The sequence below is a fragment of the Lathyrus oleraceus genome, chromosome 4 (assembly GCF_024323335.1).
Source record: "Lathyrus oleraceus cultivar Zhongwan6 chromosome 4, CAAS_Psat_ZW6_1.0, whole genome shotgun sequence".
NCBI classification, from domain to species: Eukaryota; Viridiplantae; Streptophyta; class Magnoliopsida; order Fabales; family Fabaceae; genus Lathyrus; species Lathyrus oleraceus.
This window is the reverse complement of record NC_066582.1, coordinates 24,420,686-24,492,774: the sequence shown is the minus strand read 5'-3', so window position 1 is coordinate 24,492,774 and position 72,089 is coordinate 24,420,686. Positions and strand designations below refer to the sequence as shown.

The 72,089-nt window shown below is 36.5% G+C and overlaps 2 protein-coding genes across 2 annotated transcripts; both read left to right on the top strand.

Annotated features, from left to right (window-relative positions):
• The first annotated feature begins 39,413 nt into the window (after nucleotides 1–39,413).
• Nucleotides 39,414–40,441, top strand: LOC127135816 (flavonoid 3-O-glucosyltransferase). The gene is made up of 2 exons (XM_051062451.1): nucleotides 39,414–39,438; nucleotides 39,783–40,441. The coding sequence occupies exons 1-2, from the start codon at nucleotides 39,414–39,416 to the stop codon at nucleotides 40,439–40,441; spliced, it is 684 nt and encodes a 227-aa protein (XP_050918408.1).
• A 2,313-nt stretch (nucleotides 40,442–42,754) lies between these two features.
• Nucleotides 42,755–44,351, top strand: LOC127138530 (flavonoid 3-O-glucosyltransferase). Its single transcript, XM_051064999.1, has 2 exons — nucleotides 42,755–43,292; nucleotides 43,369–44,351. The coding sequence occupies exons 1-2, from the start codon at nucleotides 42,803–42,805 to the stop codon at nucleotides 44,220–44,222; spliced, it is 1,344 nt and encodes a 447-aa protein (XP_050920956.1). The 5' UTR covers nucleotides 42,755–42,802; the 3' UTR covers nucleotides 44,223–44,351.
• The last annotated feature ends 27,738 nt before the right edge of the window (nucleotides 44,352–72,089 follow it).

The following is a 72,089-nucleotide window of genomic DNA, read 5'->3' as shown; positions in this document are numbered from 1 at the left end:
ACAAAAAACCAATCAAATTGAAAATCCAAATCGAAATAAAATAGATTATTTCTGGTTCGGTTCTAAAGCCAAACCAAACTAATGAAAACCAATGTGGTTTGGTTTGGTTCTCAGTTTTAGTTTTTAGGAACCGTCAAACCGATGAACTGAACCAATTGATATAATAACGCTTTAAATATTTTATTTCATCCATCATTAAGTCCAATTTGCATCTGTCTAACCATTCCTGATCTTTGTTTACACTTCCTTCCTCTCAGCAAAACACATATCTAGACCAAACTCCAAAACATAAAAAGTAGAAATCATAAGTCAAACTTTCTTTCATTGAACTGCTGCCCTCATTACCCACCACAAGTGTTTCTCTCTCTACCTTCGTTCTAATATATTATGGTCGTCTTCTTCGTGTTTAAGTTCTCTTAGTTAATTTTTATTTTTTTTACCTTTTTTGTTTCTTCTTCTTCAAAAAAATTCCTTCTAGTCTTGCTACAAAATGGTTTTGATGCGTGTTTGAGGTGTGAAACATGTTAATTGACGAGTGTTTTGTTGTATTCTATTGTTAAGCTTTCAAATTCATTCTCAACCTTCTAATTCCAAGTATCGACATTTATGATAGTGAACTTATTTCATGATGTAATGGAAATCATATCACTATTTCATATGGATTAAGAGAAACATGTAATATGTGAAAAAAATAGAGCATGAAATAAATTACATGAAATATATTATTTTAAAAAACAATAACATAAAATACGCCAAAAAAACACGATAGTGGAGAATAAATTGACGAATATAATATTTTAAAAAAATTGTAAATCGATCAACCGAACCAAAACAAACTGAATCAAATCGGTTAGTTTGGTTCGGATCTATTTTGAACAATGTTAAAAACGGAACCAAACCAAATCAGTGAAGATATCATCGGTTCAAACCTTTTTTCAGCCAAGAACCGGTCCAAACCGAACCAATTGCACTCCTAAATATGAGAATTAGTAACTAAAAGTGAATTAGTCTAGACGATCTTAAAACTTGGCCCAAGCCTGATCGGGCAGGGGTTCGCTACCCTTTGAATGTATTTTTTTCTATTTAAATTTATAACTAGTTAAATATTTTAATCTAAAGTCTACCATACACATCGTTTTTTTTTTCAGGCGTTATCTAATGTGTAATTTAAGGCATCATTTTTATTTGAGCGTTGCCTAAAAAAAGCTTTGCCTAATATATAATTTTTGAATATATATATATTTTTTTATTTAAGATACAACAATGCTTATATTATAAAGAGCTTCCTAATGTTGATACTTTAGCCAACACTTATTTTCAAAAGCGTTGTCTAATGTCTTTTTGCATTTTTTAGCAACACTTTTGTAAATAAGCGCTGGTAAAAGTGGTGTTTCTTAAACTCTCTTTTGACATAATGATTATGGGTTTGAGATTTGGACCCTTCAAATTACTTAACTCATACCCCTTTGTTTGCTTACTCTACCCCAGTTTCCTTTATGTTTTTTTTTAAATGTATTTATTCATTTATTTGATTTAGTTTTTATTCGCATTAATTTTATATTTTTTACAATAGACTTTGGAAAGTTTATGTTGGGCCCATTTATGGCCATTCGGGCCCATTTATTGGTGTGTATAATTTATTCTCGCTTGTTAAAATTAGATGTGTCATTAGAAAATTCATAAAATAATACAATTAAAATAACAATTGATTTTTAAAAAGATTAGAATAATTAGTTAAGTTTTTATTTCCTGAACAATTACAGTACAATGCGTGTTGATTTCTTAATTATAATTTTCTTTAAAAATATCTGATGAAAAAGGATTAATTTGACATATGCCTCTTTTTTCCCGAGGATTCAAATACAATCCGTTTAGCTTTGCCTTTCGAAAACTTGTCTTCTGTTCCAAATTTAATAAACGGATCAAACTTAGGTCATTCTTTCGTGGTAGAAAAATGATTAATTAGACGTGTTATTACTAAAAAAACTAAAAGATTGACTTCCCCGATGCAAGTCAGGGAGAGCCTCAAATGATTGGCCAAGTGTTTGAAATGTTTGTCTCAGGTCGTTCCCCCTCCTTCCTCGTTTCTCTATGTCCTTTATATAGACTTATTCTTTGCCTCCAACAATCATGAAGAGTCATTTCCTCTTCCTTTCGGAATCGAAAGCTTAGAAATCACGTCCGCTTTACCATTCAATTTCCCTTCTTATTGACTGGTAATGTCCATTTCATTATGGTGTCGTTATGGCCTTTCACTTTCCAAAACCGTTTTCAGATGGTGGCCCTTCGACCATTATTCTGGCTTATCCGGGTTCAATACCCAACGATGCGAGACTCTCCACCTCGGTCCATCAGGACTCTAAATCCGACAATATTAGAGATATTACCCATATGGGTCGGCTCGCGAGGCCCGAAAAGTCATAGGGCTTAGGCCTTAAAATTAGAGCCCATATTTTTCAGTGTTTTTCTAGCCCGACCCTAAAAAGTCCACTATCCATTAGGGCTAGCCCGTATGGACCGTTGGTAGCCCATTAGACTCACATAGCTATAAATTTTATAAAAAAAATCTATTAATAATTATATTGTCTTACTCCAAAATAACACATTAATTTTTCTCACCTCACTAAATTTTATCTCTATTATATTCAATCTTTCACTTTTAAATTTTATGCATTAATATAATCAACACTATTTTCTCGTATTTTATTAGTTTATCTTATGCCAAATATCCTAATATTATTTTATACAATTTAGACATGTGTTGTATTTGAAAACACATTATAGAATTTATAAAAGTTGATATAGTACTTAAAAATGTATTATGTTTCAAATAGTATAACTTTTAATTTCATTTATAATAAATATTACAGGGTTTTTATTTTAATTTTTTACTAAAAATAACCCGTTTAGGATCGGGTAGCCCGAAGCCCATCTAGGACCGGGCTCGGGTAGTAATTTTCAAGCCCATATTAAAACAGGTTGTTTTGGCCCAATCTTAAAAAGCCCGAGGCCCAACAGGACTGGCCCATTTAGGGTCGGATAACCCATTTTGAAAGATCTAGACAATATGACGACTTTGTAGGTTGGGATATATGTCGGATCCCTTAAGCGAATATGTGTTCTAGCTTTGACTACTACCCGACTAACACCCGAACAATTTCTAATTCATCACCTACTTCTTCCGATTTTACATATTTAGTGGTCAACATAAATTTCTGGGATGTACAAGATGTATATCCCTTTATTCCCCGAACATTCAAATACAAGTCATATAGCTTGCCTTTTGAATGCTTGTCTTCCTTTGAGGCGTTGTGACTCAGTTCGTCCAGTTTATTTTCTAATAAAAAATCGTATGAAAAAGGATTAATTGTGTGTATGCCTCTTTTTTCCCGAGTGTTCAGATGCAAGACGTATAACTTGTCTTTTGAACACTTTTCTTCCGTTCCAATTTTAATAAATGGATTGAATTTAGTTCATTCTTTCATGGGAGAAAAATGATTAATTGGATGTATATCCCTTTTTCCCTAACATTCGGATACAAGTCGTATAGCTTGCCTTTTGAATGGTTGTCTTCCTTTAAGGAATCGTGACTCAATTCGTCTCACATTTTTGTAATTCAATTTGGATGAAAAAGGATTAATTAGATGTATATCCATTTCCCCAAAATATTTGGATACAAGTCATATAACTTGCCTTTCGAACACTTGTCTTCCTCTTTAAAATAACTCCAACCAATCAAACTTCCTTTTTCCGCCCGAGCGCGAATCTTTATCGACGAATCTCTTTTATTGCCCAGATGCATGTATTTTTTAATCAATGAGTCTTATTACCGTCCAAGCGCGACTAAACATTATTTTCTAAAATCACCCAACAAAGAAATTTTTTCTATCGAGAACTACGTAGCTTTGAATTCCTCATCGCACCTGAGGATACATAGGTGCAAGACTCAACATCTTGTCAAGCACCCTAATAAAAAACTTATTTTTACCCTTTATTTATATTTGTAAATATGTCGTAGTAATTACAATAAATAAAAAATACCTTAGGCTAACACTCATATTTTCAAAACTAATTAAGTGATTCCCTTTGATTACAACTGATGTCACGAGGTGCTAATATTTCCCCGTGCATAATCGAATCTCGAACCTGAATTTGGTTGAGATGACAATTTTTCTTTTACGATTTTATCATCATGTTTCTTTTAAAAATAAACTTCGGTGACAACTTCATTTTCATTCGAGCATTTATTCGCTCGGGTATTTCTTTCGCCGCGACATATATCTCTATATAACCCCATTTGTATTGTGGAGATTGTTGTGTACCATACATGCATATTTCTACGCATTTCTGGATATGGGACATAATACAGTTATTTTGCTTCTTGTGCAAGAATGAACAGGTCATATTGACAATATTGTTTATTCATCTTAATGTCAACAATATTGTACTCATTACTAACTCTTGTGCCACTATTATTTGTTGGATCTAACAAATCACAATTAAATGGGGAAATCTTGTTGCTAAAGCCATGGTATTCCAATTGAAATGTACATTGGAGTATGTCGTAAAAATAGTTTCCTCATCCACCTCTAAGACCTTTAACATGTACCCCGTAATTAGTAGTCTTTTTACCATGACTCCATTCTTGAGTGTGAAACTTGTATCCATTAACAAAGTACATGTTCCATGACGTTGCCTTAGAATTAGGATTGGGAGCTAATGTCTTCATGTATGTACTAGTTGTTCCATTTCTCTTATTATTCACCTAAAAAATATACATCTAACCTTATAGAAAATTTATTAGAAAACTACATCAATCTCGAGAAATACACCTACATATTCCTTTAGCTGTGAAGGAAATTGCTTGTGTATAAGATCATGAGCATCTTCCTCATTGATGCAATGATAGTGCATGAACGATCTGACACCGGCCATAAATTGATGAGCATACACACACACACACACACACACACACACACAGACACACACACATATATACACACACACACACACACACAGACACACACACAAATACACACACACACACAATGGTTAAGAACAAAGCAATTGTTTTTTAAAATTTAATTACTCAAGATATAGTTTAACCTCATCGCAATTTATTAGAATGTGATCATGAGTAGATTTCAATTCCTTATCAATCACCCAATAATCTTGAGGTTTTCCAATAGGACAACCACATTTTCTAAAAACTAAAACTGTTAGTTAGATATTGTCATGAACTAATCGCGAATCGTTCCTTAAAATTGTAATTGGCAACAAGCTAAAAGTCTTGAAATAGTGATAGCAAAAATAAGTAGTTTCATGATGCAAGTAGCCAGTGCATATTAAACCTTCAACCTTGGATTTATTTTTCACTGAACACTTGGAGTCTCCCATCAATCTACACCTAAAAAATGTTTTTTAATTAAAATAATCTATAAAAATTGTATATCATTTACCTTTCAAATGGATACATCTAACGATATTGTACTGAACCACCAAGGATTGCTTCATTAGGTAGGTGAATCGGGAGATGTTCCATCGAGTCAAAGAATCTTGGTGGAAAATTTTTTCCTAGCTTGCATATGATGATGGGAATGTTCTATTCCAACCTAATAAGTTCTTTCAACTTTATTGTATTACAACACAAGTCTTTTTAAAAAAATGACTTAACTCTGTTAGCGGCTTGCATATCTCAAGAGGCAAGGAACTAAAAGAAATTGGATATATTTAAGGAATAACCATCAGGTATTTTTAGTTCCTTAATCCATTTACAGACTAACCGTGTCTATTCGAATGTAAAAAAACCATTTACCTTAGCCATCTTTCCATCATATAGAGGACGTGTGACACCCTAAATCCTCATAAAATATTTACTTTTCTTTTATAAATGTAAAACATGAATTGTAGAATAATTATTTCATGTAATCAAGCAGGGCATCTCATTAACATAAATGAGTACTTTGATTAAAACATAACATCAACATAATAATTCCAAAATATTAATATGGACCTGGTGTTACAATACCAGAGCCATATTACACGACATGTCAAATAACTGACTTAGTAGTTCAACAAAACATGAGCATTAAGAAAACTAATGAAATGGTCTTCTACATCATCTTCCATAAGGTACCGTAATCGACTACTCCTTAGTATCAACATGATAATACTCTACATATATGTTCACATTGGGAAATAGATAAACAGACGGTTGAGAATACATTTTATAAAATATATGATATAGTAACAGTAAAGGGCATCATACTCATAATATATCACATTTTACGCGATCCATACCATATCACATAGAATCATACAACATTACATAACATATACATGAATGTTTATGAAATGCATTAATCCTCTACTCTAATGCATGTATTACCATCACTGAACTCATAGCTTTTTTTTTAGTTCTAATAGTTTAGGAGGATAGATGAGCTATGTCCCACACTACAACACTCTCCTAGATGTTCGTAGATATGAAATGTATAGAAGTACATGCGATCTATGTACACACTACAACACCCTTCACTAAACTCTACTTCTAGGAGTACATCCGAGTTACGCCCATACTACGACACTCCCCTAGACTTCCATATACATGTAATGCCTACGAGTACATGTGAGCCACATCATACTACACACTCTTAATAGATGATACCTACTATGATATATCTTATTCATTACAAACAAACACAAATTCCAACCAAACCTCCAAACCATAACTAATACACTGGTTCTTACCGAACCTCCAACATAACTCAGCATTGGTTCTTATCGAACTCTCAATATAATTCAACACTGGTTCTTATCGATCCTTTAACATAATGAAATAGTGGTTCTCGTCGAACCTTCAACACAATGAAACATCGGTTCTTATCGAACCTTCAACATAATGAAACCTTTTATCTAACCTTCAACATAATGAAACACTGGTTCTTATCAAACCTTCAACTTAATCGTCGCATTAGGGCTTCACAATTTACCACACATTTACTTTGATTTTCCATATTAGGTTTCACAAGTATTTTATCACAATCATTCATCATTCACAACATAATTCATAACAAGTATTTTATCAAACATTCGACTCATGTGATAAGGTTCATTTCACAATTATTTATTAATCAAAAAGCAACCAGCATACATATAATCATACCAATTGAGGTTTCATTATCATAGAAGTATAACATACAATTCATTATGTTTCCATTATCAATGAAACATGGCACACGTAAGCATGATAATTCATGGTAATTTCACAAGTAGAAAACATGAAAATGAGTATTATGTTACTTCACTATAAAATAACTCTTTGAATTAGCTTTCCAACACATCCGACTATGTCTCATTCTGAGTTACGAGACTCAAGATACATTATTTTCAGGTCTACTTCAAAAATTTCATGTCAATTTGCGGTAATCGATTACCAATATGTGGTAATCGATTACCAACCTCGAAAGTGGTCTAAAAACCCAAATTTATGCAAATAATTTATTATCAATATATGGTAATCGATTACCAAGCACCCAAACCGACAAATACCCAGTTTTCTATGTATAACTCATTTCCAAAACTCTAATTTCAATACCATTGCAAAATAACAATCTAAAACACATCCCGACATCAATTTTTCATCAATTCAACATGATTAATACATCATAACGCGTCTTCATTAAATTAACACATGATATTGAAATTTAAACACAAGATTCATAGAAAAACACATCAAATTCTACACTTAAACCAAACCATTGATGATAAAATAGAGATTCATGACTAAGGGTTTATGAACCATCATCTCGTGGGAGATAATTCAGGGTTCAAGGAAAACCCTACTATCCTAAACGCTAAAATACCAAAGTTATAGAACAATCTCCCCCTTACCTTGTTATTGAATAATTTCTTCGCAAAGCTCTAATCAATGGTGGAAATCCTTTCTTGCACAATATCTAACACTCTTCTCTTGGTGAATTAGGACACTCTTCTCTTAGTTAATTGATACCTTCTCTTAGAGTTTTAGAGAAGAAGAGGTAACTTTTTGAAGGTTAGAGTTTATGTCTCTTTTCTTTTCTCCAAAGACAATACATGTTTCTCCTTTTTCTTTCTGACTCACTTTTCTCTCTCTCAATCTCCCTTTTTATTATCTAATTTCTTATTTATTTCCCTTAATAAAATTCAGATTTTTATTACTTTGACCCCTTTCCAACTTCCTTCTTCCACTAACTCTTCTAAATTCTAAATTTTCTAATTAATTCAAGTAAATTCAATTAAACATATAAATTTCAATTAACAATAATAATAATAACATTATTTTTTCCTTTTAAAATATAACAATAATAATAATACTAAGAATAATTATAATAATAATCATGAAAGTACACTAAAATAAAATTAGTGTTAATAGGTATTTGCCCCGTGCCATATAGGCGAGTTTTGAAAAAAAAAACGGTAGAAAAGAAAGTTTGAATTCGCCCCCAACCACATGAAGATTCACCTATTTTGCCCCCTCAAGAAATTAATCCATCAATAATCTATTAAATATCATGTAATTTTTAATGATTTCTACCTATTTTCCCCTGCCAAATTGTCGGTTTTTTAAAATCCCCCTGCCATGTTATTATTTTTTATAATTATATTTCTTGACGGAAAAAACCAAGAGAATCTTCATACAACAGGGGACGAAAACTCACCTATATGGTAGAGGGAAAAATACCTATTAACCCATAAAATTATTAATAGAAGTAAATTTGGAATAAAAATTCAGGGTGTTACAAGACACATCTCTAAATTCCCACGTAAACAAATTAAGGTAAATATATTCCTGCCATTTCATTGATTTTTGTTTTTGTAGAAACATTCATGAAAGTGTTAAACACATTATCAAATACATTATTTTTTATTTGAATCACATCAAGGTTGTGTCTTAACAATTTTTCCTTCCGGTGTGAAAGATCACAAAATATACTTCGTTTGGTCCAATTATGTTGTTTTCCATACCGTGGAAATTTAGTGGCACAAGCACTATCTGAGACTTTTGGAAAATCAAATCAACTTCCCAGACATCATGGTCGGTAAACGTGTGAGGTGGTCTTTTTTTCCGATCTTGTTTTGTGTAAAGCTCCATTCACTTCTTCTAAAAGGATGATCTATTGGTAAAAACTAACGATGACAATCAAACCAAATTTTTTTCCCTCCATATTGTAAGGTGAAAGCATATGTATTTCCCCTGAAATAAGGGCATGCTAATTTACCTTGTGTCCCACATCCAAACAACACATCATATGCTGGAAAATCGTTGATTGTTCACATTAAATGCACTCTTATTACAAAGTTTTTTTCATAGAGATATCATATGTTACAATCCCTTCTCTCCATAAGTGTTGTAAATCATCAATCAAAGGTTGCAAGTAGATATCTATTTTAACTTTTGGGTTGGACGGTCCATGTACAATACAAGTTAAGAACATGTGTGATTTGGTCATGCAAATTTCGGGAGGAAGATTGTTAGGGGTGACTATTATCGGCCAATATGAATATGGAGAACTAGAGGCTTGAATGTAAGGTGTAAACTGATCAGCACATAAACACAATCTTACTTTCTTATGTCACTAGCATAACCGGGATAAACTTTACCAAAGTGTTTCCATGCTTTTTCATCAGATGGGTGACACAAAACATTTGGGCTGCTTGTTCTCACGATACATCTCATTTGAGTTGTAGATTCATATTAAGCATAAAGTTGTTGTAACATAGGAATGATCAAAAAATAGAACATTCTTTTCACTGTCACATCTTTGTATTTTTCCATTCCACTCTTTCGAGGAACATACCTAGCAGCTCCACAAATTCTAAACTCAGTTAAAATGTTATCGTCTTTAAATATAATAAGCATCCATTCACACAATAATCGATTTTCTCAACCTACAATCCTAACTTAGAAACCAACTTCTTCACTTGATAATGGTTTTTAGGTAAGCATTATTTTGTTGGACAAACATCGATAAACATTTGAGAAATCCATGGCCTTTTGAGGAACATGTCAATTAAACATGGCATCAAATTTATCTTAATTGAAATAGATAGTTTAGATTCAGAAGCTCCATCATAAATGGGTTAGTTTAGAAAGATCAATCCATCATAAAATTATTGAGATTTTTTATTTGGTACATCACCCTCGCTATTTGTTTCGTTTTCCATATTAGCATTTATATTATGGACATTGATAAATGGCCTAATAACATCATAGACTATTTAATTCATTACATAAAATTATTCTTCATCACCAAGATTATCCCACAAGTATTCCCATCACTACTAGAATGATAATCAATGTCCATATTCTAATTCTCTTCTCCTTGATCTGTCCATGTATAATAGTTGCGCAAAAAAGCATGTATGTACGTACAAGTGATGTTTGACCTTGTCGTACCCCAATTTTGACCACCCTTCTTTGTCCTTTCTATTAACTTAGGATATAGGTCACTAACGTATTCAGAATCCCATATGAGTCATCTGGTCAACTCCAATGACCTTAAAAAGTCAAAGGAGGACCGTTTTGACTTTTAGTTCCTCATAGGGACTTAATTTTGATTTAGGGGTATAACATGAAATATCATCATGCTAGAGGTATATAGGTTAATATTAAGAAGGAACGCTTTATAACATTATTATTAGTTAAACATGGTTAATATTATTATTCATTAGGTTGTATTTTTGCTAATTAGAAATATATTAATATTGAGATAAATTAGGGTTAAATTAATTTTTTATCAAATTATTATATTGAGGAAAATAGTAATAGGATAACTGGGTTTATTAGAGTATTAATATTCTTACTAATTGTGAATTATTATTATTAAGGTTAAATTATTATTATTATTTATTAATATTATTATTATGTATTAATATAATAATTATTTATTATTAGGAATGTTATTATTGATATTATGTCTAAGAATATTATTATTATCATTATTAATATTATTATTAGAATTAAGTTAAAGTTAATTAGATTATTTTTGTTTTTGTCTAAGTTTGGAAGTTGATTGGGCCCAATTCGGGCCTCCTTTCACTTGGGTCAATTAGATAACCCAAGGATCAATTTGGTCAAATCCAGGACCCAACCCCCGAACCGGGTCGAGTATGACCCAAGTCCATCATCTTTTTCCCCAATCAAACCCTAATTTGTGCCAAATTTGAAAATCAGAGCAAATAAAAAAAAACTTGCAACTTTTAATCCAATCCAAACTTTCCATTCAAATCACAAATTACAATCAAATATGGACCAAATACATCAAAAATCAGTTACAATTTCAAAACCCTAATTTCTATTTCTAAACCTATATCAATCTAATTACAATCATACTACAAGTTTCCTAGTTGAATCAATCTAATTTAATTTCTAACACCTAATTTTTTTTATAAAAACCGAAATTTACAATCGAGAGAGGACAAAGAAGAGAAACCCTAAAAGAATCCTTAGAATTTTTGCCTCTGCAATCCACTGAACCTCACTAAGAGCTTCAAACTTTGAAGGGATTAGGGTTTTCACATTGAAACCTTAATCTGCTTGAGCTTAGCCATCATCACCCGAAGAACCTCGCACAAAAAAAAGAAGAAGAATTAGACGAAGAAGGAGATAAGCAACAAAAAGGGGAGAGAAAAATCTAAAGAATTTGCCTCTTATCGGAGAACGCCTAATCTCCGAAGGTTGGCTATACAAACCCCTTTGCATATTCGCTTGTGCTGATTGCTTGATTGTATATTATGCATGCCTATTGTTGTTTGCATTGAGCTTCGGTTGGATCTAAGGGGTTTCTGGGAAACTAGGGTTAAGGTTCTTCATTTTAGGGTTAGGGTTCCACCCAGATAGGGTTATGGTTCATACAATGAACCCTAGGGTTCATTTGGGAAATGAGTTAGGGTTCATGTTTGGTTAGGGTTATTCGATTTGAATTTGTTTCTAGGTTGAAGAAGTTGTTAGGGTTCATCTTATAAATGTAGGAGAATTCTTTACCTTGAATTAATTTTTAATGATAGCAAATTGTGTGATCATCATCCAAATGTTGGTTGTGCATTGCATTACATGATACATTTGTGTTTTTATTATGTTTTTCATCCCACTCTATTGTTGCATAACTGTACATATAAACCTACATTGATACTTCCCTTAAAATAACAATTAAAATGCATTTTACGTCAGTATGCATCAATACATAAGCCTCTGCATCGATACATACAGCATGTGATAAATCACAAAACCTTTTTGTTCAGTATGCATCGATGCATACGAGTCATGCATCAATACATGGAAGGCTAAAGACTCTATGCATCGATCCACACGATCCCTGCATCGATGCATGACCAATTGAAACAGCCTGTGTATCAATACATGCGCATTAGGCATCGATACATACTAGTGAAATAATCACATGCATCGATACATACGAATTATGCATCGATACATGATTAATAAATTTCACCAAAAATTCACATATCTTACAGTATGCATCGATACACAATCTACAAATTCGAAACAAGAAGAGAACAAGAAGAGTAGAGGAAGAGGATCCTGTTTTAATTGTGGTAAATCTGGACATTATAAAACGGATTGCCCTATAAAGTATAAGGATCAAAGAAAGGATTCACCAAAAGGGTACAGCAAATAAAGAAGAGCGTACATTGCATGGGAAAGTGATAGTGATTCATCAAGCACACAAAGCTCAAGTGATGATGATGAAGCAGCAAATCTGTGCCTTATGGCTCACACAAAAAATCTGTCCTACCACAAGAAGAAAAACAATGACAAAAAGGTAAAACAAGCCTACTACAATAATTTCTCCTCTATGTCTTTTTTGGAACTAAAAATAGCTTTTGAAAAACTGCATAACGAAGCTGTAGATGCTTTTAAAAGACTATCTTCCGACAAACATATTTTTTCATTTTTGGAAGGTAAAGTAAACAAAGCTGAAATTGAGTTAGAGGCGTTGAAAGCTAGTATTGCAGAAAATTCAAAAAATATTGACATTGACGGATGTAGTAGAGTTAGGTATTGTGACGCTTGTTATATTTGGCAAAAAGAGGTAAACACTCTTAAGGTCAAATTAGAGAAAGCGCTACAACCTAAAGTTACTTATGCCGTTGACCCCAAGTTGTTTAAGAAGTCATTGAATCCTCCATATGCAAAATACTCTTTTATTCTAAAGGATTCAATGAACAAGAAACAACAAACACATCATCATGGTTTATGTCATTATTGTTGCCATGCTGGCCATACCATTGAGAAATGCAAATTTAGGAGATTTCTTGTCCCTAAAGGCATTTATCAATGGAAGCCAAAAGGCAACCATGTTAGCACTTACCCACTTGGACCCAATGAAAATTGGGTACCAACTTCTCTCTTTTGATGTTGTAGGATGAGTGCCTTGCCTCCGCAGATAGAAGGTGGTTTCTTGACAGCTGTTGCTCAAGGCACATGACCGGTGACATATCGCTTTTTATAGACTTCAAGGCAAAGAAAAAGGGATATGTTACTTATGGAGACAACAACAAAGGAGCTATACTCGGCAAAGGTAGTGTAGGTAATCCCTCCACCACTACTATTTCAAATGTCCATTTAGTTGAGGGACTTAAACACAATTTGTTAAGCATAAGTCAACTATGCGACATGGGCTATAAAGTGTCGTTTACAAAAACTTGCTGCATAATTGAACATGTTGAACAAAACATTGTGTTTAAGGGTGTAAGAGTAAACAATATCTATATGCTTGACTTGTTTGATGTACCTTTAACAAATACTAAATGTCTAGTCACCTTGAATGATGATTCTTGGCTTTGGCATAGACGTTTAGCGCATGTTAACTTCGATTTGCTAAATAAGGTTGTATCTAAGGATCTAGTAGTCGGTCTACCAAAAATAAAATTTTCAAAAGACCACCTATGCGACGCGTGCCAAATGGGAAAGCAAACAAGGGTGTCTTTTAAATCTAAAAATGTAATTTCAACTTCACGACCCCTTGAGCTTCTCCATATGGACCTCTTTGGACCTTCTAGGACAAAGAGCCTAGGTGGAAATTACTATGGCTTTGTAATAGTTGATGACTACTCTAGATTCACTTGGACTATATTCCTTCATAGCAAAGATGAAACTTATTCTGCTTTTAAAAATTTTGCAAATCTGTTCCAAAACAAAATGAATTCCAAAATAGTTACAATTCGTAGCGATCATGGTGGTGAGTTTCAAAATTATCACTTTGAGAAGTTTTGTGACAAGTATGGTATTGAGCATAACTTTTCAGCCCCTCGCACTCCACAACAAAATGGCGTTGTGGAGCGTAAAAATCGTGTTTTAGAGGAGTTGGCAAGAATAATGCTTAATGAGGGTGGATTACCAAAATACTTTTGGGCTGATGCTGTCAGCACAGCCTGTTATGTTCTAAACAGAATCTTAATTCGCCCTATTTTAAACAAAACTCCTTATGAACTTTTGAAAGGAAGAAAACCAAACTTGTCACATCTTCACGTATTCGGTTGTAAATGTTTTGTTTTGAATAACGGTAAGGAAAACATTGGGAAGTTTGATGCAAAAGCGGATGAAGGTATCTTTCTTGGTTACTCACTGTCAAGTAAAGCATATAGAGTGTATAATAAGCGTTTACTTACTGTTGAAGAATCTATTCATGTTTCTTTTGATGAGTCTTATCCGAAAAATGTCGGAAAAGGTATTTCTTTTGATGACGCAGGTGTATCTACAGAAGACATACTCAAGGAAGCTGTTGAGGAAACTGATCAGTCCAAAACAGCTGCCCATGAGAAGGAGGAAGATACTAGTCATGAAGAAATTGAGGAAGAAAAGACAGCTGAAGTGAATGATCTTCCAACAGCTTGGAGATCCTCAAAAGACCATCCCATTGACAACATCTTGGGAGACATTTCAAAGGGAGTAATGACTCGTTCTAAGATAAGTAATTTTTGTTCTCACTTCGCGTTTGTTTCACAAGTAGAACCTAAGAATGCCAAAGAGGCCTTGATTGATGAATTTTGGCTAATGGCCATGCAAGAAGAGCTTAATCAATTTAAAAGAAATGACGTTTGGGAACTTGTCCCTCGTCCGCGAGATCATCATATCATAGGCACTAAGTGGGTTTTTAGAAACAAGCTTGATGAAAACGGAGTGATTACTAGGAACAAGGCACGTTTAGTAGCACAAGGGTATAACCAAGAGGAGGGCATAGACTATGAGGAAACTTATGCTCCAGTTGCTCGCCTTGAAGCTATACGTCTTTTGCTTGCCTATGCGTGTTCTAAGGATTTTAAGCTTTACCAAATGGACGTAAAGAGTGCCTTTCTTAATGGTGTCATAAATGAAGAAGTATATGTTTCACAACCTCCTGGTTTTGAAAATGCTGAAAATCCAGATCATGTTTACAAATTAAAACGAGCTTTGTATGGTCTTAAACAAGCCCCTCGGGTTTGGTATGAAAGGCTTAGCAAATTCCTAATTGATCATGGATATTCAAGAGGTAAAGTGGACAATACTCTCTTTATTAAACACAAAGGAAAGCACATTCTTTTAGTTCAAGTTTATGTCGACGATATTATATTTGGTTCAACTAACATACACTTGGTCGAAGAATTTTCTAAGGTTATGCAGGGTGAATTTGAGATGAGTCTAATGGGGGAGCTGAACTACTTCTTAGGACTGCAAATAAAGCAACTTGATGAGGGTACAACAGTATGTCAAACAAAATACTGCAGAGAACTACTCAAGCGCTTTGGAATGAATGACTCAAAATCAATCGACACCCCAATGCCTACCAACGGAAATCTAGATAAGGATGAGCACGGTAAGTGTGTAGATGTCAAAAGGTTCAGAGGTATGATTGGATCTCTCTTGTATCTTTCTGCTTCTAGACCTGACGTCATGTTTAGTGTTTGTATGTGTGCACGCTATCAATCAAATCCTAAGGAATCGCACCTAAAAGCGGTGAAGCGCATATTTAGATATCTTCACGGAACACCTAAATATGGGCTTTGGTATTCCAAAGGAAGTGATTGTAGCTTAGTAGGGTACTCCGATTCTGATTTTGCTGGCTGCAAATCAGATAGGAAAAGCACAAGTGGTACATGTCACCTGTTTTCAAACTCCTTGGTCAGTTGGCATAGCAAAAAGCAAGTTTCTGTGGCTTTGTCAACTGCAGAGGCAGAATACGTTGTAGCCGGTAGTTGTTGCGCTCAGATTTTATGGCTGAAGCAGCAACTACAAGACTTCAACATTCAACTCAAACGTATTCCTATCAAATGTGACAACACTAGTGCCATAAACCTTACTAAAAACCCTGTTTTACACTCACGCACTAAACACATAGAGATTAGACATCATTTCCTTCGTGATCATGTTGAAAAAGAAGACGTTGTCTTTGAGCACGTTGATTCCAAAAATCAGCTTGCTGATATTTTCACTAAACCGTTGGCAACAGAACATTTCTTCAACATTCGTCGCGAATTGGGAATCTTAGATCTTTCTCAATTGATGTCATAAGCATGTTACCTCTTAATTATATTATGCCTCACCATGGTTGATAAGAGCTGTTTTAGATGTCAATTATCCATCACAAGAGTTCTCCAACAGAGGTAATATCAATCCTTTCTATAATTTTCTTATTGCTAAGTGATTGTGTATGTTAGAACAAATGCTCTTACTCTAGTTGATATAAAGTTTGATTGCATATACTCCTTGTCTATATTGTGTGCACATTAACAATCTGACTTCTGAATCTTTCTTGAGCATAATCATCATGACATAGTGCATAATGCATATTCATACTGCATTAAAATTCATTAAAAGCTAGTTCAGCATCAGTATGCATCGACACAAACAAAGCATGCATCGATCCATACATTCTGGAATTCAAATTTTTTAAAAACTGCTTCAGGATGCATCGATGCATCCATCGCATGTATCGATACACATGCCAATTGTGAATATTTGGCATCGACGCATGACCATCTGCATCGATACATACTGATGCCATCTGAATTAAATGCATTTCTTTCTCTCTCATGCATCGACACATCAGCCAATCATATCACTTCCTATCTCAAGACTTCATACCATCTCCCCTCAAAAACCCCAAAACCAGTGGCTAACCCTAATCCTCCTCATCTTCACTCTCTCTCTAAAACCCTAAATCTCACATCACCATGCCTCCACGCACTATTCCAGCCAGAGCCAAAGGAAAAGGAAAGGGAAAGGAAACAGCCGGTACTTCTCAGCAACCACCAGACGTTCCTTCAAATGCCTTAGAGCTACTTCATCCTGCTGTTGCTTCTGAATTTGAGGAATCCTTCAAGACAAGGTTAGTCATGAAACCTCATGTCTTTGATAAAACAGATGCTATTCACCTGCACCTAAATGAAGTGGTTGAACTCTTACATGCACAAAGTCTTGGGTCATTTCTGTCCACAAAGGATGATTATCATGAGGATTTCATTCGGGTCTTTTATGCTGGCTTACAAACTGGTAGAGGCTATCTGTTCCGGTGCTCTATCGGAGTCAGAACATATACCTTTGAAGCCTCTGATTGGGAAACGGTATTTCAAATGCCGCCTCCGTCGATGGCTGTCAAGTCCTGGCATGACCTGCATTTTGATCCTGAATTTGACATGAAGGACTTTACTCCATCTATCCTAAAGATAGACAGACCGTTGAGTGATGATGAACATGTCACGTCTGGTATGATCAAGCAAACTCCGCGTATTCTTCACTGGATTATTACACACATTCTGCATCCAACAAACAGTGGACATTCCCGGTTGGACAGGCCCAGCATACATCTTCTCTACATTCTGCAAAATAAGGTTTTCTTAAATTGGGCTAACTACTTTGTAAAACGTCTATTTTACGTGCGAGACAGCTCCAAGAATGTGGCTCTAGGTTATGCTTCTCAAATAATGAAAATTTTCTTAAGTTTTGGAAAGTTGCAATACCTATTGTTCCTCTCCTATCTCCATCTGCTGCTCAAGAGTTTGACTCTGCCACTCTATCGCATATGGGATATCGGTGGGACAAGGACCGCAAATGCTTCTATTTCTACGAAAGAAAATCCAAAACCAGAATTTACAATTTTGACGTACCTTCGGAACGCATCCATGTTGCTGAAGATCAACCTGATGAAGAGATGCAGGATGCGGCTGAAACAGATGCACCATAAGCTGAGGCCAATGCTGGTTGGGGTGATTGGGTGCCACGAAGGTGGTCTCCTACCAACTATGTACCTGAACCTACAGCCCCTCCATTCTCCGGTGGTACTTCAACCTCAACACCAACTGCAGACATCACTCATATGCTTCAACAGATGGAACTTGTCAACAAAGAACGCCATGAAGAAGCACGGTACTGGCATGTTCAACAATCTGAATGGCACAACGAGCATCGTGACTGGCATGATGAGCACACACGGATGTATCAGAATCAACACGCTTGGCACCAAGACTTGGTTAAATGGCATCAAGTTTTCTACAACGAAATGTCCGGCTTTATGGATGACTGCCGTGAAAATCCTGGGATTATGGACAGCTTTAGAAGCATTGAAGTTCAGAACCGATTTAGGCAATACTCCTTCATGGGCCAAAATCCAGACACAATGCCTCCTCCTCCGCCTCCGCCAAGCTACCGAGATCCTGACAGACATGATGAGGAGTCCTGTGGTGGCCACAATCCAAATTAACCCACCATCCTTTCATCTCACTGCATTTCATTTCATATTGCTCAAGTTTTATTTTGTTGCACAATATATGGTTTAGCTTATGTAACTCTTAAACTCGTTCGTACCTTTAAAATGCTTTTCAATTTCTGTTTATCTCTGTTGTTATTGCCCTTATTCGTCATTCTTTGTGAATGATTCTTTACCTTGAAGCTTCATTCTTTGTGATTGATAGCCTGTTATCCATTTTTTGCCATGTCCTGCTACACTTTGCTACCTTGATAAATCTGTTTCTTCCTCTTTTTGATGTTGACAAAGGGGGAGAAAATGCAGATATGCACAAACTCAGGGGGAGTATCACACATCTTGCCAAGAATTTGCCATCATCAAAAAGGGGGAGTTTGTAGGAGAATTCTTTACATTGAATTAATTTTTAATGATAGCAAATTGTGTGATCATCATCCAAATGTTGGTTGTGCATTGCATTACATGATACATTTGTGTTTTTATTATGTTTTTCATCCCACTCTATTGTTGCATAACTGTACATATAAACCTACATTGATACTTCCATTAAAATAACAATTAAAATGCATTTTACGTCAGTATGCATCAATACATAAGCCTCTGCATCAATACATACAGCATGTGATAAATCACAAAACCTTTTTGTTCAGTATGCATCGATGCATACGAGTCATGCATCAATACATGGAAGGCTAAAGACTCTATGCATCGATCCACACGATCCCTGCATCGATACATGACCAATTGAAACAGCCTGTGTATCAATACATGCGCATTAGGCATCGATACATACTAGTGAAATAATCACATGCATCGATACATACGAATTATGCATCGATACATGATTAATAAATTTCACCAAAAATTCACATATCTTACAGTATGCATCGATACACACTCTTATGCATCAATACATAAAGCTGTTTTATGTTATAACAGTAACTGTTTTGCAGCATATATAAGACAGGTTATGACAGCAGTGTAAAAAGACGAATTCATTGAGGGAAAACAATTGAACACAAGATCAAAAGCAGTGTTGGAGCAATTGTTTTGAGAGCAATTAGAAACCTGAAAGAGACTTCATCTTCTTCATCTTCTCAATCACTTTTCTTCAAGAACATTTACACATAACCATTCTTGTTCTTTGGATTAAAGAAGCATCGAGATAACGTTCAGTGGTACGATCAAGGATCTAGCTGTGGTTTGCAGTGGAACGATCGAGGATCTAGCTGAGTTGAAGATTGAAGGGGGTTTCTAGGAAAAACCTACTGGTTTGTCCTTCAAGAACTGGAGTGTTCTTGAGGGTTTGGGAGTCACGTTTGCAGAACATATTCAGCCGCAGCGTTGCGTTTGGAGATCGGGGGATTTCGCAAGCAGGTCGTGGAACCGGTGAATTGTTTGCAATTTCGTGCAGGAAAATCTTGATCGTGCTCAGATCAAGTGAAGGTTCATACAAGAAGAGGTTCTTAGAGTTTAGAATTCTGTCTTTGTATCATAACCTTGTATCAACGGATTCGGCAAAAATTGATAATCAAAGTTCTCAATTTCATTTGAAATTGAGAGGGAGACGTACCCACACGCGAGGACGACGTGGGGAACTTCCTTACCAAATCTCTGCGTATCGTATTCTTACCTTACTCCTCTTTACGTTTTAAAACTGTTTTCGCAATTTCAGTTAGTGTGTGGTGATTGTTCCTGTTGCAAGACAGCAGTGGCAAGAAAACTTTTAATCAAACTCCATTGCTGTTTATCATCGATCACATACACACCAACTGTTTGACAAAACGGTTAGCTAGATTTTATTCATTGGAAATAGACTTTAATGATAAGTGCATTCAATTAGTTAAAATTCTGGTGTGAATTGTTTCTGTCATTCTCATTAAAATCCAGCAATTAAACTTGTGTGTCCGGCTTTCTAGTAGCGGTTCAGAATAGACGGAAGTCGATTCGGGACTGATTTTTCCGCCAACTTTGAAAACTCTGATAAAATTTCAAATCCGTTAAATTTCAAAGAGGTGATCTATTCACCCCCCCTCTCGATCACTAGCCACACCGTCTAACAATAAATCCTAGGGTTCATTTGGGGAACCCAGGTTGAAGGGTAGAAGGTGTTCTACAAAAATATTGATGAACATTTGAAGATTCCGCTTGAAGATCAATCAGAATCTGGGGAAGGTAAGGTTTTTGGTGGTGGTGCAAGGCAGAGAAGGGAGGTCAAAGGGGTTGGGTTTTAGAGAGAGGGCAGAGAGTAGAGAGGAGTAGAGAGGGAATTGAGAGTTAGAGAGAGAATGAAAAAGAAAAAATGGGAACAGACTGAAGAAAAATGGACTTAAATGCGTCCCTATTTCCCGTTGGATTCCCCCCCCCCCCATGTAGCCTTCTATAACGCCTTCAGATGAGTTGACCCTTGACTCATCTGACGCGGTCAGGTCCACCGCGGTCTGCCAATTGACTTTGCACACCGTCCCTCCGATCAGCATACTTACATGGTCATCTCATCATACACTTGAGGTTTGATCTGGTTGGCACTCCAGTCAACAGATCAGACGCTCCTGGTGTAGAGTCCATCGTCGACTCCCCAAGAGGGCTTTGGAGGTGCAATGGGCTCGGAGAGGCCAATGGGCCTCTCTCTTCTTTTCTATTAACACCCTCTCAACGACCCATTTACTCACCCGTACAAAATACACCCCCATCATTTTTATAATTTTTTAGTTAATTAATTACTTAATTAACCATTAATTAAGATTTACCTATTTAATAATTAGGATTAATTCAATTAAAATTAGATTTGTGGTGTTTTTAGTTATTCATGATATTTATTTAATTAATTAACTATAATAATAAATTTAATTAGAAATTTATACTATTTATATTATGGTTAATTAAATAAGGAATTGTGAGATATAATCGGGGATAATACTTAGGATTTTAAGGGATGTAACAAGGGGACGAAATAGGGATATGGAATATATCTTATGACCTCCAATTTAGATCATTCGTATTACCTTTAATTTTATTTATTTTGTATCATATTATTATATCGTACTTAATATATTGTTATTCATTAAATTAAATAATATTTTCAAGTTAAAACGGGATAAAAAACACGGGATAGAATTTGGGATAAAACTAAGGGGTTATCAAAGGTTAAATCGGGATAAGGGGTTATGTCTAACACATAATTATGATTCCTAATTTATTTTCTTAAATAAGCTAAAATAATATTTTTTTTCTAAGGGATAAAGGGATAAAATCGATTCAAACTCACTCAAAATAGTAAGACCTCTACCCTAGCGTGTTGAGACATTTTTCAAAATCAAGTACTTCTCTGTCCCTGATGTGTGAGGACTTTTCAAGAGATAAAAACAATCAACCAACCAACATTTTCAAGAAGAACTACGATACTCTGATTCATCGCCTAGTGTGAAGATACGTAGACACAGAGTTATAAACTCTAGTGAGTTCAGTTATAAAAATCTTTTTGGGTTTCATATCAATTCAGATAAAATAGTTTGTAAATAAATAAATAAAATTGAATAATCAAGCAAATACATTAGGGGCGCACACTAACACTAGAATTAGAGGGGGTCCCATTGAATACAATGGAGGTAAGGGGTTCCTAGTACCTTCCCCTTACTCAACCGACTCCCGAACACAGGCTCTCACCTTTAACTATTAAATTTTATCATTATTTTCATATTCCTTAGAAAGGAATAAAAGATGGTGACGACTCTGTAAATTTTCCAGCCGCGATAGGCTTCACTAGGCGTCTTCAAACTAATGTAGACACACTTTACACAAAGACACCTTATCGCACCCTCGTTTAAAATTTGTGGTTGATTCATAACTTTATTGACAAAATATTTAACTTCACTAACAAATTCATCTTTCAAATCATATCTATTAAAATTTACTCTATCATACATCCAACTTCAATCCATTTTCTATCTGAAAAAAAAAACATAAATTTCTAATCTTTCAAACAATCAGCCTATAAATCATGATTTCAAACATATTTAAGGCGAAACTACTAGTAAGTTCTATATTTTACCACTCTATAAATTTCTGGACGTACTATCTTTCAAATCATATCTATTAAAATTTACTCTATCATACATCCAACTTCAATCCATTTTCTATATGAAAAAACAAACATAAATTTCTAATCTTTCAAACAATCATCCTATAAATCATATTTCCCAACCTTGACGATTCCGCTAGTAGAAGCCATTTTCTTCAAGAAATAAAATTTTACCACTCTAAATTTTGATGTTTGCTCTGATACCAATTGTTAGAGCCGTAGCGGTATTTTGCTTCTATTAATGATATGAAATATAGAAGTCACTAAAATTGAACAAGACTTGTATGAATAAAGATATCTAAAGAAGAATAACTTTATTACACTATATATATTTCTATTGTAATTGGTCTACAAAATGTATGAAGAATTTATAGTGACATACAAGCTAAATAATTTGTGGATTTAAATTAACCACAAATATAAGCCTCTCACTTATAACCTTCCTATTACTCCTCCACAATTTACCGGAGTAAATTACATTCCATATTTAGTATTACCAAATATTATTCCCACAATTCTCCACCTCGTTCGTAATTTGAAACATTCAAATTTTGGACGAATATGGAATAATGGTTAGCAAGTTCAAGCAATGTTGGAACTTGTTACCTGACACAACCTTGGTTAACATGTCAGCTGGGTTATCATCAGTATGTACCTTCGTAAGAGAAATATGACCTTCCTCTACGACATCCCGTACAAAATAATACCGTACAAAATAATACCTTACATCGATATGCTTGGCCCGAGCATGATGAACCTGGTTCTTAGCCAAGTGAATCGCACTTTGACTATCATAACTCAGTTTTGCACGTTCTTGTTTCATACCCAATTCATCTAGAAGACCCTTCAGCCATAATGTTTCCTTCACTCCTTCTGCTACTGCCATGTACTCAACTTCTATAGTAGAGAGTGTCACTGTATGTTGTAACATCGATCTCCAACTAACTGGAGCACCGTGTATTTGAAACATATAACCAGTAGTAGATCATCGTCTATCTAGATCGCCAGCATAATCTGAATCAACAAACTCACTTATTTGACATGTATCTCCACCAAAACGCAAACTAGTGTTAATAACACCTTTCAAGTACCTCAAAATCCACTTAACTGCTTCCCAATGTGCCTTTTCCGGATTCGCCATGAACCTACTAACAACACTTACCGCTTGTGAAATATCTGGACGTGTACACACCATAGCGTACATCAGACTGCCAACTACACTAGCATAAGGTAAATTTTCCATGTATGCCTTATCTTCTGCTGTAGTGGGAGATTGATTACCAGAAAGCCTAAAATGTGGAGCTAATGGAGTAACCACCGACTTAGCACCTTTCATTCCAAACCTTTCAACAACCCGCTCTAAATAGCCTTTTTGACTCAAGAACAGTTTTCGATTTGTCCGCTCTCTTCTAATCTCCATACCCAATATTTTCTTTACAACACCCAAGTTTGTCTCAAACTCTTTACGAAGTTTAAACTTCAACTTATCTATCTCCACCTTGCTTTTTGAAGCAATAAGCATGTCATCGACATACAATAATAGATAGATATAATTACCTCCATGAAGCTTATGAATATAGGCACAACTGTCATAACTACTTCTAGAGAAACCTTGTTTTATCATAAAAGAACCAAATCGCTTGTACCACTGTCTAGGAGATTGTTTCAACCCATAAAGTGATTTTCTCAAGCGACATACCTGACTCTCTTTACCCTCAACCTTGTATCCCTCAGGTTGATACATATATATATCTCCTCATCTAAGTCTCCATGCAAGAAGAGTGTCTTCACGTCTAGTTGTTCCAGCTTAAGATCACCGTGAGTTACTAAACTTAATAGCACCCGGATTGAAGTATGTTTCACCACCGGAGAAAATATCTCATTGTAATCAATTACTTCCTTTTATTAAAACCCCTTGGCCACTAGTTTAGACTTATATCTTGTACCACATAACTTAGTATGATCTTCTTTTCTTTTATACACCCACTTACAACTGATAGCAGACTTTCCTATAGGCAATGAGACCACCTCCCATGTCTTGTTCTTGTGAAGAGACTGCATCTCTTCCTCCATAGCAACCAACCAACTCTCTATATATTTATCTTTTATAGCTTGCTTGAAGGTGACCGGCTCATCATCTTCAACTGAGAGTGCATATTCCACCAAGTTAACCTGCCCATAATGCTTCAGAGGTTTATCTGACCCAAACTTATGAACTAGTTTATAATTTCTCTTTGGCCTAGTGACATCCAAAGATTCTTGTTGTTGTTGTTGTAACACATGTGTATTTTCCTGTTGAACCTCCTCATGATCATGTTCATCCTCTTCTTCATCTTCACTGGCGATAGGATTATCCACCTGACCACGATTAGAATATGATTGGTCTTCAGATTCTATCTCAATTACTTGCTTATTTGATATCGTCACATCACCATCATTAGGGTTAATAACTTTTGACAAAACTGTCAAGGATTTTTCATCAAATGTAACATCCATGCTGATCACAAACTTAGAATCTTCTACACTCCAAAGACGATAGCCTTTGACCCCTTTTGCATATCCTAGAAAGATAGCTTTCTTGGCTCTATTATCAAGTTTGTTATCCTTAACGTGATAATACGCTGTGCACCCGAAAATTTTCAGTCTTTCATAGTCAACATGTTCACTTGACCATACCCTATAGGGCGTGTCTCCACCTAAACTGGAATGTGGGGATCTGTTTACTACATCACAAACTGTAGCAACTGATTCTGCCCACCATTCTCGACCTAACCCAGAATTAGAGCGCATACACCTTGCTTTCTCAAGAAGTGTACGATTCAGTCTTTCTGCGACTCCATTCTGTTATGGTGTGGCTCTGACCGTCCAGTGTCTAACAATGCCTTCTTGGTTACAAAACCTCTTGAAAACTCCATCTATATACTCTGTACCATTATCCGATCACAGAGTTTTCAACTTTCTACCCGTTCTGTTCTCAACCATTGATTTCCAACACTTGAAAATATTAAATACCTCATTCTTATGCTTAAGAAAATAAATCCAAGCATACCTCGAATGATCATCAACATATGTAACAAAGTACCTGGAACCACCCTTATAAGTAACTTTAGTCGGACCCCAAACACCAGTATGCACATAGTCTAACAATCCTCTGCTTTTGTGCTTGCTTGTAGAGAACTTCAAGCGATGTGCTTTTCCATACACACAATGTTCACAAAATTCCATACATGGTTTATTCATGTTCTTCAACAAACCTTTCCCATTAAGCAGTGATAAACCCTTCTTTGACATATGCCCAAGGCGCATGTGTCATATCCTCGTGCATTCTGTTTGATCTTTACTTCCACTTATTCCAATTGCCAAATCTCCTGTGACAGTTTCACATACAAGAGGATAAAGATTCCTATGAAGAACTCCCTTCATCATAACCAACGAACCACGAACAACCTTTAAGACTCCATTTTACAAGATTATTTCGCAACCATTTTCCTCTAATACACCAAGAGAAATAAGGTTTTTCCACAAATTAGGGACATGTCTCACGTTCCTCAAAGTCCTTACCGCTCCATCATGCATTTTGATTCGTATTGTACCATACCCCATAATTTTGCAAGCATGGTTGTTTCCCATTAAAACAATTCCACCATCTATACTTTGGTAGATAGTAAACCACTTCCTATTTGGGCACATATGGTGTGAGGCTCCTGAATCAAGCATCCACTTATCGGAAATGTCATGGTCTTTCTCTAAGACAGAGAAACAATCTTCCTCATCATTTGAGACATAACTCGTCTCTGACAAATCTTGTTGCTTACCTTTGGAGTTGTTGCTGCCGTTGGTCTGATTCTTAAATAATACCCTCTTATTTGGGAAATTTGCTTTAAAGTGTCCATGCTCACCGCATTTAAAGCATGTTCTTTCTCCAAGAGCATTAGATTTTAATTTATATTTCCTTCTCCCACCTTGTCCTCCCTCTAGTAGCAAACAATCATTGAGCTTGTTCTTTATGTTCTCTTCCACAACTCAACATCCCACTTGTAGCAACCTTTTGAAGATCATTTGCTAAAAGTGATGTTCTTGTCTCATCCATTGTTAGAGTATCACCTACAAGCATCAATGTCTGGACTAAATTTTCATTGGACTCTGGTAATGAAAGTAGTAACATGAGTGCCTGGTCTTCTTCATCAATCTTTACATCTATATCTTTTAAGTCTGATATAATCCTATCAAACTTATTGACGTAATCCCGGATTGAGGTGCCTTCCTTCATCTTGCATGTATACAGTTTGGATTTCAAGCATATCCTATTTGTTAGAGTTTTCGTCATAAAATTATTCTCTAACTTTGACCACACGACGACAATTGTTGCTTCTTCATTAACCAAGAAAGTAACATCCCTCTCAAGGTATAAGATTATCGCTTCCCGTGCTTCAAGATCTAGCTCTTCCCAATCCTCATCCTTCATACTCACAGGTTTTTGTTCTTTCCCCGCTAACTCCTTATGCAACTTTTGTGATATAAGCAGATTTTTGATCTGTATCCTCCAATAAGAAAAATCATTTTTCCCATTGAACTTCTCTATTTCATATTTCCCAACCTTGACAGTTCCGCTAGTAGAAGCCATTTTCTTCAAGAAATAAAATTTTACCACTCTAAATTTTGATGTTTGCTCTGATACCAATTGTTAGAGTCGTAGCAGTATTTTGCTTCTATTAATGATATGAAATATAGAAGTCACTAAAATTGAACAAGACTTGTATGAATAAAGATATCTAAAGAAGAATCACTTTATTACACTATATATATTTCTATTGTAATTGGTCTACAAAATGTATGAAGAATTTATAGTGACATACAAGCTAAATAATTTGTGGATTTAAATTAACCACAAATATAAGCCTCTCACTTATATCCTTCCTATTACTCCTCCATAATTTACCGGAGTAAATTACATTCCATATTTAGTATTACCAAATATTATTCCCACACAAAACAACAGTAAATTCAAAAATTATACTTGTTCACGATATAACTTATATGGTTCAAAGATAATCGGATTTATCTACTACTTCAACATTTATTTGGTGAGTAGAGAAAAAGTAACTGTTGATTATAGTTTCCCACAATTCAAAATTAATACTTTGAATAAAAAAATTTAAATCTAATTTTTCATATTTCAAACCTATCACCATTGAATGTTGGAGGTGCATTTAGGAAAGAATTCTCTTATTTCAAAATATATTGGAAATCATCTTTCTCCTGAGACGATTAGTCTTTAAATAGGAGTTAGACTTTGATATCACTTGCTGGATATATGACTTCACACACAAGAGTGAAGAGTGGATTGTGGATTTTTTAAAAACATTTTTTAAGTTTTTTATAATTAAGCAGCGAATATTAAAATTGGAGAAAGTAAAAGTTAAACAAGAGAGAAGACACCAGAAAGTATACAAGTTCAGTCAAAAGACTTAGTCTTGTCCCCAAGATTTGATCTTGTAAGTACCAATAAACTTAACATATTTTAGTAGGTTGAACTCTTGAACCCCCTTATACAAGAAAAACAAATTTTCTGGCTAACTTCCAACCAAACAGCAAACATAGAGAAAATGGTGAGTCTTCCTTCCAAGTGACGGATTGAAGTGGTTAGTCTTCTTTTCAAATAACAACTTGTAGCGGTTATTCTACAAGATTTAAAAACTAGATTTTACATGGGCTGATGTCAAACCTGGGTGAACTTTTAACACGGGTTGAACTCGAATCGAACCAGGGTTTTCGCAGGATGACCACGAATCTATGAGGTTTTATATCGGGCTTATCTCTAACCTTATTAAGCTTTTAACCAGACTTAGCTTACGAACCTTAAATAGATTTTACAGAGAATAACCACCAACCAATATGAGATTTTAATACCAGGTTGATCTCAAACCTATGAAAACTTTTACACGGGCTGGGCCTTCGAACCAAAACAAAGAGTTAATTTTTAAGGATATAGCTTCGAACCAAAATAAATAAGTCATAAATGAATAAATTATTCAACCAATGTAGAAACAAATTTTCCTTGGTGAATTTACAATTCTACTCTTCTATAATTAAGCAAATGCCTAACTCACAAAAGACATTTCTTGAAAGCGCTACGACATAATTTCTAAGTGAGAGAAAGTGATAAATATTGTTAGAGAGAGTGATAAGTGATATACGAGAGATCACATTTATGAATATGAAAATTTATGGGAAGGGACTTCTATTTATAGGTTAGAGATTGGCAAAAAAAAGAAAAAAATTGTGGGAAAAATTAATGAGTCAATCGATTGACATCATGCACCAATTGGTTGGTTGGCCTGAAATTAATTGATTAGCAAAGTTAAAAAGGTCAAAAAAGATATATAATCGTTACCATTTATTAAGACACTGTCATAATCGATTAGGGTGCATCTTTCCACTAGTCCATCGATTGGGTATAAGTGTCAATCGATTGGCTAGTACAATTTTTTCCCATAACTTCTTATGACAAGTCCCAACTCATCTGGCATGACTTCAATGCATTTTTATAAATATTTTCTTAATAAAAATAAGTTATAAAACTCGTTTTAGTATGTGTGTGTGTGTGTGTGTGTGTGTGTGAGAGAGAGAGAGAGAGAGAGAGAGAGAGAGAGATTAGAGGTATAACTTTACCATACAACCATTAAGCTTTTACAATACTTGTTCACTCAGACGTATTAGGGCGAGCGTTCAAACACTTCAAAATTTTCCCATATGTTTTAATATTATAGACATTTTATTGAACTTTACTTGGTGATGAGTCTTGATTTGAATTCCATCATCAAATAATCAAACTCATCAAACCATACTTACTCTGCTTGCATCTTTAAACGCTTGACTTTGGTTGTAATCATTCAAGGCATATATAGTTGTCATCATTCAAGGAAGATTTAGTTGTCATCATCAAAAGCATATTCATCTTCAAGAATTCTTTGATCACTAACTTGTAAAACATGGTCCAAAAAAACAAACCTGGACTACACCTTACATTATCACTATCATTTTCACTAGTTTCTCTCAAAAATGGTCAAAACAAATCTAAGCTTCATGGTTAGCATCATTTACAGAGGTTTCACCGATGGTGGAAGTTCCAGATCTTCCCAAAGGAAATACTGCAGTCACATGTTGATTGTGTACGTAATATCCCCAAGCCTCTCCAAATACATGTGGAAATGACCCATTGGTTATCACTGTACATTATGACACTTGGGATGCCAAGAGAGTCTTGATACACCCGGGAATCTCAGAAGACATCCTATTTTAGAGCACCTTCGCAAGTAGGCTAGTCAGATGAGCAAGTACATGTAAAAGGTCACATAACCCTAGAAACGACCTATGACACATGAGTAGATTCCAAGTCGATAAAGTCAATTATCATTTGATAGACACCTTATCACCCTATAACGTCATCCTTGGTCGGCCTGCCATCAATTCGTTAGGGGAAATTATATCCATCCAATACTTGGTCCTGAAATACTTGTTACCCAGTGAGTGAGTTAGGAATGTTTAAGGGGAACAAGAAAGTGCACAGTAGTATTATTAAAGTATCCTGGCAATGAGGAACGAGGAGTCACCCACGAATCCATCATTTTTTTCTAGGTACATAACACCAACACTACAAGTTGGAACCCCTGACTAGTCATAAAGAGCAAGAGACTCACGCCCACTGAAGATCCGAAGGAGGTTCATATAGGTCCTTTAGGTCACCAAGTAACAAATATAGGCACCTCACTTTTTGCAGAAGAAGATCGCTAATTATTCAACCAATTCAGGAGAAATTTCGACTTGTTCACGTGACCCCCTTCAACGTGCCAAACATAGATACCTGAGTGGTCTGCCATCGCCTTGCCTTCAATTCCTCTATAAGCTCAGTGTCTCAAAGGATGCTGAAATTTGGCGAGGAGAAGAGATCCTCCATCAACGAAGAATTGAGTAAGCTAGCAAACACAGACTTCATCACATAAGTAAAATACCCGACCTGGCTAGGCAACATCGCCTTGGTGAAGAAATTATCAAACAAGTGGTGCATGTGCATGGATTTCAACGACCTCAATACAGTCTTTCCCAAGGACCCTTATCCTTTACTCGATATTGATCGCCTGATCGATGGGTCCTCGGGTTATAAGACACTGAGTTTCATGGATTCCTATTCGGGATACAACCATATTAAGAAGGATGTCATGCATGCGCCTAAAACAACATTTATGTCAAACCACGACAACTACTTTTATAACATCATGCCTTTTGTCTTAAGAAAACAAATGCCACCTACCAACGACTAATGAACATAATATTCTCCCAACATATATGGAGGAACTTGGAGGTCTATGTCGACGACATGATAGTAAAAACTTTAGAAGGGTAGAGCTATGCATATGACTCGGAAGATGTCATGGGTCGGTCAAGTAGTATAATATCTGTCTGAAACCCGCCATGTGCTTCTTAGGGGTGCATGCAGGTAAGCTTCTTGTCTACATGTTGACCAAACTGGGGATTAAGGAGAACTCATATAAGTTTCAAGTCATCATCGACATGAGAAGTCCCACAAATGTTAGAGAAATATAACAACTAAAAGGTCACCATGTTGCTCTATCTTGCTTCATATCTTGTACGGGTTAGATATCGACCATTGGAGATCATAAATCTACAACTAGATGGATATTTAGACTAACTAGGGTGCAATTTCTTGGAAGATAAAAAAACAAATGTGTATCACTCTCTCAACCATGGAAAAGAGTTTGTGGCTCTTGCTTCCGATGGTCAAGAAACTTTATGGTTGAGGGACCTTTTGTCGAAAGTTCCATTGGCTAAAGACAATGTTTTAAATGTGTAGATACATTGCGATAGTCAAGTTACTTTAGCCAGAGTGTACATAGAAGTGTATAATGTAAAGTCTAGACACATAGGTCTTAGACATTCCTTCATGAGAAAATTGATTAAGGATAAAATCATTTTACTCACATATATAGATGTTTAAGCTATAATTTAGCCGATCCATTTACTAAATCAACGGTCATCGATTTAGTAAAGACAACCTCGAGAGGTATGAGATTGAAACTCCTTAAGTAAGACATCCAACAACAAAAGAAACTTAAACTAACGTTAAGAAAACATTAACCTCAAGATTCTATGGGTAACAACAAGCTGTTGATTTGGATGTTTGAGAAACATTATGTAATAATGTTGACTCTTGCATTTGGAGGTTTTAGATTTTCAAACTCTTAATAAATTCGATGTTGATAATATGTATATCAATTAAAGTAGACACAATATAAACTTCACCTATGTCAATTTCGATATTGTGTCATCTCAAAGTGAGAATTAGAGTTTCTCTCATGATAAATTCACGAAATAGGTGAGAGATGAAGGCGAAGAACTTTTAAATAGTGTGTGCAAGGTAACATCAGTATAATCACAAGGAATAACAAGTTTAAAGCACTTGAGCACTTATGCACGAAAAGCATCAGAGCAATTGGGCTACTCGCTACATTATACACTGGTGTTCCGGTGGCCGGCGTTCAGCCGACTCGTGGCGGCAAGCTGCCACACATGGTTGTGGTTGTTGCTCCAATCTTTTATAGTCGTTGCTTCAATTTTTTATGTTTTGAATTCGAAAACAACGACAATTTGTGAATTATTGAAATAGTTGGTAAAAAGTGAAAAGTTGCAAAACTTATTGTTAAGTGTTGCTGAAATGGTGTGTTTCATCAAGGGTTGCATCTTGTGAAACAAAATTACTACACCTATAAGTAGGCCATTTCATATTCCAAAAAACACAATAACTTAAACGTATCTTGTTCATATAAAATTTTATATTTTCATCTTCTCTGCATTCGAGTTTTCGTCTACCTTATCCTGAATTATTTTAGATATTCGTATTTATTCTCTTCATAGTGCCAATTTCTCCGTATTTAGCAAAACCAATTAAGGAATGTATCATTCTCAAATGATATAGAACAATTGTATCTCCAATCATGATATTAATATCAAACTAATATTGAACTCAGAAAAAATAAAACCCTTTATTATCAAATCATCATTTAACTTAACATACCAGTGAAAATGACCTTAATAGCATTACGATTTGGTAAACTAATTGAAATTGGTCCCACTTTGGTAAATGATATAGTCAACAGTGTTGTATATACAAAAAGTTGCGTCGATATCTAAAATCTAATGGCAACTATAAAATTGAGGATTTAGTTATGGTGCTTAGTTCTTATCTGTTGCGCCAATAGAATAACAATCATTGCTATTTCCCTTCACTAATTTTAGTTTCAAGCAAATTTAGTAAATTATTTTACTAGTATTTGGTCAGGATCTTATTTCCTCATTTATAACCTTTATCTGCACTTAACTTTCTCATCCCACTTCAAATTTTTCAATGGCAACATTGTAGACATACAAATTATTCAGGATGTTTCCTCCACCAAATCCAAAATTTAGAGATGTTTGTGTTCTTATATTAAATTTCAATTGTGTGACAAGTATTTCCATAGTATGCGAATACCTTTGAATTTCTTCTACCTCTTCATCTACCCGGATCATGACTTTCAAATGCAATGTATTGGATTTCGTACTCGCTTGTGTAGAAAACCCATAACTCTCACTATTATGAAAAACACATATAATGACGGTTGCACGTCCGTTATTAGGTAATGTTTGATTGTATGTATGTTGATTCCACAACGAGCGAGAAACCGTGATTATAAGTTAGGTAGCACGCTACTTATAACAACAGTTTATTCAAACAACCGTTGTAAAATAATTTATAGGTCCTTTGTTCGAACCTCAGCCTCGCCATTCTTGCCTTGTTATTTCTCTCATATTCCTTCTTGATGTTGTTCATATGAAGTGGGCATTTGTGTTACTTAAGAACAAGAATCTACACACAAAAGATAAAAAAAGAGAGATAAGAGAGAATCTGAGTAAAAATGGAAATAAAATATTCACGAAATCTTAATAGCTAGAGAAAAAGGTAAGCAATTATCCACAATATTCAAGATAGTCAAAGTATTCTGAAAGGCAAAGCTTCCCAAGATGCATAGTCTTCAAGACAAATTGTACATTATTCAAGATTTCTTCTTACAAAAGAAGATGTTTACATAATCATCCATATCACATTCCTCTTCGGTTAAAATGGGTAAGTCAAAGTAGTGTAAGACTCAAAAGAGGAATTTTGAGAATGAGATTAAAAAGCTGATGAAGAAAAAAGCAACGGAAGAAAAGCATAAGTCTGAGGAAACTTCAACGGTTCAGAAGTCTGAGGAAGTCTCAAAAGTAGTATGCACAACTGTTGGATCCCAAAGTGGACAGAATAGAGACAACAATGATAAAGCCTAAGAAGAAGGAGGATCCAATGGAAGAAGAGTGAGATGAAGAATAAAATTATCTAATGTCTTTAGGATAAAAAATGTAACGCTTTCTTAATGAATAAAAGAATTTCCTTTTCTTAGAATTTGTTGCCATTTACTTCCTTTAACCACACCAAAACCACGACTACAATCAACAACCTAATAATTAGTTTGTAATATGAACAAAGTTATAGTCACAAAACATGAACAGAGAAACATGAACAAAGTTATAGCCACAAAACATGAACAGGGAAACATGAACAAAGTTATAGTCACAAAACATGAACAGAGAAACATGAACAAAATTATAGTCACAAAACATGAACAATACACATTACAATTTCATTATGTTAAAAAATATACCAAGAAACGAAATATAACATTAGCGAAGAACATAAACTTTTAGAAAGTAGTACGATTATCACACACACACACACACACACACACACAGAGAGAGAGAGAGAGAGAGAGAGAGAGAGAGAGAGAGAGAGAGAGAGAGAGAGAGAGAGAGAGAGAGAGAGAGAGAGAGAGAATGGTAACATACCGTAAGCCGGAGAGGACAAAGATTTTGTTTTCATAAATGATTTTGCTATCGCAGTCATCTCGTTCGCTCACCCTCGTGTGTTATGAACAAAATGAAATACCTGTTATATTTTAATTTTGTGGAAAAAAGTTCACAACAGTTGCAAACTTTAACCGTTGTGAAATATGAAACATATAACCATTGTTGAATCAAACAATTGTAGTCGTTATACTTTCAATTTTTAAATAACAATAAATGTGAAGGGACACATGCTTATTTTTATTGAAAAATGGAAAAATGTTAAATTGGAATTCGAAGTTTGTCATCCAAGTTCTACGACCACGGTTATTTTCAGGAACTGTGATGAAAAGTTTCTTAATAAAATATAAAAAATATGCATATAAAAAATGAAATATAACTAAGGTGAAAAAATGATCGTTATAATATTATGTCACCGAAAATATATTTTCTAGTAGTGTCTATTGTATCTCAACTTGTAACACCATTTAAAGAATTTTGCTAATTCTTGGAAGTGACTCCGTAAATAAAAATTATTTTCCAACTGTTTGATATTGTTCATTCAACTGCATAAGGAATTGAATAAATTTGTCCTCCATTTTAACCAATCTTGTATGTGTCAGGGCCAAGCGCACACATATATTTGGAAAAGTGTGTTATGGCATAAGCTTGTATTGATCTAATTCTTTTGCAAATTATGATAATATCAAAACACTAAAAAATTTAGACAATTATGTTTCATTTGAGATGGAATAATATTTTCTCTCTCAAAATTGTTTTAAAAGTATTTTCTTTAACTATATTTAATTGTTTTAAAAGTATTAGAATTTTTAATTATAAATTTCTAATAGGATTTAAATTATTTATATAAAATGTTAGATCCGTATCCTTTACTGTTTTTATTGTCCAATCATCTATTATTTTTATAATTTAATTAATGGTTGATTGACTCACACAAAAATAACATTCAAATGTAGGAAGAAATTAACTACGTGAGTTATACAAGCCATAGAAGGCCGGAGATAAGGTGTGATTTGTTGATTTCAAGTAGGTATTTTAACTTGTAAGAAGCATTTCCAATTGATTCATATAAATTGGTTAAAAGCAATTTGGCTAAAGAAATATTTCGACCCTCATGGAGTTGGATTGTTAGAGGGACGTATGTTTTAGCTATCTGTAAAGATCTTGAACATAAAACATAGTAAGAAAGTCAAAGGGTCAAGAAAGTGATGTGTTCTTGGTCGGAGACCACTTCAGTTTTCTTGTCATGGTGGTCGATAATGATATTTTTGAAGCTAAAGCGTTCGAAAATAAATTCATGGTCGGTTTCTATGGTTGGGGTGAAATTTTTGCCAAGAGGGTTTAATCCTGTGATGGATGTTACGTCGAACAAGATTGACGTAAGCATTCCACAAGAGAATTAGAAAGTGTTAGTCGAACCTTCCCAAAACAAGATTGACACAAGTAGCATGGTTGGGTTATAACTAGGGCAAGTTCTAAAGATTTGAATCATGTCGAAGATACATAGGTCTTCCCACTGTTTTTGTCTTTTGCTTTCGACTTTATTGAGCCATGCAAGATACTCTTTGCTTTGGGTATGAGGTACAGATCAAAAGATGCGCGCATGTGTTTATATGAAGGATAAATCGAGAGAGCGTTCTTCGAACGCTGAATGCGTGGTGACGGGATAACACGGGAAAAGTTCTTTACTTTCTTAGGTTGAGACTTAGATGTTGAGTATGGTCCTAAGAATGATAACAGTTTACCAACAAGTGTAAAGGGAATGAATACCTGTTTTTTTGCCAAATAGAGATTTTATCTTTAGCCATTAGCAGTTCAGGAACAAAATCCCTTCCTTCATCAGTTTATGATGGCAAGATCGTGAAAGCCATTGGATTCTTTCTAGTATCGAATTTGTTGGTTGAAGTGTCGGTTGCCATTGTTGAAGTTTGAATAACTTGTTGTGAAACAAAAGTTTCTCTGTGTGTAAAGAGTTGAGAGTGAAAAAGTGAAGAAGATGAGAAGAGAGTATTACGAAAGTGTTTATAGAGGTGCTTAGCAGACACTTGGCGTACGCGTGTTAATGTGAGGCGTTTCGTGTTTCAAGAGGTGGAGAAATTGATGTGAGTGGAGCAGTTAGTGAGACGTGCAAAAACATGATCCCCTAGAAAATAGGAAAAATGATGGGATTCTGAGAAGACTTTTGGAAAATGACAATGCGCAGTAAAGTGCTAATGATGACGATGACGTCAGTGTAAGAAGATGAACATTGTCGAAAATATGATAAAAAATGACACCTTTCTACTTTTTATTCAAAATCGAAACATGACATTTTGGGGGATAATTTGTTATCTCAGATTTTCGGCACCAACATTAAATTACAGGAATATGACAAGGGTCATGTAATAATGGTTTTGATGAAAAGTCGAAATGGTTAGTGATGACCATGAAGATTCCGACTAATTCGATTTATCGACCAAAAGTTCTAATTGTGGTTAAAATTGTAGTCAGACAAAAACCAAGGAGTTTTGCGACTTAGTGAAATTCAGAATTTCCAAGATGTATTCTATGTAGTCGAATGAGGTGTAAAGAGATAAGATCAAACAATTATTGAAGGACACGTGAAAGCTTATCGAAGACAGAAGTTGCATGGAAGCAAAGACGTGGAATACTATGCTTAGTCGATCGTTATAGATGATTAATTTATTATTAGTATATAAGTAGCATTCACTTTGAGTTTTAGAGGTCCGTAATTGTACGCAAATTCTACAAAACTCAAAGTATTTGTGTGATTGAGGAAAGAGTTTAGAATGTACGTGCGTTCCACTTTTTACAAATTAAAGTCTTTATGTTCAAATAATTTTCTGCAATTAAATTACTTTCAGTCACTTTATTTTAAGTTCTTTGCATTTCGATTTCAATTTAAATTCCAGTTATTATTCTCAAACTTTACATTTCAACTTTGATATCAAAATCGTTTAAAAGCTTATGATTCACACAAATATGTCGTGTGATATTTTCGAGTTTAATCTCTTAAGTCAATTGAAATTTATTTTTGTTTATTAAATTTCACGATAAAAAGTGGTTTTGATGTTTTCTTTGCGAATTCTAATAGTATTATTTTTTTTGGCCTCTTTTCAAAAATATCAATAGAATCTTTGATTTTAATGTTGTGAATTCAATATTGGTAATACATACTACTTTCGTTTTTTATTATAAGTCATTTTGGAAAAATATTTTGTACCACAATATAAGTCGTTTTATTATAAAACCTTTCATAATTTCTCTTTTTTATTTGTGATGATGATTATAACAAATGACCACAACAACATAAATCACAGGTGTGACAAACACGGTAGTTGAACTAGCACATTTATTTTTTGTAGTTCTGCAAAGCTTTTGAACTCCTCAAATGTGATGCAAACATTATTGAACTGAGGATTTTTGTTAGTTTCATCAACTCTTTCAAGAAAATTGCTCAGATTGTTCAGGTCTACAGAAGCAACCATTGAGTGTGCAAACACTTCTCATCAACAATTTTGTTGAAATCCAAACAAAAAAATCATAGAATAACAATAATCAATAAAGAGATAATTTGAAAAATATTTACATTACAATACCATCTACTAGTAAAAAAGAGTACATTTGATAAATGAAAGAGTGATGAATGAGGTAAGATACTAAAATCAGATCCAAAATCAGACACATAGTAAATCAGATCTGAAACCAAATCTAAAATCAAACACACATCCATTCTCTCATTATGTTGCTTCTGTCAAAAACAAAAGAAGATGAAGGAAGATGTTAAAAAGGAAACAGTGGAAGATGAAGGATGAGAATGAAGTGAAGAGTTTATGGACGAGGAGAAAGGAAAAGAAGGTAACGGCAGCTAGGATTTTGGGAAGGGAAGAAAAACATGTTTTTATTTTTGAAATGGTATGATTTGGTATTAAAAAGAAAAATTCAAAAATAAAATAAAAAATATCAAAAAAAAAGCCACGTAAGTCAATTAAAATATAATGATTAACGTTTTTTATAAAAGTCTAACGGAAGGATCAAATAAATTAATAAAACAGTTTTGAGGAATTATAATGTGATATTTTTAATTAAGAAATTAAAATGAAATATTAAATTAAATTAAGTTAGAGAAAAAAAATACATTAAACCTATATTTTATATGTTTCTTTTTCGAAACCTTTTTATGAGCGTATCGATACTATGCCACACTTTCTTTTTGAATAAAAAATATATTGTCTATACAAGTTTAACCACAAATGTAGATTTCACAAGAAAGCTAGCTATTGTTTATATAATGCTATTTAATATTATTTCCGTTGCTTTTTAAGGGTCAATTTTTTTAAGGATCAATTTTTTGAATAAATATTATTTATTTTTAATTTTTATTTAAAATTTAAGATAATATTAATTGTATTTTTAACAAAATTATCTCTAAATTATTATTATTATAAAGAGAGAGAGAAATAAAATAAATTTAAAAAAAATTAAGAATACTGTAAAAGAAGAATTATGGTTTGAAAAATAATAATAATAATTAAATTTTTTTATAGGTATAAAAAGTCAAAATCACATTTAAAAAGAATCGGGGGATTAATATTAGTTTGATTAAGTTAAAACACAGTATTCCGTTTTTACGACAAATGATGGGCTCCTTGTTGTCGGGTGGTAAATGAATTTATGATGACATTTGCTAAATAGTGTAATGGCTAATTAATTTTTTCATCCATCTTTGGTTGGTGAAAGTAATGGACACAAATTGGTGTATTCAATTTCTTCTAGAGAGAGAAAAATATTGCTCATTATATGAATTTATTGTGGTAAGTAGGGCTAAAATAAAAACAAACCAAGTTTTGTAAGGCTCTGTTTAACCCACGTCTTCTTTTTCACTTCTCACTGAAATAACATTTCTTTTATAAATACTTTTCACTTCTTCACAAACCAATCACTACTAACTATCCAACTCTAAAGGTGAAATGAATATTGAAAAATCACAATACACTCTATTATAGAGAATGAGTTGAATTCCAAATTAAAATTGTTACTAAACGTTGGTCCATTTATCTTGACAACACCGCAACGTAGGATTTCCGATGAACATGGTTGTTTAGAATGGTTGAACAAACACGAGAAATACTCAGTAGTGTATATAAGCTTTGGAAGTTCGACGATACCTCCGCCTCATGAGCTCACTGCTTTGGCAGAGTCTTTAGAAGAATATGCATTTCCATTTCTTTGGGCCTTTAGGGGTAATCCAGAGGAGCAATTTACAAAGGGGTTTATAGAAAGGACAAGAACAAGAGGAAAAATTGTTGCATGGGCTCCTCAAGTGGAAATCCTTAAACACTCATCGGTTGGTGTTTGTTTGACACATTCTGGTTGGAATACAGTGTTGGATTGTATTGCGATGATTAGTAAACCGATTTTTGCAGATCAGAATATGAATGGAAGAATGATAGAAAATGTTTGGGAGATCGGTGTGACAGTTGAGAATGGAGTATTGACTAAAGAATCGGTTTTGAAAGCTTTGGAAGTAACCTTGTCAAGTGAGAGAGGGAAGTTTATGCGGCAGAAGATAATGAAACTTAAAGAATCTGTACTAGAAGCTGTTTCAAAAAATGGTAACTCTACAAAGAATCTCAAGACTTTGATACAAATTGTCACTAGTTAAAGTTTTTCTAGACATTATTTAGGATTGTTCAATGGTACAAAATTATCACTTTGTTAACTAAATGCATTTGTATCACCTCTGAAACTTTTAGTCTTTTGCATAAACAATTTTGACCATGAACAAATTTTTAATTATTATATTAACTTTTAGAGAGTTTTAGTATAGAATAATAGTAGCTATTGAATGAGCTATTATTTCCTAAGATTATATAATTAATATGTTGAAGTAATTTTGACATGTTGTATTCATGTCACATATCATATTAAAAGAAGATTAATTAAATTATGTTGTCTAAATAAACCAAAAAAATATTATAATAGATATGTATAATCATAACTTACTTAATTTTTAAAAGATACATTATAAAAAACAACAACATATAATATATGAAGATTGTTAAATGAGTTTGGATTTTTAAAAAAAAAAGTTTAAATAACGAGGTTGTTGATAAGTACGAAAAATATGCAAAATACAATAAATAAGTATTTATTAATTTATTTTGCGATCAATAAAAAAATCACAATTTATTAGGAAACGTGAGAAAGCGTTTATATGATTTTTTAAGTATTAGTTTTTTGAAAAAAAATTATATATTTTTAGTTGTTACTTGCAAAGTTCAAGATAGTACTAACTGTATTTTTGTCAAAATTTCCCATAAATAATTATTACAAAGAGAAACAAAACAAAATAAATATAATAAATAATTAAGGATGTTAGAAAAAAAAAGAATTATTGTTTAATGATCCGTTTTCATGATATGTGTAAAAAAATACTTAATACTTAGAAAGAAACAGATGAAATATTTATTAATACTTCCTCCGTTCTTTTTTAAGTGTCATATTTTTACTTTTTATATCTATAAAAAAATTAATCATTATTATTACTTTTTAAATAATAATTTTCGTATTACATATAACACCCTTAATTATTTATTGTATTTATTTAACTTTTTTTTCTCTATATATAATAATTATCTAAAAGTAATTTTGATAAAAAATACAATTAATACTACTTTAAACTTTATCGATAATAATTAAAAATATATATATTTTTTAAAACGATATTTAAAGAAAACGGATATAGAGTAACTACCGAGACAAGTACTGAAAAAACAAAACATCATTCAAACAACACTGAGGTTCGCTTAGCCAAGAATGCGACCTTCCTAAGCGAGCTAAGGTGACAAAAGGTTTCTTCTAAATTAAGTAACTTCAAACTAAGTAACAAAATTTACTTAGCACAATATCAAGTGCGCTTATCGAGATTTAACTCTTAAATTACTTCACGACAAAGAAAATGTTTGCTGACTGCTAAACAGGAAAGGTGGTAAATACCTCTTGTAGGATGAGATTGCATTACATAATGTTGTCATTTTAATAGAATTAAATTTTTTCAATAGAGTCTTTGATTTTAATGTTCTGATTTCAATATATATATATATAATAATTTCAAAATACTAAATTTGAATTTTTTTGACAGATCTCTACAATTTGAATTGAACAGAGTTAAACAATAAAATACTGCATTAAATGTTTTTTTTATTGCGAATTAAGTATTTGCCTACTAATTAAATGATTATCTCTTTTCAAATATGTTATTTCTTAATATTAATATTTCTTTAATCATTTTTAATTAGATGGACAAGTCAATTAAAAACTCTTACATCATATTATGTATTATATGTTCTTTTTGGAAACCTTTTTATGAGCATATCGATGCTAATGGCACACTTCTTTTTGAATAAAAAAAATATACTATTGTGTATCAAAGTTTAACAAAAAAAATAATCAAATATTTGAATTCGAGTGGTAAATAAACTTTTACAAAAATTTGTAAAATATCAAATTAAATTTTTAATATAAATAATATTTAATTAGATCTCATATCTTTCGTATTGAATTTTGAATTACTATAATTCATATTTTTCATATGAAAATGAATATATATATATATATATATATATATATATATATATATATATATATATATATATATATATATATATATATATATATATATATATTGTTCAGTGTTTACGACAAATGATGGGCTCCTTGTTGTCGGGTGGTAATTGAATTTATGATGACAGGTGCTAAACAGTGTAATGGCCAATTAATTTTTTCATCCCTCTTTGGTTGGTGAAAGTAATGGACACAAATTGGTGTATTCAATTTCTTCCAAAGAGAAAAATATTGTTCATTATATGAATAATTGTGGTAGGGCTAAAATAAAAACAAACCACTAGTTTTTGAAGGCTATGTTTAACCCACGTCTTCTTTTTCACTTGTCACTGAAATAACATTTTTTTATAAATATTCATGCTATATTTTTCACTTCTTCACAAACCAATCACTACCAAATATGAATGTTGAAAAATCACTACATGTTGCTGTTTTAGCATTCCCATATGGCACACACGCAGCTCCACTTCTTAGCCTTGTGACAAAAATTGCCGAAGAAGCTCCCAATGTCACTTTTTCATTCTTCAGCACAGAGAAATCAAATGCAACCCTATTTTCTAGTTCAAATGAGTTCCATCTTCCTAATATTAAACATTATGATGTTCCTGATGGTTTACCGGAAGGATACGTACCTTCCGGGCATCCACTTGAACCGATTTTTCTCTTCATTAAGGCGTTGCCAGAGAATTATAAGAGTGTTGTAGATGAAGCTGTGAAAGAGACAGGAAAGAAGATTACTTGTTTTGTTACTGATGCTTTCTATTGGTTTGGTGCTGATCTTGCTCATGAGATGAATGCCAAATGGGTTCCTGTTTGGACTGCTGGACCTCACGCTCTTCTAACACATTTCTATACAGATCTTATCAGAGAAAGAATAGGAAACAATAAAGGTATGTATCAATATTTTGTTAACTAATCTACCATTTATAAGAATTTGATTTGATTTTTTTTCTTGTATGGTACTAGATGATGTCAAAAAAGCCAATTTTCTACCTGGTTTTCCTGAGCTAGAAGCTTTTGATTTGCCGGAAGGGGTAATAGATGATATTAATGGACCTTTTGGAACAATGTTACACAAAATGGGACAAGCTTTACCACGAGCAACTGCAGTTACTATAAACTCATTTTCCACAATACACTCTATTATAGAGAATGAGTTGAATTCCAAGTTCAAATTGTTACTTAATGTTGGTCCTTTTATCTTGACAACACCACAACGTACGATTTCCGATGAACATGGTTGTTTAGAATGGTTGAACAAACACGAGAAATACTCAGTAGTGTATATAAGCTTTGGAAGTTCGATAATACCTCCGCCTCACGAACTCGCTGCATTGGCGGAGTCTTTAGAAGAATGTGGATTTCCGTTTCTCTGGGCCTTTAGGGGTAATCCAGAGGAACAATTTCCGAAGGGGTTTATAGAAAGGACAAGAACAAGAGGAAAAATTGTTGCATGGGCTCCTCAAATGGAAGTCCTTAAACATTCATCGGTTGGTGTTTGTTTGACGCATTCTGGTTGGAATTCGGTGTTGGATTGTATTGTTGGTGGCGTGCCAATGATTAGTAGACCATTTTTCGGAGATCAGAAGATGAATGCAAGAATGATAGAAAGTGTTTGGGAGATTGGTGTGAGAGTTGATAATGGAGTTTTGAGTAAAGAATCGATTTTGAAAGGTTTGGAAGTAACCATGACAAGTGAGAAAGGGAGGATTATGCGGGAGAAGATAGTGAAACTTAAAGAGTCTGCATTGAAAGCTGTTGGAGAAAATGGTAACTCTGCTAAGAATCTCAACACTTTGATACAAATTATCACTAGTTAAGTTTTTAACATTATTTAGGGTTGTTCAAATTTCACTAATACAAAGTTGTCACTTTCTTCACTAAATGAATATGTATCACCTCTAGAATTATTATCTTATGAATAAACAATTTTCACCATGAACAAATTTTGTAATTGTTATATTAACTTTTAGAGAGTTTTTAGAATAGAATAATAGTAGCTATTGAATGCGTTATTTAGAATCAATTTGTAGAAGTAATTTTGAAATGTTAGTTATATTCATGTTACATATCATATTAGAAAAAAAGATTAATTAAATTATGTTGTCTGCAATAAATAAAAAGTATTATAATAGATATTAATATGGATGATTTTAACCTACTTATCTTAATTTTTAAAAGATTGTCTTTATAAACTACATTATGTTAGCTTAAATGATGAGATTTTTAATAAGTGCTAAAAATATAAGTATTTATTGACTTATTTTTCAATCAATATAAAAAATCTCAATTTATCAGAAAACGTAAGAAAATGAATGTATGAACTTTTTACCGTGTATTTACTAACTTACAAGTAAAAAGAATCAAGAAAAACATCAAAAAAGATAAAAGCATCATTCAAGAACTGAGGCCTGCTTAGCAAAGAACAAGACCTTGCTAAGCGAGCTAAGGTGGCAAAAGGTTTCTTCAAAGTCAACTAACTTCAAAACTAAGCAACAAATTCACTTGGCATGATATCAAATGTGCTTAGCGAGGTATGGCGGTTAAGAGACTTAAAGGTTAAATTTCTTTAGGGAAAAAAATGTTTGCTCACTAAGGGAGTTTTGAGACGCGCTAAGCAAGGAAAGACGGTAAATACCCCTTGTAGTATGAGCATGCATGACTTAATGGTGAAGAAAGTAAACACGCTAAGAGAACTCTGAACCTAGCTTATCAAGAATGGAAAGAAAGGACTCTATAAATAGGAGTTCAGACAGTTTAGTCAGAAATAACTTGGTGTAATTGAGTAGTTTTCTCGATAGGGGGTGAGAGAAGTCTATTGTATACCAGAAACACAACATGAGAGGAAAAGATAGGAAGATTGAGGGAAAAAGCCTTGCTTGAGGAATCAACAACATATGATTTTCAACATCTTTCTTCCATGGCTTAATTGTAAAGCTACAATGAGTAAGCGTGGCTAATTTATCTTTTATTGGTTTTAAATATAGTCTTCTGAATGCTCATGTATTGATCATGATCATGGCGTTCTATGTAACTCTTCTTAAGCTTTAATACTCATGAAATCTTCGTTATTAATGTTTGTTTTAGATTAGCTACCTAAAACACGTTTTCATAGTGTGACGTGATATGCGAAAGGTACTAGTCACTACTAGATCCAAGTATTTTATCTATTGAATATGTTAAAGTCTAGATATAGAATTAGGTTCAATATATGTATGAACTGTCGGAGCTTAATGTTGTATTATTGGTTAATACGATGAGAGACCGTCTTTTAGGTAATATGGTTGATCTAATGCCAGTGTCTTGGACATGAGTTGCAATGAGAAGGATGGACGATAATATTAATAATTGATTATAATTACATATTACGGATAAATAATATTACAAGAGAATAGGTTGATGAAGTCTAACCCTAACAAGTTTTTTCAACTATTAAACACCAAAATTCATTTTACTTTATGTTATTTTACTTTATATATTCACTAAAAATAAAACATTTGATAAACCATTCTTAAAGTCATATAACTATTTAACGGTCTTTAAAACATAACCAATCTTTGTGAAGACGATAAAACACTTGCACTTCTGTGTTGATAGCAAAATGATGTCGTTTTCGAGGACTGACGTTAGTTTTTAAAGACATGGCGATAAAACTTCACTTGTTTTATGTACTTGTATTACGTAAATTTGATACCACTGACGTTAGTTCAAAAGATCGGTGACATCCAGATATAACCAACCATGACAACATTACTAATAGATGACGAATTCTCATTTCCTATAGATTTCATGGTGTTAGACGTCGAGGAAGATCTGAATATACCTCTTATATTGTGAAGACCCTTCATGAAGACTGCAAGGATGCTAGTGGGCAATGACAAAGGTCAAATGAAGGTAAGGATCAAAGATCATGAGATATGTTTTCAAATTATTGGTGAAACATAACATTAAAAACGTCAAGCTAATGACATTAAATGAAGTGCTTATTGGGTGGAAACCTAACCTATTTTTGAATTTTTTTGTTAATAGGTTAGATTTTTATATCAATTTTTCACAAGTTATAGTTTTGAAAACTCTCTTTATGACAAAATACAAGAAATTCTCGTTAAGTGCACTTTGGCACAAGTCAAGTCTTAATTAATGAGTTTTGTGTAACAACATAATCCAGAAGCACGCTAACTTGCTTAGCAAGGTAAAAGGCCGCTTAGTGAGAGGATGATTGCATGCATCAATTACTCAACTCAAAACTTTAAATAACTCTTAAAACACTTTCTACACCATTTTCATGCTTCTAAGTTCACGAAAAGGAAATGCAAGAGAATAGGAAGGTCTTAAAAAAGTTCATACTTGAGTTTAATCACCACACATTTAAACATCAAGGTTTTCACACATTTTCTCTACAAACTCCAGAGAAGTTATAGGTATGTCAATGAACCCACCTTCTTTGCATGTAAACATGTATATTAATATATGTTTCCATCATTTCCATGTTCTTAGTCTTAGAATCATTTATGCATGCCCTTATCATTATCATCGTACTAAGAAACATAACATGAGAGCATGCTTGGAAGGTCGTAACATGTTCGTAGTGGTCAAAAAGTACACGTGTGTGTGATATCCCTACAAGGGTAATGGATACACATATGCTTAGTAGGTTTATAACAATTAGGGTGGTTAGGGCTTGCCTGCGGCGACGAGAGATCTTGTATGGTGATGTTTATGATGGTGAGAGAGGCTAGATCACATGAAGTGAAATGCTTTGTATTATGCTTTATAATGGTTGAGTTTATGATATCCCTTTCTTTTATTAAGGAAGAGGTATTTATAGAGGTTCTTGGGCCTAGGGTTTAGTAAACCCTAAGAAGTGGTAACCGATCCCTCTTGACTGGGGGAAACTATTGACTCGGGAGTCGTGGTATGACTTAGTCTCAATGACTGGTGGAGAAATATTGGCATTGTATATGTGTCTTATCATGACGGAAAGCCCCCACACTACATAGAGGTAGCGTCAAGGCGACACCTTAAGGTATGGCAACCTTTGTATCGCCCTTATTTGGGACCCTCACAAATATAACACTACATAATCCCTCATGCACGAGGGATTGTAAAAGGAAAAATATTTTTTAAAAAAAATCATGTTTTATCTCGCGGTCTAAGGTGAGCCTTTTGATAAGAGACATGTCCACTGGTTTGGGACATGATCCTTTTAGACAGGTGGTGAATCCCTTAAATTGGGATGAGTCCCTCAGCTAAAGTTAGCCTTTTAAATGGTAGGCGAGTCCCTCAGCTTGGGGAGAGTTACTCAGCTGAAGGCGACCTTTTAAATGATAGGTGAGTCCCTCAACTGAAGGCAAAATTTTAAATGGTAAGTGATTCCCTCAGCTAAAAGGTTCCTTGTGGTTGTAACTCCCTTATAAAAGCGTTCTCCTTTCACTTTCTTGCTCCATTTTATTCTCACGACTTCTGCAAGCTCTTTTGAACTGCTTAGGTTCTCTACAGACCCTTGATTTCTCGTTTACAACTCTCTTAGGTATGAACTTTTTCTTTCCCTTCCTTTTATAGTAGTTGCAAGTAAGGACTGTAAGAAAAGGGTTGGAATAAGGTTTAGGTTTGAATATAGCTATAGAATTTGAGGATTACAATCATCCCTTTGACCATTGTGACAGTGGTAGTGATTTCTTTTTGTTCTTTTTTTTTCTTAGGAGAAAAAAGATAATGGTTTCTCATTCTGTCGTGCCTAAGGACTCTAAGGACATTAGGCCTTACTATACTTCAGATGAACAAATCCTTTTTTTTCCGAACAAAAGTGGGGATTGTAATACCCCAATTTTGACCCTAAGATCCCTCATGCTATCTCATCATATGCATTAGCATTGGGATCATACCTTGGTATCCTCCTTACCCCTCTCTCATTGGGTTTATTTTGGCAGAGATCACCAAGCACCATGTGATTGTATCATACTTGTATATTATCATTTTACTAACCAAAATACCAAAAATATGTCTTTGCATTTGCCTAACTCTTTTGTAGGTAATGATCACCATTGATCCATCATGTTCACATCTAGGGTTTGAAAACCTCATTGCTAAGAGCACAAACAAGGAGTGATCCACAATGTCCCTAAGCATCATATATGAGTCCCAATGATCTCTACATGTTATTTTGATCAATTATTCTTCAAGAGTTTGGAATTGGTTTGCCTTGGAAACTCTAGTTCATCTGGGTATCTTGAGTAACTTCTTCAACAAGCTTCTTCACCAATTGATAAAAATTACTTAAGGGACACTTCAAATTTCATCATTTTATGCATATTTGATCTCCCATGAGCCTAAAAATTCAAGAGAATTACAAGTTAGCAAGTTGGTTGATGGTGGTTGGCCAGATGAATTCATCTGATCAAAACTGGGTCTCCCTAGACCCTATCTCCTACAATTTTCATCATATGAAAATTATCCGAAGAGCAAAGTTACTCTAAATGACATTCCAAATAACTTTCATGTTGAGTTCTAGAGATAATTTGGCTTGGAAAGTCATTTTCTATGTTGAAACATTATAGGTCATTTTGTCTAAACCCTAATTTGAAAGTCAACTTCCCAAGGCCATGACTTGCTCAATGTTTATGAGATGAAATATTTCCAAGTTGCACAATTAAAATCAAGATTTATAATTCAACTTTTATGTTTGGAGTGAGAGCTAAATCATCTTTTATGAGCATGTGATATGAGGATACATTATAGGTCATTTTGGACCAATACCATTGAACAAGTGATTTTCCTCAACTTCAAAAATGCATAACTCTCTCATTCTAAATCCAAATGATGTCAAATTGGTGACCATTTTGAATTTCTTTTAAAGATCTACAACTTTTATGAAGGCATGTTCTCATTTGGAGCTCACATAAAAAGTTTAGTAAGGTGGAACATTGAAGTATATGACTTGACACTTAGAAATTTTTTCAACATGTTGAAATTTCCAAACTTCCACCTCAAAATTCACCATGATCCAAGTTCCAAATGGAAAAGTGTTCAACATAAGAGTTGTTCCTCTTGATCTAAGATTTCCAAAGAGTCATAATTAATTCATTTTGGATCAAGTTTGTTAGGGTTGCGCATGGTGTTAACAGGCCTGCATCAATTGGTAAAATCAAAACTTCAAATGATCATTTCACATTGCCTTGCCAATCAAGCTTGATTCAGACCTCATTTCAGTTGATTTTGGATCTTAGTGCATTGCTTCATGGGCCTGTACACGTCCATGCAAGCTTGAACATGACATTGCCAAATTTGGAAGAAATTGCAAGTGTGCAAATAACACTTGAATTTGCTATAAATAGAGACCCTCTGAGCTCATTTCAAAGAACCCCTGTGTGCCAGCTTTTCCTCCACTCTTCAAACCCTCACAATTCAAAGGAAAACCTGATAATTTTCACTTGAAAAATGAGTTTGAATCTCACTGTTTGGAGATTCAAAAACTCCGGGATCCAAAGCTTTGTACCAATCCTAATCCACTTCTGCAAGCTATTGGAGTAAGATCAAACAAGAATTGAAGCAAGAAGGATCAAGTTCTGCACAACATTGAAGGTATTTTTTAGATTTTTTCTTCTCTTCGATTCTCACTCAGTTCTCTTGGATCTTTGGTTGTTTGAAGTCCTACCAATGTAGGCAAGAAGATTGAGTTGCTTTGAGGTCAAATTGAAGCAACTCAATTGACACACCTCAAGATCCAACTCCCCATATCTTTCTATAAATTTGGAGTTAGTTAAAATTGAGGTCAAATTCATCCTCTACGCCATTTTTTCTTTTAGATCATGTCCTCCTTTTTCATTTTAATCATGGTGATGATTGAACCAGTCCGGCGAGGTTCGCCTGAGAAGGTGATCGGCCTTTGGCTCCAGCAGAGATGTGGCATGGTTCAAAGCCATTGATTTCATTTAAAATATTTTAATCACAGGCGTTGGTTTTGATTACCACTTGTGTGGCGCGCTGGCTGAGTTCCATCATGGAACGCGCGTTTGTGTCTACTTGATCTGCCACCTCAATTAATGAGGGAGATCAAGTGGTCCACGTTTTTTTGTATTTTCATTTTATTCCTTTGATTTTTATTAATTCATATTAATTTTAATATTGATCCAAAAAATATGAGAGTTTCACCAAAAAAATTTAAATAAAATTCTCTTTCATATTCTAAATTAAAATTATTTTTTGGATTATTATTAATATTTTTAATAATTTAATTGATTTTGTGATTATTTTTAATTGATTAAAAAGACTTTTAAGTTTCCAAAAATTCTGAAATTTTTTCTCCAAGGTCCTTTGACCTTGTTTGACCTATGATAAATCTCATGGCCATTTCTGTGGTGTTTTGATGAGGTTTTAGGAATTTGACAAACCATATTTAAATTAATGCATTATTTTTATTATTTTTAATTGAATAAATGCCAAATAATTGTGTTGAGCCATTTTGATTGACTTTGTAAGTTTGACTTGTGTTGTTGGGCCTTGGTCAAAGTTGATTTAACTTTGCTAGGTTAAGATCATTGGATTTAGGGGATTGATGGAATGTATATTTCATCTCCCAAAATGAATGAATGATCTTAATTTGGTAAAAATCCTCCTTTGTCCAATTTGAGTTTGATCTACCTCCCCTCCCTCTTCGTCTCATTCCCCTTCTTTATGCATTCATGTTATGGTCCTATGATATCTCTATATCCTAAGGCTAGTTGATTGTAAAATCAACATAAGTATGGATGAGATTAGGCCACCACTTTTGCATATTCTTTTTGTGTGTGGTATGTTTCATGAGCATAGTCCATTAAACTATGTCTCTAACATGCATTAACATCAAAATTCTATTGCCCGGTTTCAAATAGTTGTGACTTCTACATAAGTCCAATTACGATTGCTTAACATAGCGCTAAATTTTGACACAAAAGGCATAGCATTCTAGTTAGTGAGATTGTAAGTCTCTCATCTTTCATGGTATTGTGTGGAAACTTGGCCTTTTTTCCTTCCTTTGGAAGATGTCTTGGTTCAAGGATCTATGCTTGTGATAAGTGGGTTGAGTGTTCTCCAAAGAATGACTTAAAACAAAAGCAAAACAAAAGCAATACTGACTTCTAACTCATTAACAACTAACATTTAATTTCAAGTCATTTACTTTAATGCACTTTATTTTTTAAGCCTTATTCATTTGCCATTATTCATACCATTCTAATTGCTTATTTTAATGTTATTTTTACTTTGTCCACTTGGACCATATTTTGTGATATATGTTGTTTGTGTATATTGTGTTTGATTGTGTGGTCTTTGACCATTAATGTACATAATAAGAACAAAAAACCCTAAAAAACACCTTGTGTGGACTGTTGGTTTAATCTAAGACTATTGGACTTAGAATTTAGGCAACATTCCTTATGCAAAGGACTTGGTCAATGCCAACTTTCATGTAACCAAGTGCTTGTAATTTGAAACTTCATCTGATACATCATTGAAGATCCATTTGAGTTCATCTGCAACATGATCATTGTGAAGTTGTTATTTTGAACCTGTGACTTGTGGCATTGTGGAATTCATCTGCTACATGGGCAAATTTGAAGAAGATCATGGAGTTGCTAAGCTTGGATGTGGCTATCTTTATTTGATGCCTTGCTCTTCAAGTTGATATATTGTGCATTGTTTGTTGCTTGATTATAATGTACAAGGGAATTTGGATTTCTATATGACACTCTTGTCTATTGGATTGCAGTCCATTGGTCAGATCTTTCCAACTTTAACTTTTAAATTTTTGCTTAGGATTAGTCTCTTCATCTCCTTCCCACTTCTTTAATTTCAAAATCTCTCCCTCTTGTTTTTAAAATCTTCTATGCTTGTGTTTGTTTTCTAAACTTAGACCATATTGCAAATTAGAAACTTTGGCCTTATTCCATTGCATTTTCCAACTTCTTTTCTCAATCAACTTTGTAAATATACCTAACTATATTTGACTTAAAATTTTCATAAAGCCAAAAAGAATTAACCCATTCAAACCATTTTAGGCCTTTGTGCCTTTCAAACTTAAATTTTTGTTTAAAAGCAATACTTCCACTTTGAAATTTATACCACGAACTACGAGGTTTTGATCCCTCATTTTTATGTTGGTACGTAGGCAAAAGTCCGAAGGTCTTGTCAAACACAAAAATATAATTAATGAATTCTTTTCTCATCCCCCCATTCTATTTGTTTGCAAACAACATTTGTACAAAATACATATGCACAAAAAAGGGCTCCTTAGGAGTACCTAGGACATTTTGGGTGCTAACACATTCCCTTTGTGTAACCAACCCCCTTACCTGTAAGCTATGGCATTTTATTAGTTTTGATTTAAAAACTTCTTATCTTTTGGGTTTTGTTAGTACTTTTCCCTTGGAAACAATAAAAGCGCGGCGACGATTCTTGTTATTTGATGTCTAGCTTATCCATAGCTTGATGATCATGAATTTACCGGCACAAAAATTAAGTAGAGACTCTGCTAGGGAGTAGTCTCCAATGGGTTTATCCTACTTTTGTGTGTGTATATAATTGTGTATTTGATGTGTGGATATATTTGTTTGTGTGATATAATTTGCTTGTTGTGCTTGGTAATCTCTGAGTGGTGAGATAAGTTCTAACCCGAACTTGAGTGCAATTAAGATAGGAGGATGTTATAGTCATGTTCGACTTGTGCGGAGTAGTCCTTAACAAGTTGGCTTGAGACCCATCTGCTCAGTGGAGACCCTTTTGGATTTGGAAATATCACACAAGTATTTGTGGTTAGGCATTACTATCTCTAATTTGGGGTTTGAGAAGCTGAGGACCGTAGAACATTTACCCCATCTTGGCCTATTTAGGACGTAGTGGGGAGACTGGTCAAGTGTAGACTTGATAACAGTTGTTACGCGATACTACACTCAGACGAGTTTCTCTTGAGAATATTATGGGTTGATGAGTCAGTCATCCTAACCTGTAATATCCGATAGATGGAATTAAGACTCTGGGAACTTTTTAGAACATGATCTATAGGTTTTTATCCTTAGTTCACTCCCTTGGGATGGTTCTTACCCAGACTTCATGCTCGTGACTTACAACAAACCCTTGATTCTTGGTTGACCCAATCAAGTCTTGTCAATATCAATGGAACTTGGGTGTCGATAAGGTGTAAAACATAATCCACCAAAATGGATGATTGATCTTGACAATGACTTGATTCATCCCTTGACCTTTGTTTGTTTGCCTAGTGTGTGATCCCTTACTTGTGATTGTTGCATTCATGCATTCATGCACATCATAACATTCATCACACGAAAATTTCAAGGAACTGAGGTATTATTTGCAAATATTTTCAAACCATGGATTGTGGACGAAGGAATACTAAGAAGTATAGTTTCAGATGTCCAGATTTGAAAGAGTTAAGGAAGCTAGCATCTTTTGTATTAGATCCTTTGGACTTCAAACAACGCCATGGGAAGCTTTTGTCTGTGTTATCTGCTGATGAAGTTGAAGGACTTTTGAGCATGTTGGTGTAGTTCTATGATCCTCTCTACCGTTGCTTCATTTTTTCTGATTATCAGCTTGTGCCTATGTTGGAGGAGTATGCCCATGTCTTGGGGATACCTGTTTCTAACAACGTGTCGTTTAGTGGATTGGAAGAGATCCCCAGATATCATCTTATAGCTGAAGCTATTCACTTGAAGAAGTCTGAGGTAGAGGCTCATTGGGTGAAGAAAGGAGGATTGTTTGGGTTGCCGTCTGATTTCCTCATCAAGGTAGCTACTGCCTTTGCTCAAGCCGATAGTATGGACGTTTTTGAAGCTATCTTTGTGTTGCTCATTTATGGATTAGCTTTGTTCCCTAACATTGACGGTTTTGTTGATGTTAACACCATTAGAATTTTCTTGATTGGGAATCTTGTGCCTACTTTGTTGGCTGATATGTACTTCTCTTTGCATCTAAGGAATTCTAAGGGTGGTGGAACGATTGTCTGTTGCATTCCTCTTCTGTACAAGTGGTTTATTTCGCACTTGCCTCAGACACCTGCTTTTATGGAGAACAAACAATGTCTACGGTGGTCTCAGAGACTTATGTCTCACATTGATGATGATATAGTTTGGTATGATCCTTCTTTGACCAGTTTGGAGATTATTGATAGTTGTGGTGAATTCTCTAATGTGCCTCTCATTGGTACACAATGAGGAATTAACTACAACCCTGCTTTGGTTCGTCGTCAACTTGGGTTCCCCTTGAGAGATAAACCTAATAACATGTTGCTAGAAGGTCTTTTCTATCAAGAGGGTAAAGATCCCCAACATTTGAAGCAGAAGATTGTGCATGCTTAGCATAATGTGCATAGGAAAGGAAGATCCGAGCTTGGTCCGTGAAATTGTGTAGCTTTGGAAGCTTACACTCTTTAGGTAAAGAAGGGAGCTATGGAGTTGAAGATGTTGTATCCTTGTAAGAGACCTATGCCTATGGTTGTGGCTGAGCCATTAAATCTCCCTAACCAAGATGTAGAGGAGTTGGAAGATGCACTCGCCAAGGTGAAGTGAGAGAAAGATATGTGGGAGGAGCGGTTCCATGCTTTGAGCAAAAAGCATGAGGAGTTGCAGCTTGAGTCTAAGGACAAAGATGCACGTATTGAGCTACTTGGAGACCGAGTGACAAAGAGACAGAGAGAGCTGAAGGTTTCATCTTCTAGCATGCCTCAGCCTTCCGTTGCTTGGAAGAAGATTGTCGATCAGCTTGTCCTCGAGAAGACTCAGATGAAGGCTTCTTTTGAGTCCGAGATCCGATGCATTCAAAGGAAGTACACGCCTGCAGCCAGATCTTCTGACGTTGTTGTTAGGGATCCTTAGGATGACTAGTCTCCTTTTCTCTTGTATTTCTCATTTGGTTTTTGAAATTGTACTCAGTGTAATCCTTCCAATTATATAAATAAAAGAGATTTTTATGGTCATATCAAATTGTTGCAATTGTTATGACCATAAAAATTGCATAAGCAGGTTTCTCTTTCGCCAGATGTCTCATTGGTGTTTCTTCTGTGCTTCAGCCAAGCTGACTCATTGATACAATACTCGCGCCAATCACTCCAAAATCACGGAACACCTCGAGCAAGAGAATAGAGATTTGAAGAGGAGATTGCTCGCCTGAATGGCATGGTGGAGTCAGTTCTAGGTGCACATAGCCAGTCTTCTCCAACGCATGTAACTCCTCCTCCTCAGAGGACTGTTATTTCAGAGGTGGCTACTGTCGCATCACGCGAAAAACCGGCGGGAAAACAAGAACAACAGAGCCGCCACCGTGCGTTATTTATCCCAAAAGAGGGAAAGGAAACGCTCAGAGTAAACCTGGAAAAGAACATGGTCTTGCGACCAAAGAGAATGGGTTCGGGAGTCGGTTATGCGAAGGGAAGGTATTAGCACCCCTACGCATCCGTCGTACTCGACGGGATCCACGCACAATAGGAAGGAAAATGGTTGCTAAAACGCTGCTCACACACACACACACACTGGCTGAAGGAGACACAAGAAAACAAACAAGACTGACTCGGCAGGATGTCGCATCCTGGGCCTACTTAGTCTATCAGGCATAGACATCAGAGTCGAAGTAGTTCGGACTGGGGAAACGACACATGCTCGCTAGGATGTCGCATCCTATGCATATGTATCTTCTTTGGACGAAGGAGAATCAGAGCATTCGTAGCTCGGCTGACACGCACACAAACAAACACAGGCAAAGGCAAACGTGGAGCCTGAATGCCAATCACTGGACTTACATCAGCATCCGAACCAACAGGCCCACACTGGAACCCAAATGCCACTCGATGGACTTACATCAGCTTCCAAGCACACAACAAGACAAAACAAACACAAGCGCCCGGAGAGATCAGCTCATCTCCTGCCTACGTACCTCATCTGGTATGAGGATCAGGGCGACGTAGTTCCCCTACGGAGGGATACAGGACTAGCCTAACCAGATGACAGAGGGAGACACAACTAGGGAGACTACGACTCGAGCCTAGATGTTATCATGCAAATCATCCCTAAGTTAAGGTTTCTAGCTAACTGGCACAGGGAGCCAACCTATCCTAGTCATGACTTGCACAGGGAGCAAGCCACACACACATTTAACTTGCACAGGAAGCAAGCCAAGCAAAACCTAACTTGCACAGGAAGCAAGTCTAAACTAACCCTAACTTGCACAGAAAGCAAGCCAAACAAACATACAAGCACAGATAGCACACACTATACACAAGCAAGTGGCTCAAACAAGGGTTAGGTTTTAGTCGAGGGGTCATATCAACCTCAACAAACAAACCTCTGGAACTGGGTGAATGTGCTCTTAACCTTGCCATTGAGGGGCTAAGGTGAAGCAGATGAAAGGTGAGTGAAGATAAGACTTCACAGCTCTTATCCCTGGCCTGGGAGAGCTTAAGACAAGAATGTGTGGGTTCAGAAACTGGGAACCCTTCTACACATTTAGAACTGACTCAACTGTACAATTGTACAAGATCTTGGGTTTGTATCTGCAATGCATCAACACAGTGGTGTGAGCAAAGCAGATGACACACAGAATAGCAGGGGATAGATTGCATATCCCTTGGGTTCTGCCGATTGCCTCTTCACTTAGGAGGTCTTTGACTCTATGCAAGGACAAAATTAAACATCCACAAACATTGCCTCTTAGGGAGGACTTCAGACAGTTGCCTGGCCAAGTAACAGGCCAGGTCTTCCAGACTACATGAAGATTAGAAATATACCTCAATGCAAATTGCTTATATAAGCAAAGCAAAGCAAAAGTTCACAAGGAACTGAGCAACTAAAAGCACCTGGAATAGTCAAGCAGACATTAGTATACAACTTCAAACAAAGCAAAAAAAAGAAACAGACATCAACAGTTAATTAGAGGCAAATGGATGTGCAAGGCACAAGGCTTAGGGCATGTGAGCCAAGCCACCTACAAAACAAACAAGTTAAACAATGATATTCAAGCAAGCTCAATCAAAAAGAATTGGTCTCATTGGTCATTTGTTGGTCAACCTGAAAACATGAGCTCAAAGGTGAGTAACAGGACCACTAGGACAAGCCTAGGGTCAAAAGAGAATGAGAAAGTCAAAACAGCAAATGACAAGTGTCCAAAATCATGTTCAAACAATCAAGAAACAAACCCAATTGGTTTCACATTCATATCAATCATCATCATCATTTCATGAACAAAAGAAGTCAAAGCATGGCAAATGAGAGCTCATAGAAGTCAACAGAAAGACTTGCATCAAAAGTCAACTCAAACACTTCCAAAAATCACCAAATAAATCATGATCAATCCTGACACATAGCATGGTAAGCATGTCAAATTTCATCTCATTTGGACAAGTGGAAGGCAATCAATGAAAATCAGAAAGTCAAAGCAATTTTGGACATGCTCAAAGAAGTCAACCAAACATGCATCAACTTGAAAAATTCATAAATCAGAGATGGTGTATGATAAATGAATGGGACTAAAACCATGGCGAAGCTTAGGATGTCTAGTTATCTCATGTAAAATTTCATGTCCATCTAATAAAGTATGAGGATTTCACAAATGAAATGGCAACATGCATCACATAAGGTCAACATTTTGGTCAAACAGGGGAGAAAATCTCAAACAAATGGAAAATGGCACAAATAATTCCAAGAAAAATCATGTGCAAACTAGACATCCAAGAGTACATTCATGCAAAAGTTCAAACCAATTTGAGTTCAAGAAGCATGGTAATGAAAATCATGAAGTTGGACATCAATGGTGTGACACAAATTGTCACACCCTAATTCAAAAAATCAAATCTCACAAACCAGCAATGATAAATTCACAAACTCTACACCAAAATCACCATGAGTGTGTCTAGTTTAAACACAAAACATTTGGGAGCTATTGGATAAAGTATCACCATTTCACAATTGAATTGGCAAAATGTACAAATATTGGTCACATGCTACAAACCCTAATGCCATTTAAAATTTACTCATCCAAAAAAACAGCAAAAATAATGATAAAAAACTAGGGATCATGATGAAGATGATGCAAAAATTCCCATGAAATTTGGAATTGAAATGAATGAATTATGAATTTTGCAAGTTTGATGATCAAATGAAATAAAAATAAGAAAAATAAATGGATTAAATTGATTTTAAATGGACCGGATGGCAAAGCTGTAATTATGGACTTCATTTAGCAAAACGCAGCGTTTTGCTCACGGCCAGGGAAATGTTCTGATTGGCCAGTATGAATGAATAGTGAACAGCATCATGCAAAACACGTGAAGTGGAAAAAATCTGGGAAATTAGGGTTCATGTTCTTGCTACAGTGCATTCATCATCTTCATCCAAATCGAAAAATATTTTGTGCCCAGAAATTGGAATTGAATATATCATTCGAATCAGCAAACAGCAAGCATGCATAATCTAACAACCAAATCCATTAAATCATGCTAAGCAAGAAGAAATAAGCAAGAACAAATTTGAATGTGAAACTTAAAAACCCGATTTCTCCCACATCACTCAGTCATTTTCAATGGTTCAAGGTTCATTGGAATCAGCAAAGCATAAACTATCTAAAGCATGGCACGATTTAGAGAAATAAGTGAATCGAAAACTGACTTATTCTTGAAGACAAAGTTGGAACAGTGTTGATTTGGCTATGAAAAGTTGAAACAGTTGAAGCTTTAAGTTCCAGATGGTTGATGATGCACGAGTTTTAGCTCAACAAACTTGTTTCTAGCTGCAACCACGATCTGCCATTGATGATACCTTGGAAAAACAGTCGGGCAAGAGGCTCTTACAGGTGGAGAAATAATGTTGGAATGAACTCAAGATGTTATTTGGATGATGAATCAACAAAGGCAAGGTCGGGTTATTTGGAGTTTTTTGGCAGATTTTGAAAAATGATGAAAATGAGTTTTTTGAGAGCAAGTGTTTTTTCTATGATATCTTGTGGCTGCTAGGGTTTCCAAGTGACAGAAAATGATGAATATATCTGTTGTTTAAGGGTACAAATCAAAGTTCATGAAAAGGTGGGATGGAGTTGGTGAAAAGTGTACTTTTGTCCAATTTTCAAGCAAGTTAGTGATGGGTGTGTGTACTGCACGAAAATGGGCTTCCAACAAGTCACAAATAACATTTCAGAACATGTTTGGATGGTAGAAATGGTTGGGAATGATTATTTGGAAAGTTCAATTTTTCACCTCACTTGAAAATAATCCATGTAGGTTCAAAAGTGCCATTTTTATCCATAAAGTTTTGGTACATGAAAATTACATTTTTGGAAAGAGGAGGTCAAATGTGACTTGTTGGAAAAAACCTCACCAAATTTGGCCAAATGGTTTGAGAGATATGGCCTTTTGAAGTTCAAGAATTTTTGAAAATGAATTGATCATAACTTGCCAACCATACATGGGAATTGAGTGTTCTTGGACTTTTTAGAAATGGGAGAACAAGATCTTCAACTTTCATGTTGGGCAAAAATTCATTTGAAGCTTGTATCATGATGTAAGTTTGAGGATCAAGACTTTCCATTTTTGGTAAATTTCAGTTACAGGTCAAGTTTCCCTTTTTGGAAATTTCTGATCTGGCTTCAAATTCTTCCATGATGATTTTTGACATGATATATGAAGCCCATTTGGACATGAATAAGCTCTCTCAAACCAAATCCCATCATCAAAACCATAAAATCAATCACAGTTGACCAAGTTTGACTTTTTAGGGTTTCTGACTGACTGTGCATTGACTGATGACTTCTGAACATCCAATCCTTGACCTAAACACTTCAAATGGATCCCCAAGTCATGTGAACATGTTGGACCAACCCTAGGGCCTTGGCTCCTTGAGAAATGCACTTGCTTGCTTGACTGACTGATCTCCTGACCAGTTTGACCTAATTCTCTTGATTGGCTTGCACTTGAGGCAAATAGGACAATGCAATGCTATGCAGTGGACCATGTTATGTTATGACCTAATATGAGAATGTATGTACAATGATAGGTGCAAAATTTGAGGTGCTACAGCTGCCCCTATTCAATCAACTGGGAACCCGAATGGATGAGAGCGACTGCTGTCAGACTTTCAGGGTAAACAGGGATTGAATACCAAGAACCGTAGAAATTTGCACTCTGCCGGATATGACACAAGGAGAACCACGTCATTTACCGATGACGCCTGCAATTGACAACTTCAGAAAGGTGAAACCATTTACCGATGGTTAGAAGCTGGAAACTTGATATTTACCGATATCAACTTCAGCAAGACCATTTACCGGTGGCTGCTGGGAAACAACTTCTGATGTAAAAGGAAGCAAAACCATTTACCGATGGTGGCTTCAAAGAAACTTGACATTTACCGATATCAACTTCAACCCGACCATTTACCGATGGCTACTGCAACTGGAGATCCGATATTTACCGATATCGAAGAAAACGGGGCCATTTACCGATGGCGGATAAAACTGGGCATTCAATATTTACCGATATCGAAGCATACGTGGCCATTTACCGATGGAGTCTCCACTTGGGGAGGAACAAAATCTTTGTGGTGTAATCAGACAAGACGTTTACCGACGACTTCTGGGGATCTTGATTTTATCAACAAGGAAACAAAGCATGACCAGACATTTACCGATGACTGGGATGAGACTCGACATTTACCGACATTGAAAGATGATGTTTACCGACATCAAAAAACGAACAGACATTTACCGATGACTGGGAATGAGAAATTTATTGGGGAGATACAAACAAATATTCGCAACCGGAAACCAGACAGGACATTTACAGATGACTCTACTGGGGATTTCTAGCTGGGGAGTTATCAGACATTTACCGATGACTGAGGGAAGGACTCGATTGTTTACCGACATCGAAAGATGATGTTTACCGACATCAAAAAATGACCAGACATTTACCGATGACTGGGGTGAGACTCGATGTTTACCGACACCGAAACAATGGTGTTTACCGACACCAAAAATGATGACCAGACATTTACTGATGACTGGGGAGAATACCCGATGTTTACAGACACCGAAACAATGGTGTTTACCGACACCAAAAATGATGACCAGACATTTACTGATGACTGCAGAAAAGACTCGATGTTTACCGACATCGAAAGATGATGTTTACCGACATCAAAAAATGACCAGACACTTACTGATGACTGGGGAGAAAACCCGATGTTTACAGACACCGAAACAACGGTGTTTACCGACACCAAAAATGAAACACACGCGAGTGCTAGTATGACACTTACCAGTATCACAAGAACGGCCTTTTAGATATGTCAAGGCAAGGTTGACCACTTGCTGGGGGTCTCACTGGGGAGAAACAAACTTTCTGTCACCAATGGGTGAGGTAATAAACCTTTGTGGGGATATCAAACCTGAATGCTGTCAAGAGCACCTGTAGCAGACTTGCTGTGGTGATGTTGAATGAAATGATCCGCCTCTGCCGGGGATACGGTCTGGTGAGGTTAACACATGAATGCATATGTTTGAATTTTTCTATGGCGTAATGCTCCATATTGAATGGGAATGCTACGCAGTTTGAGGATGCAATGATCACTAAAATGCAAAAATGCAAAAATGATGAAAAACTCCGGCTGGGGAGCCAAAACTGATTGGGTACTCCAACTCTGCGGGGAGACTCTGCAGGGAGAGCAACGACTTCTCACTCATGTTGGAGAATAGCACTGCTGCTGGGGGAAGGTAAACTCCGCTGGGGATATCCTTCAGTCCACAGATAGGATAAATGCTGGAGATAAATTTCAATGAGTTTGCCTCACTCGGGAGGAAATCGGCAAATACAGGCCTGCTGGGGATAGGCAATCCTTAGATCTGTTGGGGAATAGAAGGCACTATCCACAGACGTCTCCGCAGGGGAACATAGCTCTGATAGCTTCCATACTTGCTTGGGGAAAATATCTGCTGAGGAAACGTCCTCACAGATGCCAACCTGAAAAACAGCACAACAAAATGCCCCCCAGGGGATACATGGGCAAGATACACTCAAGTGTCCTCAACATTCAAAATGATTTTCAAATGTTTTATCTTTCTGCACATTATTGTGTAGCCTTCATGTTCTTATATGCAATGCTTATCAAAAATTCGGACATTTTTGCAAACAAAACAGTAAAAATAAAACAAAAGAGCCATTTATCTGAATAACGACTTTTATTGATTGAAAATGTGCCTGAAGAGGCAAATACATTGGGAATCAATTCCTAGAAAGAGGTAATTGCGCACAAAAGGAAAAATCTATCCTAATGGCAATGTGAACACGGCATCCACTATTTCCCAATTCTGTTATAACTCACAGATCATCAGTTTTCCTCCCAACTCCTTGCTTTCTGAGAAGAATGACTGGACGGATCACATCTTTCGAGATGGCAGACGACAAAGCTTGATGAAGTACGGACAACTCAGACTGTAGTCTTCGCTTTAATCCCTCTTTTGGCTGGATCGCCCTTTCGGGTTTTCAATCCACCGGGATACCCATTTTTGCCTAAGCCGCCCTTGCGGGTTTTCGACTTACCGGGTGTACAAATTCTTTTCATTTTATCCCTAATTTTTGCCCGAACCTTTTCTTTCTGTTTTTGGTTCGCCGGGATGCCCTTTTTTTTGCCTGGACTCTTTTTTCTTTTTGTCCAGCGGGTCAATTTATGCGAAGTATTTTTTGACTACATCTGAGTTAACAGGAGACGGAAAGTCTTCACCATCCATAGTTGTAAGCATCAAGGCTCCACCGGAGAAGACCTTCTTCACAACATACGGACCTTCATAATTAGGAGTCCACTTGCCCCTGTTATCTGCACCGGGAGGGAGGATCCTCTTCAAAACTAGATCACCGATCTGATAGCTTCGAGGACGCACTTTCTGATCAAAGGCTCGCTTCATCCTTCGCTGATACAACTGTCCATGGCATACAGCTGCTAGCCGTCTCTCTTCGATAAGGCTCAACTCGTTAAACCTTGTTCGAATCCACTCGGCTTCGTCCAGCTTGACATCCAATAAAACTCTCAGAGAAGGAATCTCCACTTCAACAGGTAGGACAGCTTCCATACCATACACAAGGGAGTAAGGGGTTGCCCCGGTCGACGTACGTACTGAGGTACGGTACCCATGCAAAGCGAAAGGCAGCATCTCATGCCAATCCTTGTACGTAACGACCATCTTCTGCACAATCTTCTTGATATTCTTGTTCGCCGCTTCTACAGCACCATTCATCTTCGGTCTGTAAGGAGAAGAATTGTGATGTTCAATCTTGAAATCTTTACAAAGCTCTTTCATCATTTTGTTATTGAGATTCGAACCATTGTCAGTGATGATTCTCTTCGGAACTCCATAACGACATATGATTTCTTTCTTGATGAACCGGGTAACCACTTGTTTGGTAACGTTAGCATAGGAAGCTGCTTCCACCCATTTGGTGAAATAGTCAATCGCTACCAAAATGAAGCGATGTCCATTCGAAGCAGTAGGCTCAATCTTCCCAATCATATCAATGCCCCACATGGCAAACGGCCAAGGCGAATTCATGACATTCAGAGGGCTTGGTGGTACATGCACCTTATCAGCATAAATTTGACACTTATGGCACTTCCGAGCATACTTGAAACAATCGGATTCCATAGTCATCCAGTAATAACCCGCTCTCAACAATTTCTTAGCCATTGCATGTCCGCCGGCATGAGTACCGAAGGAACCTTCATGAACTTCCTGCATTAACATGTCTGCCTCGGGTCTGTCCACGCATCTGAGCAAGACCATGTCAAAGTTTCTCTTATACAACACATCATCCTGATTCAAATAGAAGCTTCCAGCTAGCCTTCTCAGGGTTTTCTTGTCATTCTTCGACGCACCTTCAGGATACTCCTGAGTCTTGAGGAAGTTCTTGATGTCATAATACCACGGCTTCTCATCAATCACAACAGACTCGGCTGCAAACACATACGCAGGCCTCTCGAGTCGATTCACCGCAACATGTGGCACATGATTCCACCAATGAACTTTGATCATGGAAGACAAAGTTGCCAAAGCATCAGCCATCTGATTCTCATCCCGGGGGACATGATACAACTTCACCTTCTTGAAGAACGTCAGTATTCTTCTGGTGTAATCTCTATACGGAATCAAATGCGGCTGGTTCGTATTCCAATCTCCGTTGACTTGATTGACCACTAGAGCGGAATCTCCATAAATGTCAAGCGTTTTGATCCTCAGATCAATGGCTTCTTCTATCCCCATGATACAAGCCTCATACTCAGCTTCGTTGTTGGTGACGTCAAACGTCAATCTGGCAGAAAAAGGTATATGAGCACCTTTAGGATTGATCAATACTGCCCCAACACCGTTACCGTTCATATTCACAGCCCCATCAAACATCAGTGTCCATTTGTCATCCGGATCCGGTCCTTCCTCGACAAGAGGCTCTTCGCAATCTTTCATCTTAAGATACATGATGTCTTCATCAGGGAATTCAAACATCATAGGCTGATAATCTTCAATCGGTTGCTCGGCGAGGTAGTCTGACAGAATACTACCTTTGATGGCCTTTTGTGACGTGTACTGAATATCATATTCTGTTAGAATCATCTGCCAACGAGCAACGCGTCCGGTGAGAGTCGGTTTCTCAAAGATGTACTTCACTGGATCCATCTTAGAAATCAATAAGGTAGTATGGTTCAACATATACTGCCTCAGTCGGCGAGCAGCCCAGGCCAAAGCACAGCAAGTTTTCTCGAGCAGTGAATATCTTGTTTCACAGTCGGTAAACTTTTTGCTAAGGTAGTATATGGCATGCTCTTTTCGACCAGACTCGTCATGCTGTCCCAATACACACCCCATCGAGTTCTCAGTCACTGACAGGTACATTATCAGAGGTCTCCCTGGAACTGGAGGTATAAGGATTGGAGGTTTCTGTAAATACTCCTTAATCTTATCAAAAGCTTTCTGACAGTCATCATTCCACTTGATCGCCTGATTCTTTCTGAGCAGTTTGAAAATTGGTTCACATGTGGCAGTTAGGTGAGATATGAACCTTGCAATGTAGTTCAACCTCCCTAAAAACCCACGGACTTGCTTCTCCGTTTTCGGTTCAGGCATCTCTTGAATAGCTTTGACTTTTGCTGGATCAACCTCAATCCCTTTTCACTGACAATGAAGCCTAAAAGCTTCCCTGATCTCACCCCAAACGTACACTTGTTCGGATTCAACCTCAGCTTGAACTTTCTCAACCGTCAAACAGCTTCTGCAAATTAACCAGGTGCTCCTCTTCTGTCTGCGACTTCGCAATCATATCATCTACGTACACTTCAATTTCTTTGTGCATCATGTCATGAAAGAGAGTCGTCATTGCCCTCTGATAGGTAGCACCAGCATTTTTAGCCCAAATGGCATCACCTTATAGCAGAACGTGCCCCAAGGTGTAATGAATGTCGTCTTTTCCATGTCCTCTGGCGCCATCTTGATCTGATTATATCCAGAGAAACCATCCATGAAAGAGAATACCGAGGATTGAGCCGTATTATCAACCAATACATCAATGTGAGGTAATGGGAAATCATCTTTCGGACTCGCTCTATTCAAATCCCGGTAATCGACACACATTCTGACTTTGCCATCCTTCTTCGGCACAGGAACGATGTTGGCCACCCATGGGGGATAACTTGTAACAGCCAAAAAACCCGCATCCCACTGCTTCTGAACCTCTTCCTTGATCTTAGTTGCCATATCAGGACTCGTTCTACGAAGCTTCTGCTTGACCGAAGGACATCCTTCTCTAAGAGGTAATCGATGCACCACAATGTCTGTATCTAACCCAGGCATATCTTGATATGACCAGGCGAATATCTCCACATATTCTCTCAGCATCTCAATCAGCCTCCTCTTGACAGAGTCCTCTAAAGCAGCCCCAATCTTGATTTCTCTTTTGGCGTCCTCAGTACCCAAATTAACAACCTCCAACTCCTCCTGATGAGGTTGGATGACCCTTTCCTCCTGCTTCAGCAATCTGACCAATTCTGCAGGAAGTTCACAGTCTTCCTCACTCTCCTCTTCAGCTTGGTAGATGGGATTGTCGAAATCATACTGAGCCATAACAGAACTGTTCATAGTGAATGCCATAAGATCGCTTCTGCATGTTTAATGCTTTGTTTTAGAAAAAGAGTTCAATAAAGTCACAAAAAACAAAAACATTGCCATTTTTATTGTTTTGAAAAAAGATGAAAACAAAAAATAGAAAGACAGGGATCACAAAGTTTGATTGCAAAAAATGTCCTTCATTAATGATAATCATTAAAACATGATGAGGCCCTACAATGAATCACTACGCCTTGGGCAGATCGTAGGATTTTCATGCAAAATGAAAAACAACAGAAAATTACTCTGTCAGAAGAGTAACTTGAACCACTTCTTCAGCCGTCCAGTTGTTGATAGACCCCCCTGGTGCACACGGGCGAACCCAGTTGTCCAAATCACAATCACTGTCACAGTCTTCACTACCGGTTGCAGAGACGTCGCCATGATTCATCAGCCCAGCGCTGGTAAAGGTACTCGGACCCGCTTGACCATTCTGCTCTGCTTGGAGAGGCTCATAACCAACGCCAAATTTGTCTTCTTTGACAGGCAAATCCACCATCTTGCCCCAGCCTTCAGCTTTGCCAGAATCAACAACCTCCTTAGCCTGCTTGTAAGAAGTAATTGAAGCACCTGGCTTCCTCTGCTCAGCGTACGCCACTTTCTCAAGAGCCACAGTCTCAAACGCCTGGCATAAGGTTTCGTGGATCTCGCCATCCACCTCAACATACTTGAACGAGGATAGATGACTCACCAGAATCTCTTCTTCACCGCACACGGTCACAATCTGACCGTTCCAGACATACTTGAGCTTTTGATGGAGAGTCGACGAGACTGCCCCTGCTGCATGAATCCATGGACGCCCCAATAAACAACTATAGGCGGGCTGGATGTCCATAACATAGAAGATGATATCGAATACCTCAGGACCTATCTTCACAGGCAAGGTAACTTCCCCACACACAGAACGTTTGGAGCCGTCGAAAGCACGAACGATCAGGTCACTGGGAGTAAGCACAAACCCTTCCACATCAATCTTCTTCAGAATCTGCTTAGGCAACACATTCAGCGACGACCCGGTGTCTACCAATACGTGAGACAACACTGCCCCCTTGCACTCCATGGTGATGTGCAAGGCTTTGTTATGGTTCCGCCCTTCAGGCGGTAAGTCCAGGTTGGTGAATCCTACACCATGCCTGGTGCTCACATTGGCCATCACACCCTCCAGTTGATTGACAGAAATCTCCTGAGGCACGTAAGCCAGATTCAACATCTTCAGCAAGGCATTACGGTGTGCCTCAGAGCACAACAACAGTGAAAGTATAGAAATCTTGGACGGAGTTTGATTCAACTGATCTACAATCTTGTAGTCACTCTTCTTGATTATCTTCATAAACTCCTCCACGTCTTTCTCAAATGTCCCCTCGGGCGCTTCCTTCTGGACAGGTTCTTCCTCAACCACAGCTTGCTTACCCTTTGCTTTGGCGAGAGCCTCAGCATTATTGTCCCTCAAAGGCTGCGGTGCGAACAGACGACCGCTTCTGGTAAAACCTCCTGGACCCCCTACATTATCCACAGCCGGACCAACAGTTGCAGGAACTCTATTCGGTAAACCAATTGTCACTGGAGTTTGATTCACTGGTCTCGTCTGACTTTCAGCCCTTCTGTAACTGCGGTGAGCATTATCATACTTCCACGGCACGGCTCTACTATTCTCAACAGCCCTTCTTCCAGACGCGGCGATAGTAGTTGGAGCACTGATGGTTACAGGCACGGAAATGGTAACTGGGGTACCATTTGTTGCAGGTGCACTAACGACCCTTTGTCCACGTCCTTCAGACGGTTTAAAGTAAATGGTGATAGTTGACACTGTTCCACGATCTTTTACAGCCCTACTGAATTGCAAACAACCCTCATCCATCATACCCTGGATACCGGCCTTTAACTGGTCGCAACCATTCTCAGATTCTGCACAGCCCAAACAATCCTCATCACAGCCCGAGTAGACACCCCCATTCAGCAGACGGCCCTTCACAACTAGCAGAGAAGTCTGAACATCATCAACATTAACAACCAGATCTTCAGCTTCTTTCCCCTCAATATTGTTCACTCTATGCCCACCATGCTGAGGCATAGGGTTGTTTACGACGTTAGGCACTGGAGCGAAGTTGATTGCTTTGGCATCGATCAAATCTTGGACCTTGTGCTGGAGAGCCCGACACTTCTCAGTATGATGCCCTGGTGCCCCAGAGTGAAAGTCACAACGGACGTTGGCGTCGTACCCAGGAGGCAATACTGTAGGCGGAGCCATTGTACGCAACTCAACCATCCCCAACCTGAGTAGTTCGGGCAGCAGTTCGGCGTACGACATGGGTAGCGAATCAAAACGTCGATCAGGCATCCTTTGTCTGGGCTGATACGGACGTTGCTGTTGTTGTTGTTGCGGTTGTTGAACTCTTTGTTGTTGTTGTTGACGAGGTTGAGGTGCCGGAATGGTCACTGCAGCAGCTTGACGGTATTCACTTCTGTTCTGATCTCTGCGGTGTTGAACAGCATTAGTTTCACCCTCTCTTCGACGAGGTGCCCCAGCAAATGGCTTCTTAGAAGAAGAGGAACCAGCATCTTGGATCTTCCCAGTTTTAATCAAGCTCTCAGTCCTCTCTCCACAAATGACAACATCAGAAAAACTACCGAATGGGCAGCTCCCCATCCGGTCCATAAACACACCCTGAAGAGTACCGATAAACATATCTGTCAACTCCCTCTCCAGCATAGGGGGTTGAACTCTAGCAGCCAGTTCACGCCACCTCTGGGCGTACTCCTTGAAGCTCTCATTGGATTTCTGACAAAGACTCTGCAGCTGAGTCCGGCTCGGTGCCATGTCCATGTTGTGTTTGTATTGCCTCAAAAAGGCCTCACCCAGATCCCTCCAGCAGCGGATAGAATCTCTCTTCAATTCCATGTACCAGTCCAAAGAAGCCCCAGATAGACTATCTTGGAAAAAATACATCCACATCTTTTCATCATCGGTATACGCAGAGATTTTTCGATAATAAGCCTGCACATGGGTGCGAGGGCAAGAAGTACCGTTGTATTTATCGAAGGACGGTGCTTTGAACTTGTAAGGGATTCTCAAACCTTCCACCAACCCCATATTGGTAACATCAAAACCGAGAGAATTCTGACATTCCATAGCTCTAATTTTCTCAGCAAGGGCATCAACTTTACGATCCCTCTCATCAACCCTTCCCAGAACGTCTTCGTCTTCACTGAGCAGAGTGAACATATCCTCTTGTCTGTCAACAATCGGAACAGGATTACGGGCCGGGGCACGGACTGCTCTGGCATTAGCGGCATCTGGAGCAATAGGTTGACCGTTGATTCGAATACCCCCCAACTCATCACCTACAGCATAGTTGTTGATGGGTACAGCAGCAGCAACATTATTATCATTGACCGGGCCTCCCTCTGGCGGAGCATGGTTGACCGGTGGAATTGCAGCCTCTTGTCTCTGAACCATGGCTCGAAGTTCTTCTTGACCTTGCGCAACCCCTTGCATCATATTCATAAACTGGGCCATGTTAGCCTTCATCTCAGCCAACTCAGCTTGAACTTGATCCATACCTCTCTGTTGATTCAGTCTTGTTGAGTAGCGGTGCGGACGTTGATCAGCTATCCTGCCTGAACAGGAACCAAGAGTGAGAAGTCACGACCAAGAACACCTGTTATGCAAAATGATATGAGTATGGTGCTAATGATGCGTATGATGCACATGATATGTTCATTCCTCAGGCATTCAAAGAGCCTGAGTCATCCTCAAAAGATGGCAACCTGCAGCAAGAACAACATAGAAGCACAGAAACAACATACACAAGAGTGATGAGTACAAGGTGAAACCAACAACCTCATCTATATGAGTAACAGGATCATACAACAAAGTCGACAAAGAAAATCCAAACAATCGGAGTACAACAATGAATCCCATCCAACAAGCCTGGAGGTGATTCTCAACATACATATCAAAGATACAAGCTAAGACAAACGGCCTCCCGGAATGAGAGTCTTCAAGTACTGACACTGGTCTATCAACAGGTCACATTCTGAACATTCTGGCAAAAGAGTGATCTTCTCCTTCAGTTGTCGTCTAAGCTCTACCACTTCTCCTCCAAGGTGGTTCTCTGATGCCTGTCTCAAGTCTACTTCCTTCTTCAACTGGATGTCTTTATCTCTGAGTTGCTTCTCCAAGTCTCTGATCTTCTTCTGATAGCTGGCCTCAACCCTCTGCAACCTCAAGCACTCCCGGTGTTCTGCATCTAACATGCTCTCCACCTCCTCGTAGGATCTCTTCTTGCTTCTCAGTCTGCTAGCATCTTCTTCTCGCACTCCTCTGAGTTGATGAGCCAAGTTCAACCTATCAGCTTTGGCTTTGTACAGCTCCATCTGGGTATCTTGCTCCTTCCCTCTCAAACGGCGATTCTCCATCAGGGCTTGCTTGTAGTGCTCCGCAGGCACACTCTCAGCAAGGATCAAAGGTGGTTGCTCCTGCAACGGCTCCATCCTATCGTAGGGTAACAACAAAGTTTCTACTCTCTCCTTGACCCAATCAGTGTAATCGGGCATAGCAACGGCAAACTTCTTCCCTAAGACAGATCCATCCTTCACACCAATAGACTTCCAAGCTCTCCCTATCTGCTCCAATCTGGCCGGGTCACTCTGCTTCTCAAAATACACACTTTCAGCTACCTCAGCCTCAAGTGGTCTTCCCTTCATCACAAACCCCAACTGGCGAAGAGAAAGAACCGGGTTGTAATTGATGCAACCCCTAGTCCCTACGAGTGGCACATTACGGAATCCTCCACAGCTCATAATGACGTTACGCACATCCATCCGGTAAGATTGCCATCTGATATCATAGGAAGTAAGAGACATAACCCTCTGAGTCCACTTATGCGTGCTCTGAGCATCCACAAAAGGTCCACTGACTGGCAGGAGAGACAAGAACCATCTGAGCAAAAGCGGGAGACAACACCTGATAGCCCCACCCTTACCATGCCTACTGTGAATAGCATAGTAAGTGTCAGCTAACAGAGTAGGAACTGGATTTCCTCCAATGAAAATACTGACTGCAGCATAGTCAACAAAATTGGGCATACTCGGAAACAGGACGATCCCATAGATCATGACGGCCAACTGAGCATGAAAGGCTTCCCAACTTCCCTTCTCTGCTTCTTCTCTAGCTACCCTCAACAGAAACTTCAAAGGCAATCCTACAACATCCCCACTGGACTTCCAACTATCACTGACTTCCTTGATACCCAAATGGAGAGCTCTGGCAACAACTCTGAAATCAACCTCCTTGGGCACATCCAAGAAAGGAACCTGATACCGGACCGGGACACTCAGCAGAATGGAGTACTCCTCAAGAGTAGGCGCCAACTGATAATCTTGAAAGGTGAAACAATGAAGCTCTGGGTCGTAGAACTGTAGAAGAGTCTGCAACGGCACCGGATCGACTACCATCTTCAACAGTGTCAGAATATCTCCATACTGGTCAACAAACCCCTTCTGGTTACCAC

Coding starts and splice junctions, on each gene's coding strand:
- LOC127135816 (XM_051062451.1), top strand. CDS start 39,414: ATGATGGGCTCCTTGTTGTCGGGTG. Junction 39,439..39,782: donor GGGCTCCTTGTTGTCGGGTG/GTAAATGAATTT, acceptor ACTCTATTATAG/AGAATGAGTTGAATTCCAAA.
- LOC127138530 (XM_051064999.1), top strand. CDS start 42,803: ATGAATGTTGAAAAATCACTACATGTTGCTGTTTTAGCATTCCCATAT. Junction 43,293..43,368: donor AAGAATAGGAAACAATAAAG/GTATGTATCAAT, acceptor GTATGGTACTAG/ATGATGTCAAAAAAGCCAAT.